The sequence below is a fragment of the Rosa chinensis genome, chromosome 5 (genome assembly GCF_002994745.2).
Source record: "Rosa chinensis cultivar Old Blush chromosome 5, RchiOBHm-V2, whole genome shotgun sequence".
Taxonomy (NCBI): domain Eukaryota; kingdom Viridiplantae; phylum Streptophyta; class Magnoliopsida; order Rosales; family Rosaceae; genus Rosa; species Rosa chinensis.
Window position 1 is genome coordinate 56356300 of NC_037092.1, and position 72089 is coordinate 56428388.

Consider the following 72089-nt stretch of genomic DNA (forward strand, 5'->3'; position numbering starts at 1 on the left):
TTTCAGAAATAAGCTCCAATGGCGCCTCAAATGGAGGACCAGCACAGCCCGATCTCTGGTGTTCTAGAAGCCCTCAAACACGACAAAAACCAAAAAATTTTCATACCTAAAATGAAGCACAGCAGACACGCTTGGAGAGAATTCGAATTCAAAATTTCAAATAGAGGAAAAGCTTGCTTAATTGGCGTGGTGATATTGTGACAGATCTGGACATGAACCCTAACACCATGTTTGATCCCCACCTCGTCCAGTTGCAACACAAAACCCAACATAGATCCAACCATCAAGGAAACCTCTTTAGTAACCAAAGCTAGTGGAAGTCCAAATACCTTAACCCACACTAGGATCATGGAGATCGGTGCAGCACCAACCTTAGAAAGACCATTGAAAGGAGCCATAGCCAACATTGATTTACTATAAAACCAGCGCCTTCTAAGCGTAATTTGGTCGCACTCATTCTGCACGAAAAACTTGAAAAGAAGACGTTCGCCTTGCTCTCTGATTGAAAATCCATTTTTTTAGATCCCAGATCGATGACAAGGTGCCCATCATAGCCCTAACATCAATCTTTTTCTTTTGAAAGCAAGCGGCCAACAGAGTAGCGGTGCTGCGAGAGCGTAGCGCTTCCACCGCCTCCAAAGGTAACCCTATCAGTGATGGCAAGAGATGCCGTGAGATGGGTTGAGTCTTCATCAACTATGACGGCCTTGAAGACGAGGTACTGAGAAAACGTGAAAAAACTCTACCTCGAAACTCTAGTAGAGTTCCCCATTTTTCTCTTTGTTTTGCATCCTTATTTTTCTCTTTCTTTGAGTGAAGAGATCGTAAACGAAGTAGATACTTTGTTGATCATATTTATTCTACTTTGGAGTACTAAACTTCTTTGGTTCTGTAAAATTGCGCAGAGTTTTAGAAAAAGTGGGTGTATTGGGGTATTGGGAACTTATTTGTTTGTATAGGTTTTCATACTCTAAGATATGACTCTTTCTGTCGACCCCTTAGCGGTGAGTCATTTTTGTACTGCTTGCTGAAATTTTAATACAGTTCTGACATTTTTCTCTCAAAAAAAATGGTTAGGTTTTGGTTTGGTCCCCCAATTGTTTTGTATTTGTTCACTTTTGTATTAATAAAATAAGGGTATGGGGAGTGTGGCAGAACCTTCTTTTTTGGAATTGAGGGTGAGACTTATTACTTACATTGTTTGCCTTTGACTCTTCGAGAAACTAATATCGTTTGATCCCTTATTAAAAAAAAACACATACTAAGAAGATGACTCTAAGAGATCTTTTAGTTTTTTAGTTTTAGAGTATATATATAGTTTTTAGGGCTAATTTATTTTCATTTCTTGATATATGCACCCTATGTTACTTGTACCGTGCACTTATATTTCATCACTTGAGACATGTTATTTACTAATTTTAATTAATTTTTTTCAACCCTTAACTGTTTCTTTGGTCAATTATTGTGTATTATAGCTTTCTGGAAAGAAGTTGGGCCCCATGTGTGTATTATATCTTTTTCAATTATAACTTTTTTCCTAGAAGTTGTAATCTTGCAGCTCACTTTGTTGCTCGAGAGGCTCTGAAGTTTTCAAGTATAACTTTCTAGAAAGAACACTAGTTGCATCTGCAATTCAATTATACCCTTTCTCACCAGTTAATGCTAGGATCATATACCTGAGATTAGAAAAAAGAGAACAACAGACTTATTCATATATGTGGTCAATGAAATACTGAATTTATACATGTTCTCATCATTTAGGAAAGGAAATACTTGAGCAAATCTTGAATTAATTGACAATACTATAATTTTGGAACACAAAGGATCTGAAACATAACAGAGCACAAATAAGTCCACAGATGCGAGCCAAGTCACAAAGCCAAAGCAGTAACCAAACTCGTTTTGGAAGCAGGAAAAATACATGAAGTCCTTCAAATTACTGAATTCTCTCACATAAATACATAATCGAATAAAAGCATCAATCACAGAAAATCTGAATCCAATATGAACTAGGATAAAACACTAGCAAAACACAAAACTCAAGTAGGGAGAAATACAAACTCAACTAGCAAGACTTAACAAACAATAACCATGTTCAAACATAAACAGAATGTCACTAGATAATGAATTAGATCACAAAGCAAAGAAAACCAGTTTTCAGAATTAAACCTCAGGACCAAAATATACTCAACACTAAACTAATTGCATGATAACAATCAGACATCTAAAACTGCATATCACATAAACAAACACATCACAATTTCAAAATTTAATCACTTGCCCAATGAAAAGTACAATCAAATCAACAGACAAGCAATCAGAATCTCTCATTCCTTGATAATAGTAAAAGTAACTAACTATATCATCTGTAGTAAAGCCAATAGGATTGGTTAAGAAACTCAATAACTCTCTAGACAGTTCTAACAAAGTTGAATCATTCAAAGTTATTAGTAGAACAAGTAACTTTGAATAACATCTCAAATTATCAAACTTGTCAACTAAAAAGAGTGAAGGAAGTAAAATCATGATCTAACCAATCTGGAAAGGAGTACATACATCAGCTACTTATCTTTCATGTAGTCCAAGTATTTATCCGGTTTAATTAATTAAAGAAACTGAGTATTAAAAAGAGAGAAGACTATGAAACAATAAAATTCAATTCTGTAAAATAAAATTGAATATAGCAATATTACTATGTAGCCTCAACATAATGTAATATTATGAAGAATATGAGGGAGACTTACCAGAAATAGACCCTGACCAATCTGTTCCAAATCCAAGTTATGAAAGAGCAGTGCAATAAAACTTGGTCAGAAGATTCAGCTGTTGTTTTAGATTTGGCGAGTGTACACCAATGAACAAATAATGAAGAGTGGGGCACTCCTTTTTAAAGTATCAAAAAAGTATTGATCTTTCCATAAGGTAACAGCCAAGGAAAAAATTGAATTCTTGCACATAAACTTAAGAGGGACCAAAGAATTCAAGTTATTAAGCAAAGAAAGGGCTTGCAAGAAAAAAACCCATTTTCATATACAGAGTCTCCTAGTTAGTCCAAGTGAGATGCATGGCAACATCTCCCCCAAGTGGTGGCTTTGGCGGTGGACTACTCCCGCTCCTTGAGTTGCCCCACTGAGACACATAAGCGAGAGAGATTACTCGTTGTCGCTGTAGTAGAGGTTGCCGGGCATACCCTTAGATCAATAGAGAGGATGATGACCGCTTGGATTATGGTCGGTTGGTGATGGCCTTAAGGGGCTGGTACCGAAGATGGTGAGGGAGAACATCCTCTTCCATGATCCCTTCCGCTTCAATTCCTCTTGAGATTGAAAACTGAAACCCTAGAAAATTGGGGATTTCAAATTCAGCAGACAGTAATGGGCGAGTGAGGCGCAAGCGAAGAGCGAGGGTTTGGGAGAGTGAGGTTTTAGCTTTATGTTTTGACGAGAGAGTGAGGAGCTGTTGAGAGTGAGGGTTCCGGTTTTGGGTCTGTGTCAAGAGAAAGTGAAGCGATGTTGGTTTTGGTTTTGGGTCTGTCTTGTTATTTTTGTTATTTTTTTCGTTCAAGTGTTGGAATTTGAAGTCTCGCCCTATCAATTTGGACAGGGACTCACACAACGGAAGTTTATAAAATTGTAGTATGAATGCAACTATTTAAATTTGGGGTTTGTCTCTTATTAATTTGACTATCCTCTTTGGAGAGTTGGAGAGAAATTGTGGTGGGAAATCTCTCTTCTCTCTGTCAAACATATTAATCAGACCACAGTTTTATTATTCCTCGTCGTATGATCAATACATGTTGGGGAAAAATTTGGGGTTGGAGATGGAGTCTAGCACTACAGACATGGTGGGAAACTTGCCGCTCAATTTTTTTAGGGTCATACAACGGTTTTGTCTTTAAACGTCCTCTGAACTAGTTCATAATTCCATATCAGACACAGATTTTATAAAAATGGCGACCAAAAGAATATAAATCAATAAGATGACGGAAAACTATGATGCGTCGTCTGATTCAATTTTTGTAGTAGTGTTTCAATATAAAAAAATTATCTTAGTATTTAAAAAAATATTTGACCAAAAAGTTTACAACTGAACAAGATTAATTAAAAATTGTGAGTACATAAGCACATATAATGAAATTAGAAATACATTTTTTTTTTTTGAGTTGAAGGAGGTTAGGCTTTTATTGGGAGTTAAAGGAAATTAGAAATACATAGACACAAATGATTTCAGTTAATTTTTTTTCCGATTACATCTAGTACTCTTGAGTTGTGTATGCGTGTATGTTTCATTTTTGTATGACTTGGAGTCTTGGATATCTTTATGTTCAAAAAAAAAAAAAAAAGGCAAAGAGGTAACTGAAAATTAGCCAAAGTTCTTAATAACTCTATACTCGCTAAAAAATGTTGCGGACTGTAGGTAATAGTGAGAGAAGGAGAGAGACGGATCGAAAGTCGAGACAATCAATAAACATATATGCAAGAGAATACAGCAGAAGACACATCTCTTCTTTGGTCAACCCAAAACCAGATTTTACACTTGGCGCAAACATTAGTACATTACATTGTATATACCAATTTATCATTTGTTTTTGGTTATGGAAATACAAGCGGCAGTCTTTACAAATGCCCTAATACCAACGAGGGTTAAGAATAAAAGAATAGAACTTTAATCCAATCTATTCAACTCGAAAAGTGATGTGTCTTTGGCCGTGGAAACTAAAGAAAGCCTTTGGGCAAACAGTTAATAGACAGACCTAAGAGCAAGTTCACCCGTGGGGTCACCGGGTCACATACTATTCACTATTTTTAATGTATATTTTCATTCTCTGAGTCACAAAATACACTGTGCCCGTGACCCAAGGCATGAAATACACTGTACAGGTCATCATGGTGACCCAGAACACTGTATAGGGTGACCCAGGGCACGAAATACACTGTGCTCGTGATTTAGAGGGTGAAATTAACACTAAAAAGCAATGAATAGTGGGTGATCTGGTGATCCAACGGGTGAACTTGCTCTAAGTGACTGAGATATGACAATAAGTCCATCTCAGCCAAACAACAGCAATTTCAGTGTTTAACATGAATTGGTAGATGAAATTCATGGATTTTGTGAAGAATTAATTTAACCACCCAATTATTGTAGTGATGATTTACATGAAACAAAATAATTACTATATAACCTAGAAACCCTTCATCCTCTTCAACCTTGGCAAATTTTTCAAAACCCATCTCAATAACCAAAAAGATAAAGAAAGACGCTTTAAGGGCAACTCCAACAAGGAGGCCCTATACCAGAACTTGGACAATTATAGGACTTTTGTTCTCCAACGGGGCTTTTTAGGGGGTGCTAAAACTGGTTTTATAGGACTTGGGACGAAAATTCTTCCATGCTCCGAGCTTGCCATGCTTGGGCACGTCAGCTTATTATAGACCGTTGGATATCAAGTCTGAAATCTAACGGTTGAAAATGTTGACCGGGTGACCTGTTATTCCATTCTCTTTCTTTCAACACCGTGCCATCATCAGCATCAACACCAACACACCCAGTGTAGCTTTGCGTGATTATCATCCACAGATTCCCAAATTCTGAAATTCATAACTAACAAAAACCCAGGGTCCCCAATTCCATTAGATCAAGATCGAGAGCAAGAACTTTCATTCAGGTTCATGGCCCAAATCTACCAAATATCAGAATTCCAAATCAAAAGATCAATCAAACCCATGCGATGCAGCTGGGACCTTAGAGTCCTCGACCTCGATCGACCTCATTGTTTAATATACCGCAAACCCAGGGCCAAACCCGACCCAATCCCCGACCACCCTCCTCCACCTCACTTTCAGCTATGACCACACGCAATCTCCACCGCTTCGAAGAGGGTCGTCGCAACCACAGGCAAACGTAGCGGCAACTCTTCTATCATCCATCACCGGCAATCGTGCATCAAAACTCACCTAAACCCGTCAAATCTCACCAGCACCTGTCTCTGGCAAGTGCCAAAGTTGGACACGAACCAACAAAACTTTGAATAGCTATTTTGAGCAGTAAAATTAAAAACCCAACTCGGCGAAGGCCGACTCCCCCCACACACCAACTCGTCCAAAGCTACAATAAAATTGAAAACCAAATTCACCAAGACGTAGAGTTCGATGAGAAAGCTAAATTTCATACCCCATGCACTGCGAAAAGTGACCCTACTCGCCGGAAACTTGGTGAAACCGTCGGAGGCTGGGTGCCACCGAAACTTTAGGATTTTGATTGTCCTCCCTCACTCAAAGATTGGACAAATCGAGACTAGAGGCATAACGCGGCGAAGAGACAAATCTAACGGCACCGGGGCGCCCGCCGCTGTGAAGTGGCCTGAAGGCGGAGCTCCAAATCAGATCGTCCAATCATGGCTAGATGAGGCCAGCCGCATCTACAAGTTACAGAGATTTGAAGATGTGAACTTGCGATTTGCGAAGAACCCAGAAAAGGAAGGTGGAAGAAGAATCTGATATTAGTTATATTTCAATTGAACAGAAAGGTAGAAATAAGATTGGTTGGCATGGTGGTGCAGCTACGTAGCTGTTGAGCTGGCTGCGAAGGTTCGAGTCACGTGGGCTACACTTATTTGGTATTTTTTTTATTTACAAATTTATTGGTGTTTTTTGACAAAGAGCAGTTTAATTTGTTTAACTTTTTAAGTTTTTATTTAGTTTGTTATAACAGTGTAAAAAATTATAATAAACAGATTTATTAAATTATACTAAAAGTTTTACTTTTTATAATAAGAAAAAATAAATACTCATTTTAATTTTAATGGTGGAGATAGACTTTTTGGATAAAAGAATCTTATTTTGATTAAAATAAATAAGCATTTTAATTTTATTAAGTAATCGATAGATTTGACACTGTCCATGTATTTACTAATGTCAAATCTATCAATTTTCAATAATTTTTTTATCACACAAAATTTTTATATGAACATATTAGTTTTATGTGGCTTTTAGGATTTAGAGTTAACCTATTAGATCGAGACCCAAACGACAATGAAAATAGCTGAAATTTTGACCACAACCATTTATTATTATCATGATAATATCCAACGGCCAATTTTGATAAAGTCTATTTCATTCACATTGTTGCTTATTGAAGGTATACTTTTCGAAACAGCTAATAAACTAGTTAGACTACATTAGTAGACATCTAAGGATTTTGTGCAGTTCAAATAATCAAAATTAGAAATAGATAAATTTGATATTACCCATCTATTTATATCGTATTAGTAGGTATTTTGTAAAAAAATTAACCCGATCTGCCATCATTTCGATATTAAATAAAGCGGTCAACCTTATATGCACATATACTTCCCTAAGGGGAGCTCAACCACTAGGAGATAAACTTTTCAAAATTTTTACATTATTTGATATACCTCATACCCATGAGAGTATGAGAGCTGACAAATCAAAAAAATAAGTTGTGAATAAGCGGTTATGAGCATCTTAGTTTTATGTGGTATTTAAGGTTTAGGGTTGATCTAGTAAATCGAGACCTAAACGACGACGAAAATAGCTGAAATTTTGACCTTAACTATTTATTCTAATCATGACAATATCCAACGGTCAATTTTGATAAATTTTATTTCCTCCACGTTGTTACTCATAGAAGGTATATTTTTCAATACAACTAATAAACAAGTTAAACCGCATTAGAGGGCATATAAGGATTTCGTGCGATCTAAACAATCGAAACTGAAAATCGATAAATTTGACATTATCCATATATTTATAACGTATTAATAGGTATTGTGTAAAAAAATTAATCCGATCCGCCATCATTTAGATTTCAAATAAAGCGGTCAACCACTTATACATTTCTAACTTCCTAAGGGGAGCTTAACCAAGAGTAGATAAACTTTCTGAAATTTTTACATTAATTGATATAGGTCATAGCCACGAGAGTGTAAGAGCTGACATATCGAAAAAAGAAGTTGCGAGTGATCGGTTATGAGCATATTAGTTTTTTATGGTATTTAGGGTTTGTGGTTGACGTAATAGATCAAGAACCAAACAACTTCGAAAATAGCTGAAATTTTGACCATAATTATATCTTCCTATCATAATGACATCCAACGGTCGATTTTGATAAAGTCTATTTTCTTCATATTGTTCCTCATGGAAGGTATGTTTTTTAATACAACTAATAAACAAGTTAAACCGCATTAGTAGGCATATAAGGATTTTGTGCAATCTAAACGGCGGAAACTAGAAATCAATAAATTTGACATTACCCATCTATTTATAACGTATTAATAGGTATTGTGTAAAAAAATTAACCCGATCCGCCATCATTTCGACATTAAATAAATCGGTCAACCCTTTAAACTCTTCTACTTCCCTAAGGGGAGCTGAACCATGAGGAGATAAACTTTCTGAAATTTTTATATTAGTTGATATAACACATACCCACGAGAGTGTGAGAGTTGACAGCTCGAAAATAGAAGTTATGAATGAGGAGTTATGTGCATATTAGTTTTATGGTTTAGGGTTGACCACGTAGATCGAGACTCAAATGACGACGAAAATAGTTGAAATTTTGACCATAACCATTTCTTGTTGTCATGATGACATCCAACGGTCGAATTTGATAAATTTTATTTCCTCTACCTTGTTAGTTATGGAAGGTATATTTTTTCTCGTAACTAATAAACAAGTTATACCGCATCAGTAGGCATGTAAGGATTTTGTGCAATCCCTATAATCAAAATTGAAAATTGATAAATTTGAGACTACCCATGTGTTTATATCATAATAATAGGTATTGTGTAAAAAAACAACCCGATTAGCCATCATTTCGACGTAAAATAAAGTGGTCAACCCTTTATACGCTTGTACTTCCCTAAGGAGAGCCGAACCACGAGAAAATAAAATTCCCGAAATTTTTATATTAGTTGATATAACACATATCCACGAGAGTGTGAGATTTGACAGCTCGAAAATAGAAGTTGCAAATGACTGGTTATGTGCATATTAGTTTTAGGGTTTAAGGTTGACCACGTAGATTGAGACTCAAATGATGACAAAAATAGTTGAAATTTTGACCTTAACCATTGCTTGTTGTCATGATGACATCCAACGGTTGAATTTGATAAATTCTATTTCCTCTACCTTATGGGTGATGGAAAGTGTATTTTTTCTCATAACTAATAAACAAGTTAGACCACATTAGTAGGCATACAAGGATTTTGTGCGATCTATATAATTAAAATTAAAAATTGATAAATTTGAGACCACCCATGTGTTTATAGCATATTAATACGTATTGTGTAAAAAAATCAACCCGATTTGCATCATTTTGACATCGAATAAAGAGGTCAACCCTTTATATACTTGTACTTCCCTTTATAACTTGACCACAACCATTTCTTCTTGTTATGATAACATCTTAAGGTCGATTTTGATAAAGTCTATTTCCTACACATTGTTGCTCATGGAAGGTATACTTTTCATTACAACTAATAAGCTAGTTATACCACATTAGTAGACATATAAGAATTTTGTGCAATCCAAAAAATTGACATTGAAAATCTATAAATTTGATATTACCCATATATTTATAGCGTATTAGTAGGCATTGTGTAAAAAAATTAACTCAATCCGCCGTCATTTTAACATGAAATAAACCGGTCAACCCTTTAAAAACTTATACTTCCCTAAGAGGAGCTGACCCTTGATGAGATAAAATTCCCTAAATTTTTATATTATTTGATATTGCTCCTACCCACGAGAGTGTAAGAGCTGACAGATCAAAAAAATAAGTCACGAGTGAGCGGTTATGAGCATATTAGATTTATGTTGTATTTAAGAATTAGGGTTGACCTACTAGATCGAGACCCAAACGACGACGAAAATAGCTGAAATTTTGACCATAACCATTTCTTCTTGTTATGATAATATCTTACGGTCGATTTTGATAAAGTCTATTTCCTACACATTATTGCTCATGGAATGTATAATTTTCATTATAACTAATAAGCTAGTCATGCCACATTAGTAGACATAAGAATTTTGTGCAATCTAAAAAATCGAAATTGAAAATTGATAAATTTGATATTACCCATCTATTTATAGTGTATTAGTAGGCAGTGTGTAAAAAAATTAACCCAATCCGCCGTCATTTTGACATGAAATAAACCGGTCAACCCTTTAAAAGCTTCTACTTCCCTAAGGGGAGCAGACCATTGAGGAGATAAAATTCCTGAAATTTTTACATTATTTGATACAACTCCTACCCATGAGAGTGTGATAGCTGACAGATCAAAAAAATAAATTATGAGTGAGTGGTTATGAGCATATTAGCTATATGTGGTATTTAATGTTTAGGGTTGACCTACTAGATCGAGACCCAAACGACGACGAAAATAGCTGAAATTTTGACCATAGCCATTTCTTCTTATCGTGATAACATCCTACGGTCGATTTTGATAAAATCTATTTCCTACACATAGTTGCTAATGGAATGTATACTTTTTATTACAACTAATAAACCTGTTATACCACATTAGTAGACATATAAGAATATTGTGTGATTCAAAAAATCGAAATTGAAATTCGATAAATTTGACATTACCTGTGAGCCCTGGAAAAGTTTATCATGCCTAATTGAGATAGTTTGATAATTTACTTATAGATCTCGGGTTTTAGAAAATGTGTTCGAGAATATTTTCTGAAATTTTTCATGAGTAAAATCCTCGATTTAAGGATTGGATAATAAAGTACGCGACACAACGAGTTCGTTGGAATTTTCCGGACTTGCAATCTATTTTTGGTGATTTTTGGAAGTTTCAGATTAAAGGAAAATATTTTGGAAAAGCAGAGATCAACCTGGCGCGATCCTAGCGATCCATAAATCCACCGACTGATCACAGCCATCGAATATTAATTGAAAAAGCCTATAAGTAGGCATGTAATCAGGCGATCCATCCAGAAGGATCGAGAGACTCTGACCTGACGCGACCCGGAGACCCGCAAAGAGGATCCGACTGGCGCTACTCCTTCCGGCCACAGCACAGTGGTGGACCACCGGCATTATCTCCGCCTCGCCATCGTCGTCACGCCCGTGGCCTCTGATTTTCCATGCATTGAACATCGAAGACCCGAAGCTCCGAGTCTCCTCCGGCGAGTTTCAACGAATTCCGGCTACTCCGGTCACCGATTAAGCTGCATGTGGTAGGAAAAATCATCCTCTCGTCAATATATATACGTTAGACCAATTATTTTTTCAATTCGAACGATTTTGACTGATTGGGTTTCTGGGTTACCTTCTGCTCCGCCGTGTTCTTCAACGCTGGCAACTTCTCCGGCCTTTCTGGGCTTCGTTTCTTGCTCGGCTGCACTCATAGGCTAACAATCGAAAAGCTTTCTGGTTGTTGGCATCACACTCACCAGTTCATCTTCGGCAGTGACACTGGGAAATTGGGTTTTCGTCATCAGGCTCGTCCTGGGAACTGAGTTGGGTTGATTAAAGTTGATCTCCGATTTCGAAGGTATAATCTCGAACTAGAATCACGTTTTGTCTTGTGTTAGTGATCGGAAGTTATGGAACTGAGTTTGGTTTGATATGGTGAAATTGAAGACTCTGTTATCAAATTGGTTATGTTGTCTTGTTTATGGTGTTTTAAGTTGTTGCAAGTAAATTTGGGAATTGATATTTGAATTGAGATTGTGGACTGAAATTGGCTGAATGTGTTGTTTGTGCTTACGGTGAATCTGCGTTTATGAGAATGGTGAATTGGATTGGAATGGGTTGCTCGTATGAAGTTGTTGATATGTAATCGGGTTCTGTAAACTTGAAGTTTTGTCATGATAATGGTTGTGAAGTTGTTGATATGCTCGTATGAAGTTGTTGATATGTAATCGGGTTCTGTAAACTCGAAATTGTGTTTTTGGGTGACGTCGGATTTCATTGTGATTCCGGTTTCCGGCAGCGGTTCCGGAGTTTTTGATTCGTCTCCGATAGCTATTGTTGGGTATTGTTGCTTGCGTTCCTTCGGAGTCTATCTGATCCTGCTGCACCAAACGAAGTCGATCACTTGACTGCGCCAGTAGCTAATCAATTGCCACAGGTCGGAGTGTCGGACCTCGAAACCAGAATTCCTAATCTTCCTCGGGCCATGTCCTTCCTCTTGTAGGGAAAAGGAGATGAACGCAAGTATGGGTCCTCAGACTTCAAAGGAAGTAAGGAACCCAGCAGTCTCGGATTAAGAGAATGGGGTTGTCCCTTCTTCGTAGAAATCGTTTCACCCATCGTCAACCGGGAACAGGCTAAGCCTTTCCCATTAACATTTCCTCTTTATATGTTTGACATGTGAGCTGCACGTGTCTGGGCCCAAAGCTCCGAGCATGCAAAGCTCCGAGCATGGAAGACGTTCTCGACTTGGGAGCCCAAGTCTCATATTTGTCATTTGAGACTTATTCAGTTCCAAGACCCGTGCACTGTTCATTGGGGCCACAACACTGGCTGTGCCAGCCTAAGTCAGGACGCAACGCGCCAGGAGGGGAGAAGGCAGCCAACGCGCTGGGCAGGAGGGAGAAGAAAGGAGACGCGCGCGTGGTGCGCTGGAGGAAGAAGAAAGCTGACTTTCAGCTGCTCTGCTGGGCCCTGCCTGATGACGCTGTCCCCTGCCCAACGTGGTGTACTGTGCCACGGTCACGAGAAGGACGGCTCAGATCTGTCCATTTTGAATATAAATTATTTTTAGGCTGTACGAGTCCATATTGTAATAATTATGAAGGTTCCGAGTTGGTCCTTCAGCTGCTTAATATTAATATTAATACAGAAAGACTTACAGGTAAACTAAGCGTGGACTTGACTAGTTTTATAGACTTGTAAACTTGGATCGATGAGAGTACCATCAGTACTATTCTGGGAAAATTGAAGATAAGTTTCTTCAATCCCACATTCAAATGGGGAAGGGAAACCTTATAATTGCAAGCAGATGGTTAATCTTGCAGAAGATAACCAGCAATTGCGGAAGGAGATTTCAAGAAAGTTGGGCTTGTACTACTTTTCCTACACTTGATGCAAGAGGTTTCCATCAAGTTCGTGGTGGCAGCTCATCATTGACAGAAGAGCTGGAGGGTATTCTTAATCCTGAAGATCAAGGGAGGGAGAGTAGTACTAGCTCTATGACCTGCATTTACAAGGTTCCTAGCACCATGCGTCAGGTGAACAGGAAGGCTTACGAGCCCAACATTGTGTCCATCGGTCCTTACCATCACGGAGTTGAAAGCCTACAAGAAATGGAGAAGCTTAAGCACACATACTTTCGGCGCCTCTTTCAACCAAACTACCATGATCGGTTGGATGATGAAGTAGTGTCGCTGAAGAAGAAGGCGGTAGATGATGCGAAGAAGGCAATGGAGGAATTGGAGGTGGCGGCTAGGAGCTGCTACTCGGAACAATCCAAGCTTAGCAGCAAGGCGTTTGTAAAGATGATGCTGATTGATGGTTGCTTCATTATAGGGTTGCTCAGGGACTCATTGCAGTCCGATTTTGAGCACACACCCTCCATCATTCAAAGGTGGATGCTTCCAACTCTGCGCCGGGATTTGATCAAGCTCGAAAATCAGCTTCCCCTCTTTGTCCTGCGCAAATTATTTCAGCTGACCAAAGCAAGCACTACTTGTCATGAGAAACCAATTGCAAGTTGGGAATTGGAAGCACTAGCCCTTCGCTTCTTTGAGCCGCTACTGCGAGGACATGATGTTCTGACTGAAGCAAGCGCTACTTGTCATGAGAAACCAATTGCAATTTGGGTATTGGAAGCACTAGCCCTTCGCTTCTTTAAGCCGCTACTGCGAGGACATGATGTTCTGAACAAAACACCGCAGCATTATGCACCAAAACAATGTCAAAGCAGCAGCAGCAAGCACTTTCTTGATCTTTTCCACAGTAAAATCAGTCCGGACTGCTCCACCTGTACAGCACTTCAAGCGCCGCGGCGAGGGAAGCAAACCAAGCAGATTCTATCAATACAAGAGCTCAAGGAGGCCGGAGTCAAGTTCAGAACAGACCCCACTCGAGGGCCACTAGACATCACTTTCGGCCGCGTCGCTTGGAGTTGGGGGAAGGTACTCACAATCCCTCGAATACACATTGATGATCACAGAGGCACATTGTTTCGAAACATGGTTGCATTCGAAAAATGTGACCGCAACTGCCACCAAGATGTTACAACCTATTTGTTTTTCCTCGACAGCCTCATCAACTCGGCCAAGGATGTAGGGCTCCTGCACTACCACGGAGTCCTGCACCACTCTCTAGGCAGCAACAGGAGGGTGGCAAAACTCGTCAACAACCTTTGCAAGGAGGTTGGTCCGGATGTTTCCAAGTCCTACTTGTACAAGGTGGTTAGAGATGTCAATGAGTACTATAGTTCCAAGTATGGAAAAATAAGAGGCTTCTTGGTACACCACCATTTTAGTAGCTGGTTGGTGGGCATCTCTACTCTTGCAGCATGCTTAGCTCTTTACCTAGCACTCATTCAGACCGGCTGCACAGTCGCCACTGCCAGAGAAGACTTGCATAAACACACCACATTTGGAGACTTTCTGAAAGAGTCTTTGCTTTGGCATCATTTATCTAGGTGGGTCATTTGGAAATGCCCTGTCAGTGGCAGTACTGAGAATAACGCCCTTGATCCTAATGATGAAGTACTGTGTATACTACTTGACATAGGAATCGAATTTTATTAACTTAGCTTCATCACATCATCACTATGAGGAATGTAGCTAGCTACTAGCTCTAATGAATCCAAACTCGATTTTGTTTCGTGTGTGTTCAATCCCAAATTTCTTTCTTTCTCATCCAATTTTATGTTGTTATTAATTCTATTATTATGGGATCTTTATTTGCGAAATGCATATTGAATTTACCTTTGTAAAAAATTTATTCTTGATCTTCAATATTCTCATTCAATTCGCGGATGGAAATGCTCTAATATAAGGAATCAAATTTGCAAGATGTAATAGAAACGTTTTCAAAAATCCTAGTATACCGCAAGAATAAATGATGTGGGGCTCTACCCAATTTATTTGTTCTTCCATTTGATTAAAGTTCCATGGCATGACTCACGCGCGAGTAACCTCAAAGTTAGGTGTGGAAGTAATATGTTAAGTCCTAACTCCTAAGTCCCAAGTTCTGAGTATGTATATCATACTCTTGTGGTGATTATGCTGGTTGTGTCCAGAACTAGTGCTGGTTTTGTCCAGATCATATACTCTCTTGTGGTGTTTATGCTGGCTGTGTCCAGCTCTAGAGGGCCTTGCTCCTCCTATTACTATGTTATTACAATTTCTTGTCAATTAGATCGGAAACTTTTCAAATCTGTTATCAGCCCCCACAATTCCTCTCACCCAATATCCCACATCAACTCTCCTCCCTCTACCACTGATTTTCATGGAGATTCTCATGGCTACCTATATAAAGTGAAAATCACTTACCAAGAGGAGTATGGGTGCTCACGCGTGGGTGTTTCACCCCCCATTATCCATTGTATTTTTTCTCTGTTGCTGACTTTTGTCCCCCTTTGGTGGCAGTGGTTCTCTCCCGGATCGTTGGGTTCTGGTGGAGAGGTGAACGTCAGTCTGCGGTATTGGCTCCTCCCCCGTATCATCATGTATTTTGGGTATGTTTGGATTTGCTTTCTGAGCTTATATTGGCATCGGTTTCTCAAATTATATCCCTTGATTTAGGCTCTTCTAGCGACATCTTGGTCGATGATTGTGAGGCAGTTCGTCTGCGTGCAATTTGGCTGGGTTGGCGGCTGCAGTGATATCATTTTAGGATATTTTCTTTTTAATTTTCTAGGGTTACTTTCTTATGACCAGATTCATATGGAATTAGGTTTGATGTGTAATTTTCCTACTCTTGTTTACTTTGTAATTCAGAGCTTTGGACTCTCTCTTTGGGTTCTATCCCTTTGGGTTTATTAATGAATATTGTCACTTTAACCAAAAAAAAAATCATACTAATGCATAGGGTGGAAGATATTATATTACAATATTCTTGCAAATTCTTCCATATCCTAGAATTTTTTCACCATTGTATTTAGTGAAAAGACAGATCTCATAGTGGGAATTCCAGAATATTATAGGATACTCCAGAATATGGTAAATGTCCTACAATCAACTTAATTAATTGATCTAAGTGACATATTTTTAAATGTGTGAACTCTGATATTATCAAAATACGGTATAAATGTCCGACAACTTAATTAATTGATCTAAGTGACACACTTTCAAACATGTGAACTTTGATATTATTTTGACGCGGAGAGGATTCCATGCACCGTGGGTCACTCGCACCAGCAGTGTGCTAACAGTCGTTACTCGGTCGTCCGTTAGTGAACAATACTCAAACGAAGACCAAAAAATTGGAACAGTAGTAAAAACGAAATTTACCACGAGTAGTGTGGGAGGGACGTGGTTCTTGATCGACCTTAAACTTGATCTTTCAAATCTTCTGTTTTATCACTGGTTGAGGCGGAATTGCAGCCAGAACAAAGTTGGGAGGAAAGAACAGAGTTGGCGAAGACCAATTCTTGATAGTTCGTGTGGCGAAGACCATTGAGCGAGATTCTTCTTGGTCTCCGAAGGGTCCCTTTGAACAAGAAGAATTAGAAGAACAGGAGAAGACCAATTCTTGATAGTTCATGAAGCCAAGTCCAGTTTTCTTTCCGGTTGAGGTGGGTGTCCCTCCGTTTCAGGTTATTCTTGACTCTGCGAAACCCTAGTTCCCAATTCAATACCGAATCCGGACAACATCTTAGCATTCAGCCCACAGAGCTCAAATTCCCCTGTAAGTCGTTTGCTTTTGGATTTAAAGTTTATTCAATTTGAATTTATCTAGCTGAATTCTTGATCGGTGAAAAAAATTTGACATAGAAGAATCATTTTGTGGTTGCAATCGAATTGGGTGTGCATTTTGAGGCTGGGTTGAGCTCAATTAGTGAACTACAATTGTGAAAACTGGAAACTGACTTCAGTTTAGGTGGTGATGGTGATGGGTTTTACATGTTGATTGTGTTTTCCACAGAGATTAAAGGACCAAACTCTGTCTCTGCCAAAAGTTAGCGCTGGGCACAAAACCGAAAATGGGAGAGAAACCGCTCGACCTGATTAAAAACAACGAAAAAATTCAAAGGACCGAGCCTATCCGAATTGATGCGGTGCGGGTTCGGTGTCGGGTCTGAGACTGACCGAACAAAAACCGACCCGACCGAATTTAATTAATATATATATATATATATTTATTTATTTTTATTAGTTGTTTATTTCCTATTCGTCCATATATCGTTATGATATACCTTACCTCAGAGAATCCCTATGGCCATATAAAACTGAAAAGAGGGAGCCCTAGCTCTCATTTGCATCTGGATCTCTCCACACAGCTGCTCGGGCTCTCAGCCTCTCTCTATTCTCCAGACCAGACGAGAACTCAGAGTCCCAGACGAAAACTCTCTACATTAGCTCGCTCTCTCGCAGTCTCGTTCTCTCACATTTGATTGATTTCTTCATTTCTTTGGTGAGTTTTCAGAAAATAAATCTCTTCGATCTTGGGTTCACAGTTTATACTTTATACTGGGTTTTGGCTTTATACTTTGTTTTGACTATGTTGCTATGGCTTTATACTATGTTTATGTGTTTTGACTATGTTGTTGTGTTTTGAGTGTTGAACTGTTGACTATGAGATTCGGCTTTATATTGTGTTATTGTGTGTTGCTGATGAGCTTATGTTTAGGGTTTTGATTTATAGCTTGTATTGTTGCTGATGAGCTTTGTTTCGATTCATTTCACAGTGCATATATATACATATACATATACATATATATATATATATATATCAAAATTGGTTGCTTGGGAGATTTGTTTCTATTCATTTCACAGTATTGATAAATTGTGTTATAGCTTGTGTCCGTTCTAAATTCAGTAAATTGTGTTGTTGTTCAGATGATGGAAGGGAATTCAAACACTGTGACGCCTACTCCCACAAGCGTAGAGGCTGCATCAAGCATAGGGACTTCAGTTCCCTCATTCCCTGCTTCTGAAATAAGCCCTACTGCTGCTGCTATGATTGTTTCAGTTCCACCACTGCCCTTGTCTCAGGTCAACCCACTAACTGTACTGCTGATACCGATGCTCCTGGACTGGAATGAACATCGAAGAGGAAGAACAAGTCCGTGGCTTGGGAGCACTTCACGAAGATGAAGAATTCAGATGGGACTCCGATGGCCAAACCCTGAGCGAAGTGCAACTATTGCCCACAGACTTATGCCTGCCACTCCAAGTCTAATGGGACGTCAAGCATGAAAACACATCTGCTTTATCAGTGCAAGAAGTGTCCGTTGTACAGACCTGCCAAGAAACAGAGGTACTTGACTTTTGATAGCATTGAAAATGGGGGTAATGTTGTGGCTGTTCAGTATGATCAGGATAGGTCTAGACTTTTGCTTGCTAAGATGATTATTAGAGATGAATTGCCGTTTAGTCATGTTGAGGGGGAGGGTTTTAAGGAATTCATGCGGGTAACAATACCTAAGTTTCATCTGCCTTCTCGTAGAACCATTGCTAGGGATATATGGGATTTGTATCAAAATGAAAAAACTGCTCTTAAAAATATCTTGGCCACTTATGGACAGCGAGTTTCCCTCACCACCGACACATGGACTTCGATCCAAAATGTTAATTACATGGTCTTAACTGCTCATTTCATTGATGACCAATGGACTCTCCATAAGAGAATCCTAAGCTTTGTTGTAATTCCTAATCACAAGGGTAAAACTATTGGGAAACTTGTTGAGTCATGTCTTATAGGTTGGGGAATAGAGAAAGTGTTTACAATTGTTGTTGACAATGCTTCTCCAAATCAAGTGGCACTTGATTACATGAGGGAGAAAATAGGGAATTGGAGGGAGTTGGTGTTAGATGGTGCATTTTTGCACATGAGATGTTGCTGCTACATCCTCAATTTAATTGTTAAGGATGGCATGGAGGAGTTGGATTCAAGTATTGATGGGATTAGGAACTGTGTTAAGTATATAAGGTCTTCACCTGCTAGGTTAGAAAGGTTTCAGAAGTGTGCTGCTCAAGAAAAGATCGAGAGCAAGGGTGGGATTGTGCCATTGGATGTCTGCACTAGGTAGAATTCTACCTATTTCATGCTAGACATTGCTGTGAAGTTTAAGAAAGCGTTTATGAGAATGGAAGATGAAGATTCTCAGTTTGAGAGTTACTTCCAAGAAAGGATTGGTGGGAAAAAAAGGGAGGGGCCTCTGAATAGTGCAGATTGGGAGAAAGCAGCTTGATTAGTGAAGTTTCTGAAAATATTCTATGATGCTACTCTTCAATTCAGTGGTACCAAGTGTGTGACTGCAAATCAGCCTCTGTTATGGATGTGTACAATTGTTGCTGAGTTAGACAAGTGTGTGAAAAGTGACGATCCTCTAATGGTGAGCATAGGAGCATCAATGAAGCGAAAATTCGACAAATACTAGAAAAAGTTAGAAGACATGAACAAGATCTTATTGATTGCGGTTGTGTTGGATCATAGATATAAGATGTTGTATCTGGAGTACTTTTTTCCAAAGCTGCTGCAAGACAAAACTTTGGTGGCTGAGATGGTTGATGAAGTGAAATCCATGTTTCTGCAACTCTTTAATGAGTATACAAATTCTGATCCCGAGGCTGCACAAGCAAGTATGGATATCACACTACCTAAAGTTGATTCCAGCAGTGCTGCTCAAGGTGAGGATGATAGCCATGCAGCCAATATCCATGAATTTATGATGTTGAGACAAGAGAAAGATGTGGTGGAGATTAAAAATGAGGTTGATAAGTATCTTTTGGAGGCTGCTGAAGACCCTTCTAATCCTAAGTTCCAGATCTTAGAGTGGTGGAAAGAAAATGCTCCTCGAAATCCAATCTTGTCTCAAATTGCACGAGATGTGTTTGCTGTCCCTGCATCCACAGTGGCTTCAGAGAGTGCTTTTAGCCTTGGTAGCCGAGTGGTGGATCCTTTTAGGGCCAGCTTGACTCCTCGAATGGTTGAATGCCTCGTGTGTTGCTCGGATTGGTTGAAGGCTGCCGGAAAGTCTCTATTCAAAGAGCCAACCAAAACTGAACTTGAGGTCTACGGTGAATTGGAGAAACTTGAGCAAGGTAAACTTTTGTTCTAAGTTTTCAATGAAAAGAAATTTCCTTCTTTTAAGTGTTAACTTTTGTTCAAATCTTTAAACTTTTTACTTTTGCTCAAATCTGTTAGTTTTTTATGTAACATTGTTTTCATGATTGTTCTGCTAGATGTTGGAATTACCAATCTTTCGGATATTGACGAGTGATTCTGCAGATGTGGTTGAGTGCTTGGTACAAAATACAAAGTTAATTAGATTAGTTTATTGTTAGATTATTACTGCAGCTCTTCCTATCTCTTACAGTTGATAATATACTTCATTTACAGATTATGGTTGATGGAAGGGAACTGGGGAAGAAGGCAAGAAGCCAAGCTGAAGAATGAACAGGACAAATCCACTTGTTGCTTATGTTCTTGACATTTTTTATTTCTTGTCAACTCTAGAACTTTCTTCTTCTTGTTTGAATGTTTGGAACTCTTGAATTTTAATTGGTCTGTAAACTTAAGTGGTTCAGAACTGTTTTGGATTTGTATTGTTTGGTTGATTTAGTTGCTTGCTTCTGGTTCTAGATTAGTATTATGCTTGCTTTTTGGTTTTTGTGAGTCGGTAAACTATTAGGTTGATAGATCATATATTGATCATTTGATGATTTTGATCAGTGACATGTTTGTGTTAGAAACTTAGAAGTTTGATGCTCATTTTTCTTCTCCAGAAAATGGGCCATTGAAAGTTGTAGTCACTGAAACATGTTGAAAAATATGGAAAACTTCAATATTGGGCCTTAGAAAATTTGTAAACTCTGAAAATTGGGCTAGTATTTAAAAAGTCCATAACCGAACCGACCCGACCCCAAAATCAGGGTCAACCAAAAAACCGGTCCACAAAAAAAAAGTCGGTGGCGGTTTGAGTTTTGGCCCAACCGAAAGATCCGGGTCGGAAACGGTTTGGGCCCTAACCCGACCCAACCCGACACGACATGTGCCCACCCCTACCGAAAGTGATAAATGCAAAGTACTCTCTCTTAAAAGGAAGACATTGTTAAGTAAAGAAGGAACTGGTGTACGTTATCCCAAATATCAAACAGGAAAGCAGACTATCAAGTCCAAGGGAATTAAAGTTTGACAAGAGGTTTATGAAGGAGCCACCAACAGATTTATTCAGCAAGCTCTCACTTGCACCTGAAGCCCATCATAATGCAAGACCTGAGCTTAAAACTGCCTATGCCTGCTAAGGTTAGAACATGTTCTATGGAGCTCAGAAGCTTTTATGTTTTACATATTTGTTAGATTATACATGGTTTGTTTTGTTATGTGAATTAAGGTCCTAAATTTGTTCAAAAATATCGGACTGGTTCGGTGAAAAGTGACGGGAGGATCCTTTAAAAATAAGTAAATAACTAACTACATCAGCGAGTTAGTTAGTCTTCTAGAAAGTCAAATAATAGAGTTCATTATCTGTTTGTAATTTTTCTTCCTCTTATTGCCGCCAGACATCATTTGTCGCATGAACAGGTGGATGCTTTAATTTCTTGACCTTCTGATCTTGTGAGCTTATTGCCAGGAGTCATTTGTCTTGTGAGCAGTTTGGCACCTTTTTGGCAAAGGTTAAGGAATTAAACGCCCACGAGCAAAGAAAATTGAGCTCAGGTCTTGCATTATGATTAATTTTGGTGCTATTTTACAGTTAATTGAGTGAGTGTTACTTGTCTATAAATAACTGGAACATTTCAGGACTCTGTAGAATACTGATGAGATATTTGGGACAGAGAATAAGGACGTATACACTATATTGGAGGATTGATCAGTCAAACGTCTATAGAACCCTATACACCATACTGGAAAGGTTGCTAACAGTCCATTGAACTTGTGGCAATTGAATTCTGTAAATTTAATCCATTTTTCATGTAATTAAATATGAATCTGCAATAAGTCAATTCTTTGAATTCGCGTATCTGTACAAGTAGCAACTCTGAGAATGTTAGCAAATGAATTGTTCCGACTTATTCACTAGCCTTGAGAAGTTGGAATAAGTCATTTAAAGGTGGGAAATTTCTTCTTGTATGGCTAAGAGCTTCTTTTCAGCTCCAAAATTAGATATATGATACATGTTGCTTGCTTCATAATGCTTCATAGTCTATGTCTAAAATAGGCATTTTACATCATCAAGGACGCTTTTAGCAATTCCCTGGTGGGAAATTGAATATAACATCATTTTCAACTTAAATTGATAATTTGTTTTATACATAATTTTTTTTTGAGGGAAACGGAATCAGGTTCCGAATATATTAATCAAACGACGACTCTCCGTCAAGCTAGAGGGATTCAAAAAAAACCCCTCCTAATACAATCAAAGCACAAAGCATTCTGCGAAAACGTAGATAGACCTAGAGAAAGCAGAAAAAAAACCAAACTAGCTAAAAAACACGAAACAAAATAAAGCGTCTACACCTGTCCAACCCTGAGATAGGAGAGCGGAACAAGATGAGAAAATTATTCAAAGCCAAAAAAACAAAAGAAAAACGCAGACCGACATAATCCCAAGCAAGCAGCTAGAATGGAGCATTGATGCCTAAGACCTCAATTGGTGTACATCTCCACAACCTTCCCAGCAACAGCTTCACCAAGGACAATGTTGGACAACAACCCTAACCCTCTTGGGGTAGGGTGGTCTTCTCCATTACCTCCTCAACCGAGCCCACTATAGCCGAAGCAGGATCAGGCTTAGGTTTATTCCGATGACCACGGGGCCTACCCTTTTTCTTCGGAAACTTCCCATCAGTAACAGGAACCTCAACTAAGCCATCAGCAAGCTTCATGCGTTTTCCGTCTTCGACCCAATCCTCCTCACGAAGTCGTCGCACACCCAACACTTTAGATGGGTGTCCAAATGAAAACATACCACAACCCTCAGACCCAAAAAGCCCAATAGACGGCCCACTGGCCCTTTCCTTGGTCAACCCCGGCTCAACAGTCAACCCTAATTCATAATCAGGATTTCCCGCCGAAGACCTCGGAGGCGCCAAGGGAAGCACCGAACCCAGTTCCGCCTCCACCTGCACAGCCAAGCCTGCATCCAGTCCACCTCCAACTTCCGGCACCACAGACCCAGAAACCACGACCTCCTTCAAAGCAGGTGCTGGCAATGGTGTAGTAGCTATATCCGGCGACAACTCTGCATCGAACTCGGCCTCCCCCAGCAGCAAACCTTTGTCGCAGTCTTTTCCGGCATGAGTAAAGAAACCACATCCTTTACAGATGCCATGGCACTTTTCATACTGGAACTCAAGCACCACCGTCAAATCCAGGGAGAAGCAAAACTCACGCTTAGCCCAGACCCACCGGCGAACGTCATGGATCAGCCGGATTCGTTGGACAGCCTCCTTCCTCCGCAATGCAATTTGGTCAGCCCTAACAAAAGTTCCCAGAACGTTGCCAATCCGAGTTAAAGCCCGGTCATTGCGCATGGCAACCCTCAGACCCTTAACTGCCACCCAAACCTCCAAACAGTGCAGAGGAATCTCCGGTAGAGCGCTAGCCCCGTCGTAGTCCGCCAACAACAGCATCGAGTTACTGTAGTACCAAGGGCTTCCGTGTAGAACCCGATTTTTCACCTCCTGTTCCTTGAATTGGAACACGAAAATCCCCCCTCCTCCTCACGGATCAGTACCTTCTCCCTCAAATTGATAGTAGTTACATGGTAAAAAAGATTCAAGTTAGAAGCTATTCCGTTGTTACGTTATTGACAGGTAAATGTATCTGGTCATCCACAAAGCGTATGTCATCCAAAGTTTCCCCAATTTACATACTCCAGGTTTTCTCGTTCTGGAGCATCCAATGCTCCAGCCATTATATAAAACTATAAAAGCAGAGCAGAACCTATATGCCCAAACTTCAAATCTGTAACTGGACGTAAAAGCCAATTAAGGTCCCGTTTGGAATTGCTTCGCTTTTAAAAAAATCAGCTTTTGTTCAAAATTTTAGGTTTTTTTTGTGTTTGGTAAATAAATAAAAAGCAGCTTTAATTGAAAGTTATAAGTCACTGGCAGCAGATTTTAGAAGCAGCCCAGAGGTTGCTTTTATAAGCTGCTGTGAATCAAAACATGCTCTGCAGTTGTTTTATGTACTGACATAACTTTTAAAAATATTATTTACCAAACACGAAACTATTTTAATTCAGAGCTGATTATTCGCACAACACAGCAGCATCAGTTTTTTTTAAAAGTCACAGCAATCCCAAACTAGCCCTAAGTCTCTTCCTTTTGAAATATCATTTAATCATTGAGTTATTAGTTGACGAAAAATCATTACATGAACATTCAAAATTCAAGGTCAAGAAAACAGAACAAAACAAAAAACAGGTAAATAGTATGGAAAAAGTTTCACCTTCAAGACTCGGGTCAGAATTGGGTTTTATATCTTTAGACCCATTCTAGTTTCATTTGATAAGAGAACCACGCTTCAATTGCCTGTCCGTTGAATACTTGTTGTAAACTTGGACTGTGACCTAGAAGGTGTAAAGTGAAAAGTGGAAATCAAAAGATGAAATTGGAGCAAGAAGGAGCTACTTCAAAAGTAAAAACTGATTCAATTCCATAAACTCATAGAGTCTTGAGACTGTACATACTAGAGAAATCTTCACTAGGTTTGGCACTATCAGCTGGGGCCCGTAGGGATACCTAGGTACCATGCCATGGGCCGGGTTCAAACCCACCATGACGGGGCCCATAGGGGATGTTACCCCGGACACCCGAGACTCGGGGCCTGGCCAGCACAGTCCATCTAATTACACTACAGAAGGCTGATATAACTACAGAGGGACAACCTGCGTCCCACATTGAGAGGATGGGGAACTCCTTCCCCAGGCTTGAGTATAAAAGGATCAGCACAACAACCTTTTGAGGGTAATAACTCCTTTATCCACTATTTACATAATTCATTTATATATTAGTATCTTACTCAGGCATCAGAGGGGCATAAACCGTCCGGTACGGTTTATCCCTCTAACGCTGTGTTCTTGGTACAGGATTGAGGAGTTGGATCGGTACCCCAGGTGGTATAGCATTCTGAGTGAGGTACCCGAAGAAAGCCACCAGAAACATTAGTGCGCCAGATAGGGGACTCGAATCATGACTGAGCTGGAAGAAACGACATGTGAGGGCAGAAGTGTTGCTCTGGCATTAGTATTCTCTCCGGGCACATCATCGACAGGGACGCCCAGTGTTAAAAGAGAAACATATGGTCTTGGATTATTGGACCTACAGAACGCAATCAACCCACCAGTCATCCCGGATCAATTGGCCTCGGTCTCAGAGTTGGAGTCCTTGCGAGCAGAGATCGCAGCCTTCAGGGAACAAGCCAGGATCGATCAGGAACAACAAAGAATCGATAGAGAGACCAATGTCCTTTCACAACAGAGACTGCATGAGCTGGAGGATGAAACACTGCGCTAGGCCGAAGGCACCAGCATAATGAGGCACTCACCCAGGCCCTCACTAGCGCATCTCAGGTAACGGCAGAGTTAAATACTGCCCCAATTACGGGAGTAACCGGCACCGCGGCAACTCCGTCCAAGGTAAGCGGTCACCGGGTCATCTAAATACCGATAGATATGTATCTGGAGAGCCTGAGGCATATGCCACCGTCGCCTTTGCCCCAGCCAACTCAAAATGAGCCACCAGTAACTGATCCAAATACGGTGTTGCTCTTACAAGTGGGCAACTCCTTGCATGCCCTTCAGGCAAGGGTAGAGGCAGCAGAGAATAGGGACACCTGGTGACCCTTGACCACTTACGAAGACCGTCCGGGTCCTTTCACCCCGCAGGTTAGAGGTGCAATTCGGTCGAATATATCAAAGCCGCTGAAGATTGACTACAAGGGAATTGGAGACCCGTACCAACACCTACAGGCTTTTCGGTCACAGACGAGCGCCAAGGGATACACAGATGAGGTGTGTTGTAACATGTTCCAGAAGACATTATCCGGGGAAGCATTGAGTTGGTTCTACGAATTGCCGGCTGGTTCTGTAGGGAATTTCAAGGAGCTCGCAGACAAATTCATAGCTCGATTCATCCTACATACCGATGGGGTTCACACCCCAAAAGGACTGCTAAAGGTTCAGCAGGGGGAGAATGAAACATTGAAATCCTTCACCAACCGGTGGCAGGCGGCTACCACTAAATGTCGGGACCTTAACAAGGAACTGGCCGAACTGGATTTCAGGAGGGGCTTAAGGCCCGGGGAGTTCCTGTACAGGATTAATCATCATAACCCAGCTAGCTACGACGAGCTGATGGCCACAGCCATCAGACACACTTAGGCCTAATTCAAAAAATACGGGGATAACGTCAGAACAGAACGAAGGATCTCCAACCCGGCCCTGGTGGCCAGGGATGAGCCACGAAAACGGGAGTGGGTGCATGATCAGGGACAATCACCCCACAACTCAAGCAAGAGGAGAAAAGAGTCCTCGTCCAGGTCTAGTGGTTACGCGACCACTCGGTCCCACGGCGAGGAAAGGGCACAACAAGGCCCACGAGCACCACCCCTACCCCAGTACGAGGTATTTACTATCCTAAACGCTTCGTACTAAACTATTTGGAATGAGAACAAAGAAGAGATACCTGGACCACCACCTCAGAAGTTCCCAAAAAGCAAACTTACATAACAGGATACCGAAGGATTCTGTACATATCATGAGGATGTTGGGCACAACACTAACCTTTGCATGGCTCTAAAGAATACGATCGAATTGCTTATTCAGAAAGGCAAGCTTCAACGGTACCTACCCGCTAAAGAGATAGGAGCTATTGACATATATGGCCGGATCCTCACGATCCACGGTGGAGGCCTGAAGGATTTACCTCTCCGGAAAAAGAAGTGAAACTCTAGTTTCGGCCACCCAAAAGTGTTCAATTTCCACAAAACCCCGCAGCAAGGAGGCAACGTTGAGTGGCAGTCCGTCACTTTCTTGCAGGAAGAGGAAGCTGACCTCAAGATGCAGCATGATGACCCCTTCCTGATCAGGCTCCAAATGGACCACTACATAATTTCTCGGGTGCTCGTGGATACCGGGGCCTCTGTTAGTGTGTTATTTCATGACGCGTACAAAGCCTTGAACAGAGGACTGGCCAAGCTATCACAGGACAATGAACCCCTTATCAGCTTTCCAGGAGATATCGTCCAACCACTCAGATCAGATTACTTATCGATCACGGTAGGAGAACGTCCAAACTATTCAACCATCAAAACAGAGTTCATTGTGGTCGACTGTGCTTCGTCTTATAATGCTATCTTGGGTCGACCGGCACTCTGGCATTTAAAGACATTCATTGCAGGCCACATGCTCATGACCATACGGGGTGATCAAGCTGCGGCGAGGCAATGCTATTCTTTAACGATATCTCGGGGTAGGGGAAAGTCGGAAATGTTGCCCGTAGTCACTGACCCTCTCACGGACAGGTATGAGGACCCCAGAGATGATACTGACTCTAATGAAGAATGGCCCGGTGTCGTGGAGGACATTAAGGAAGTCGTGTTATCCAAAGAATTCCCTGACAGAATTGTCAAGATGGGTACCAAGTTGACCCCGGCTATCAGAGAAAACCTAATCTAGTTCCTCCGCTCTAACGCATCAGCTTTCGCTTGGTCATACGAGGACATGCCCGGTATTCTAACTAACATAGCCATGCACAACCTCAGCATTGTCTCTTTCTCGGCACCGGTAAGACAAAAGCGCAGAGCCTTCACGCATGATAAGTACCGGGCTATCCAGGTTGAGGTGAAGAAGTTAATAGCAATAAATTTTGTCAGGGAAGTGACGTATCCCCGGTGGTTAGCCAACGTGGTCATGGTACCAAAGAAAGCGCCGGGATCATGGTGTATGTGTGTAGACTATACCAACCTCAACCGGGCATGCCCTAAGGACAGCTTCCCTCTCTTGCGAATTGACCAATTAATTGACTCAACCGCTGGGTACCGGTTACTCAGCTTTATGGATGCATTCAGCGGGTACAACCAGATTCAGATGAACCCCGTCGACGAGGAACACACTGCTTTCACCACAGACAAAGGTCTTTATTGTTACCATGTCATGCCTTTTAGACTAAAAAATGCAGGTGCTACTTATCAGCGACTTGTCAACTCCATGTTTGCAAATGTCATCAGTACCATCATGGAGGTATACGTGGACGATATGTTGGTCAAAAGTCTAACCGCTAAGGACCACGTAACCAACTTATCAATTGTCTTCGCCATCATATTACGCAACAGTATGCAGCTAAATCCACAGAAGTGCATTTTCAGGGTCGAAGTTGGGAAGTTCCTCTGGTACATCATTAGCCACACGGGAATAGAGGCGAACCCAGAGAAGGTGCAGGCTATATTAGACATGATATCCCCCACCTACCGGAACGATGTCCAATCCCTTACAGGTAAGGTGACCGCCCTGTTAAGGTTCATTTCAAGACTCACGGACAAGTGCACTCCTTTCTTCAAGTTACTAAAAACCCAACATGTCGAGGTTATAGCCTGGTCCGCAGAGCACGAAGCTGCTTTTCTCAGCCTCAAGGCATACTTGGCACAAAGAGGCTTTACAAACCTGTTCCCGGAGAAATGCTTTACATATATCTTGCGGCATCTTCAACCGCTATAAGCTCCGTTCTGATCAGGCGGGATTCTGATTGCGAGTACTCGGTGTACTACACTGGAAAAGGTTACACTAGTGCAGAATCCAGGTACCCGGACATTGAAAAGGTAGCATTGGCCCTCCTGGTGTCGGCCCGGAAGCTCAAACATTACTTCCAGGCACACTCGATCACTGTTAATGTCCAAAGTTCAGCGGTAGCTAAACCTTGGTTAACGCTGATCCGATGGGCGGATCGCTACTTATGATATTCTCAGAGCTTCTGCTACCTGTCAAGTAAAATACAAATGGCGTCAGAGGGAGACCGCGTTTGGCGGTCTTCTCTTCTCCAATGCCTGAGTTAGTCAATGTACTTATATTCACAAAGTAATAGTAGGTAAGTAGTAAATGCGTGATTAATGAGGAGAGAACCTTTTATAGGTTGGGAAGAGGCTGACCTCTTGTTTGTTTTCGATGTGGGACTGACATGCTTCAGTTCCTAGCTTTTGGAGCTTATGATGCTATCTTGGCGCAGCGCATGGCGGCGCGTCAGCGGTGATCTGGGGGTGAGCCGAAGCTCAGGCGGTAGCCTGCTTGGCTGTGTTTCCATAGGTCACACCGTTGGTGGTAGTTGGTACCACTGAAGGTAGCATGAGCGTGGCTCATTCTAGACAATTATGCTTGGAAAATGCTCATGTAAGTACAAGTCCCCAGTCAAGGAGGGCAATCCTGGTTGGGGAGTTGCCTAGCGGTTTGAAGCGTTACTTCTGCTAGACTTGCGAGAGCATAATTAGCGTTAGTGTGTTGTCAACCATGGACTTACTGAGCAAAAGCTTTATACCCTTCCGGGTGGGCCCCTGCTAGGCCCTCCAGGGAGTCCCCCACTCCCCGGCTAAGATAGACCTCCGTTTGGTCGTCATATTGTTTGTTGAGGGGAGCTGCGCAGAACAGAGGGTGTTGGGTAGCGAGCCCAATCTTTGATACCCAAATGGTGGGGGTCAACATACCTGATCAGGGCTGTCGTAGACTGTTGACAAGTCCCCCTGTCCTGTAGGGATGTAGCTTATGTGACGCCTCATGGCGGTCGTCATAGGTTTGACTGTAATGCCGCATGGCGGTCGCTGTCAGAGTAAGGCGTCACCTCGGGAATCTCTGTTGGCGGAAGTCCCTCCGCTGATGGTAAGGGGCAAGAATTGTTGTGGGGACCTGGCTAGTTGCCGTTCAGCGGACTGTCTTGCTTGCGGTACGGAGAAGTTCCAATAGCGTAGTTGTGCTTAGCGGAGATTCTCGTGTGCAAGAAGATAGGGGGACGTTCTGCTAGGCGGAACGCGGAGACTCTCTCTTGCAAGAAGAAAAGGGAGAAGTTCCGCTAGGCGCGTTGCGCTTAGCGGAGACTCTCGCTTGAAAGAAGAAAAGGGAGAAGTTCCGCTAGGCGCGTTGCGCTTAGCGGAGACTCTCTCTTACAAGAAGAAAAGGGAGAAGTTCCGCTAGGCGCGTTGCCCTTAGTGGAGACTCTCGCTTGCAAGAAGAAAAGGGAGAAGTTTTGCTAGGCGTGTTGCGCTTAGTAGAGACTCTTGCTTGCAAGAAGAAAAGGGAGAAGTTCCGCTAGCGGTGTTGCGCTTAGCTGAGACTCTCGCTTGCAAGAAGAAAAAGGAGAAGTTCCGTTGGAGGTGTTTCGCTTAGAGGAGACTCTAGCTTGCAAGAAGAAAAGGGAGAAGTTCCTCTAGCAGTGTTGAACTTAGCGGAGACTCTCGCTTGCAAGAAGGAAATGGAGAAGTTCCGCTAGCGGTGTTTCGCTTAGAGGAGACTCTAGCTTGCAAGAAGAAAAGGGAGAAGTTCCTCTAGCAGTGTTGAACTTAGTGGAGACTCTCACTTGCAAGAGGAAAAGGGAGAAGTTCTGCTAGCGGTGTTTGCGCTTAGAGGAGACTCTCGTTTGAAGGTTGGTATACCTTCTTTGTGGACAGTTACTTCGGATAGACTCTTCGTTTGACGGCGCTCAACAAGTGGCCATCATTCACTAGGTTCGTATGTGGGATAACGTCTCCTCAGCACGCTCGCATCCTCGCCATTAATGGGAGTAATTATGGCTTTTGTAACCGAGGCCACTCCTCAGTTAATCCGGAGAGTAAGTGTGATCGTGGGGCATGTGTACGGCTGGTGTGCAATGTCGTTTTGTAGTGGACGGTCTAGCTTTGTTTGATGTTGACATAAAAGAGAGGGAGATTGAGTGGTTCAACACTTTGCATCTCGAACCAGTATCGTCGTCTTCAAGTCTGAGATCTGAGGAGAAGATTTTACGATTCCGTGAAGTTATATATCCATGGAGGACAAAAAACCTCTTAAAGCGAAGAAGAGCACCCTCGAGCACATCAGAGTTCCCATCTGAGGTTGGTAGTCTGACTCTCGTCCCTGTTTCATTGGGTTTTTTGTTGTTTCTGTTAGTATCTGGTTTTGTGGTTTCGAAGTGGTTTCTGCCATATCCTGGTGTATATGAGGGTCTAGACTTGTGTTTGGGGGTGGGTTTTAGGTGTTTGACAGAGGGTTGGGGTTTATTATCCTGCTAGATAAGGAGGTGTTATAGGCTATTAGAACCATGGCGACAAAGGCTACCGGAGAGACCCCTTTCTGCATGGCTTTTGGGTCTGAGGCGGTCCTCCCCATTGAAACGCAAATCCATAGTCCCAGGATCGAATACTTTGATGCGGGTACCAACGTGGAGGGCCTACAGCTTGATGCTGATTTGCTCGAGGAGTGAAGGGATGTGGCACACATGCATAATCTCACAAACAAGAGGAGAATAGCTCGTTATTACGATGCCAAGGTACAGTCCCGGACACTAAAGTTGGGGGATTGGGTCATGAAGCAGGTTTACCCTGAGCCCCGAGGACTGGATCCCTCCTGGACAGGCCCTTACGAAATCGTCGAGGAAGTAGGTCTCGCGACCCTTCACATCCGGACATGGACGGAGTCGTTTCCCGACATCCATGGAATACGCAGCACCTCCGGTACTATTACAAATAGCTCCCAGAGCATCTTACCCTACCTTTTGATCATCCAGCTATGGCAAGCTACCCATCGGGTACTCATTTTGTGTAAGCCACTAGTGTTTCTTTGAATGGAAAAATGGATTATTCAGACAATTACTTGCATTTTTACCTTAGTAACAGGACCTACCGGACAACCAAGCTACATTGTTAGTTACTTTATTCCGATAATGCGTAATTTAAACATACACGCTTTAGTAAGGCATAAAATACAAGCAATTTTAATCCTTTAAACATTTCCATTTAACAAAATATATATATATATATATATATAAATAAAAAGGAAGCAACCCCGTACTTCGAGGCAAAGGAATTTAATTAATGATTAACCCCAATACTAGCTCGAGGCCATTGTTCAAAAAATGGGTGCAACAAAATAAGGCCCCGGAAGGCAAACTTCCTAACTATGAACATCAGGATGACCACCAGTTGCCCCTCCTTCGGGTCTTGCACTCTGGCTTCCCTGTTCCTTCTCCTTGGCCTCTTGCTCCTTGTTCTTCTTCTCCAGCAGTCCCCGCCTGAATTTGGCTTTGTCCAGGTACCCGACTGCCACCCACTCTTTGTACTTGGTAATCACGGCTTTGTCTTGAGCAACGAGAAGCATATCGACAAGCTCTTGGGAGCCCTTGAACCCGGCAACGGCCTCTTGCTTCTTGATAGGAAGGCGCTCCTCCAGATACTTTGCTTTGACCTTCTAGGACTGGGCAGATTTTTCAGCTTCTTTCATAGAGTCCCGGGCACTTTCTATCTTAGCCTTTACCCCAGCAAGTTCGCCTTCAAGCTCCGAGATCCTTTTCTCCGCTACCTCCAGTTTGGTTACCTTAGGAGTTAAGGACTCTACATTCTTCCTCGAGGAGTCCCGCTCCTTCTCCAGCTTCGCCTTCTCCCCATGCAGATACTTCACTTGCCCGGAGAGGTTACTAACCTCTTCCTTCAACTGAGTATCTTCCTCATTAGCGTCGATTGCGTACACATTGAATAATACCTGTAACACCCTGTAAGTACACACAAATAGTGCAGACAGTAGGCAAATAATTTAAAATATAGGACCAGTATCCGCATCATTGATTCTCGGGCTATGCGCCGATTCTCTTAGGGAGTGTTGTCCTTCGCCCATACCCGGTCTAGGTTTATGTCCTTCAGCGGCAAGCATAGACCACACGAACTTCTCATCAGCAACCCCGTACTCGCTCAGCAGTTGCTTTATGGGCTTCTTGGGGACTAATGGTATGGCCAGAGACAGCATCCCAAGTGAAGGCGACAGCTCTGGTCCCGGATGACTTTTCTTCTGCCTCTTGGGTCCCATCCCTATAACATCTCAACCGGTATAAGTGAACTCCTGTTTATCCCCACTCCGATGGTGATGCCTATGGAACCTCCTCTTCTCACCTGGAAGCAGGACCTCCTCGCTTCCAGCTAACCCAACAGAGCGGGAAGAAACAGAGCCAGATACCGGCGCCTTTTTCTCCCGAGGTCAGCAATAGTAACCACGTCCCTGGCAGTAGGCTGCTCGCTCTGGGTGACGGGGTGTCAGGATCAGGGTTACCGTACCCTTCATCAGGAATCTTGAGAAGAAATTCTTCAATCGAGCTATCCATAACCTTCGACCCCAGGTCAACGTCAATATGAAACGCATCCTCTCCTTGGCTCATCAGCATGTCTATTAACTTGTTGTCGTTCATCTTGTCGTCCTCCTTACCTTTACGGGGTTTCCTCTTCGGCACTTTCACTATAAACAATTTCAAAGGTCGGTCAAACACAGGAGTACCAAAAAAAAAAAAAAAAAAGAAAGATACGCTAGCCTCACCAGGTAGTCTTCCTATGCCTAGTTTATCTAGTATGGAGTACCGAATGAACCTATACGAGCTTCTCTCTTCTTCACTCCATACGGCGTATACACGAGCTATCCTTTTTCTTTCGACCTCCAACAATGAGTACGATTGATCCCCGATGGCCTGAAACGTACCCGTTAAGTGCCATTTCTTATTCTTAATTTGCTAGTGCCCTCTAGTGAGAAAAACTTTGTTCCTCCACTTCTTGCTTTCTGAGGTGGGCATGTCAGTAACTAGAGGCTCATAGTCCTGAGCGGAAAATGTCACCGTACCTTGCCAAAACTGTTTCCTCAAGTATAAAACCCGATACATGGCTCGGGATTCGTTTATGGTGGCCACCCTTGCTGGCACAAGTCCTACATTGCCATCATACTCAAAATTTGTCGCCAGGCATTTGGAGTCAACTGCCCCGGTGACAGATTTAGCATCCTCAAGAGATACTGTAGACACCGGGGCAGCGGTAATGATAGCCCTTGGTGGAATTGGTTCTTGTGTAGCGCCGCCCATCCCGGAGTCGGATTCGCTGCCATCTCCCCAGCCATTAAAGGCCTAAGTTCCACCACGTCTGGTATTCCCCATTTTAACCTCATCATAATTTTCTCCTTCATTGTCATTGTTAATGTCTAAAAGTCTAGCGGTAGCTGGACCTTAGTTAACGCTGATCCGGCAGGCGGATCGCTATCTTTGTTGTGAAGGGTTCCCGTTACCTGTCAAATAAAATACAACGGGCGTCAGAGGGAGACCGCGCCGGGCGGTCTTCAACTCTCCGATGCCTAAGTTAGTCAATGTATTTATGTTGACAAAGTAACAGTAGGTAAGTATTGAATGCGTAATAAATGAGGAGAGAGGAGAGGACCTTTTATAGGTGAGGAAGAGGATGATCTTCTCCTTGTTTTCGATGTGGGACTGATGGTGCTTCAGTTCCCAGTTTCAGTAGCTTCTGATGCCATCTTGACACGGCGCGTGGCGGCGCGTCGGCGGTGCTTTGGGGTTGATCCGGGGCTCAGGCGGTAGCCCGGCTAACTGTCTCTACGTCAGTCACTCATATGGTGGGCGTTGGTACCCCCGGTGGTACCATGAGCGTGGCTCATTATAGCTAATTATGCTTGCAAATGGACATGCATGTACAAGTCCCCCAAATCCCCAGTCAAGGAGGGCAATCTTGGTTGGGGAGTTGATCGGCGGTTTGAAGCGTTTCTCCCGCTAGACTTTGCAGAAGCATAATTAGCGTCAGTGCGTTGTCAACCATGGATTTATTGAGCAAACGCTTTGTGCCCTTTCGGGTGGGCCCCTGCTAGGCCCCCAGGGAGTCCCCCACTCCCCGGCTAAGATGGACCTCCGGATGGTCGTTGTTATTGTTTGTTGAGGGGGAGCTGCACGGAGCAGCGCTGCACGGAGCAGAGGGTGTTGGGTTGCGAGCCCAATCTTAGCACCCAGGTGACGGGGGTCAACGTACCTGATCAGGGCTGTCGTAGACTGTTGACTAGTCCCCGTGTCCCGTAGGGACATTCTGACCGTAACTCCGCGTGGCGGAGTTGTCAGAGAGGCGTGGCCTCGGGATCCGCCGCTGGCGGAAGTCCCCCCGCTAGATGTAGCAGGAAGCAGCGTCAAGTAGACGTGCTTGGTATTTTATTGAGCGGTGTTGCGCTGAATAAAGTACGCAGCTTGTCAGATGAGAAATGGGGTCAGCCAGCGGTGCGCTGTGTTGCGGAGGACGCCCCGTTTACCAAATGAGGAGAGAAGCTCCGCCGGCGGGGTTTCGCTCAGCGGAGACTCCGTCACTTGGGAGATGACAAGTGAGGATCCGCTGGCGGGGTTTCACTCAGCGGAGACTCCGTCACTTGGGAGATGACAAGTGAGGATCCGCTGGCGGGGTTTCGCTCAGCGGAGACTCCGTCACTTGGGAGATGACAAGTGAGGATCTGCTGGCGGGGTTTCGCTCAGCGGAGACTCCGTCACTTGGGAGATGACAAGTGAGGATCTGCTGGCGGGGTTTCGCTCAGCGGAGACTCCGTCACTTGGGAGATGACAAGTGAGGATCCGCCGGCGGGGTTTCGCTCAGCGGAGACTCCGTCACTTGGGAGGTGACAAGTGAGGATCTGCTGGCGGGGTTTCGCTCAGCGGAGACTCCGTCACTTGGGAGATGACAAGTGAGGATCTGCTGGCGGGGTTTCGCTCAGCGGAGACTCCGTCACTTGGGAGATGACAAGTGAGGATCTGCTGGCGGGGTTTCGCTCAGCGGAGACTCCGTCACTTGGGAGATGACAAGTGAGGATCCGCCGGCGGGGTTTCGCTCAGCGGAGACTCCGTCACTTGGGAGATGACAAGTGAGGATCTGCTGGCGGGGTTTCGCTCAGCGGAGACTTGCCATGGTTGGGGGGTTTACTTGTCAGGTGGCGACTTCCCTTGGAAGCCAAAGAATGATGACGGTGGACACGTGGCTAACTCTGAGAGGGTTAGCGTCTGGAGGCTTGCCTCCTAAGCCTAGCCGTCTTCTCGTCATTAATGCGAGTAATGATGGATCTCGTAACCGAGGCGACGCCTCGGTTAATCCAGGGAGTTAATGAAGACGTGGGACACGTGTACGGTTGGTACGTGATGTAGTTTTGTAGCGGACGGCTCAGGATTATTTGATGTTGACATAAAAAGGGGGGAACTGAGCGAGTTTCGACATTTCTGGAAAATCTTCAAATCTGAGTTGCCTGCTTCGAACCTTGTTCGCCTGCGAATTGCGAAGGAGATCTCCGGGCCTGCGTGGAGTAGTCGGACTGGAGAGGACGAACACTGTTAGTGAAGACGAACTGCACTCCAAAGTCTTCGACGTGAGGTTGGTATTTCGGATCCTCTTCCTGTTTCATTGAATCTGCAATGGTGGTTTCTGGGTTTTGGTATTTCTGTTAATGGTATGATACTGCCTCTGTGCTGTTTTCGGAGGGTGTAGGGAGAGATTTGAGGGAGGTTACGGTGTTTGACAGAAAGTTGGGGTTTTGGGTTTTGCTAGACGGTCTAATCTGGGTTGAGCGTGCGGTTGTTTTTGTTTTGGTATTTTTGTGGGTAGTTGTTCTTGGCATCTTTGGCTGTATCTGATGTGAGAGTAGGTTAGATCTGTATTTGTGCTAACTGATGTGGGTTTTAGGGTTTGGGATGGCCAACGTCATAGATATTTCGAGCAGTGAGGATTCCGGGTCTGACGTGTCGTTCAGCGTGGCGGATATGACCTTTATTGACTCGTTGCGTCCGTCTGCCCATGCAGGAACCTCACTGCCAGAACCGCTTGAAGTTGAGCCACTTCGGACCATCCCCTGGGAAATAGCTATGGATCGTGGCTCGCGACCAGAGAGCTCTAGGGCAGGTGAGTTGGCTAGGCGTGACGAGCGCTTGGCGAGCAATAGCGCTGCTAGCGGCTCCGCTGGCGAAGGGGAAGCGCCGGGCCAAAATGTCGAGTCGGCGTGGTACCTCTCAGATGGCACCGCCGTCGACGAGGCAGGTGGGCGGATGGATGCCGCCGCTGTTAACCGGATGAAGCGGACGTTCCGGTTGCCGGGCTCGGTGAAGCTGCGCCCCCCGACAGCGGATGAGAAGGCCTCGATGCTCCCAGCGGGATGTGCTGCCGTGCACGAGGCCATATTCCGCCAAGGAGTGACATTCCCGCTAGTGCCCAATCTCCAAATTCTTGTGTGCGAGTTTGGGCTTGCCTTTGGGCAGATCTGTCCCAACATGTGGCGGTTGCTGTTGGCGATGAACTCCCTGTGGCGCTTGTCGGGGTGCGAGGGGCCTACCGTGGCGGAAGTGCTTCACTTCTACGAACTAGAGTATGTGAAGCGCCGAGGTTGCAGAGGGTGCGTGAACCTAAGCCGCCGCCAGGGAGCGCCCAAGTTGATTGAGAATTTAAGGGACTCAATGTCCTACTGGCGGGGGACTTTCTGCGTCGCCACAGACGGCTGGGAGTACCATACTAGGTCGAATGTGGAGGGGCCGACGTTTAAGACTAAGTCGGAATTCCAGCCCATCCGAGGTTGGCAACTGGTTTCCGCTAAAACTAACTGGCGGTTTCAAACTTTTGCAAACCTGCGGTTTTTGCTAATGATTATTGTGTTTGTGCAGCGGGACTAAGGTATATTCTGACGCGCGAAGAGGAGTGTCGCGTGGCGAGGATCCGCGGCTGCTGGCGGAACCGCAATTTGCTTGACTTCCGTCTTCTGACCGGTTGGGAATTGCTGGTCGACCTGGGGCTAACTCGCTCTATTGGTGAGAGCCACTCCGCCACACCTCACCACCTTTTTTTTTTTTTAAATCCGGACTGACGGGTGTTTGTGTTTTTCTTTTCAGAAACCCCGCCCGGTAACAAATCCAGTCGCGACGCTTTCGAAAAAGCAATGGATCGCGCCGAGATAGAAAATTTTCTGGAGGCTATGTATGCCGAGGGGTTGGCGGCCCAGCAGACGGTGGTGAACCCGGAGACGCTGGTGCTGAGCCAGTCTGAGGTTGCGGTGGAGCTGCCGATGCCGCACCACTCCCACCTGGGTGAGGATGGCCTGCCGGTAGTGCAGGCGGACACTCAAGTGGGTGGCGGGGAGAGGGGGAATGTTGGTACAAGGCCGCGGGAGCGGATGCCTACCACCCGGCGCGGTCCTCAAAAGAAGACGGTGCAGCCGACGGTGACTGCCACCGAGTCCCGGGGTGAGCCGCCGGTGCGGGTGACGAGGACCGCTGCTGGGACACAACGGGCGTTGGAGAGAAAACGCCGGCAGCCTGACTCCCCCGTCGAGGAAGAGGAAGAAGAGGTGGTGATCGGAGTCCGCCAACAAAAGAAGGCTCGAGAAGCTGCGTCGAAGGGTGCAGTGGCGGAGGGGGAGGCAGCAGCCGTCAGTGATCTGGACTCCTTTGCCGAGTATGCGCCATTCATGACAGAAGGGGAGCGGGCGTTCCTTTTCCATTTGTGCGAGCGGCTGGGGTTCGGGGGTCTGGCGGGCATATCGCGCCCGACGGCAATTGACCAATCGCCCTTCAGCTCGGCGTTTGGTCAAATATCTGCGGGGTTACATGATATGTTCGAGGCGGCGTCTAAGCAGCCCCGGATTGAGGAAGAGCTCAGGGGGAGATCGGAGGTCTCCAGAGGGAGCTGGCGGAGGCCAAGGAGAGATTGGTGGAGGCCGAGCAGGGGCTGGCCAAGGCGGAGTGTGACTATGCGGACGCCCGCGGCAAGCTTAACGCGGCCATAAGGCGGGACGTGGAGAGGAATGAACGCGTCTCCCAGTTGGAGCAGGAGATCGCATTGCTGCAGGAGCGGATAGCCGCTAAAGATAAGAAGCTCATCATTGTGCAGCGGGAGTCTGCCGCCAGACTGGGTGAGATGCAGCGGCTGGACGGGGAGGTCAACCGCCTGAAAAATGAACAGAGTTCTTCTGCAGCCGCCGCCGTTGAAGCGTTCAAGATGTCGGCGGAGTATAAAAAGACATTGACCGAAGCGGCGAAGTCTGGGGCCCGGGCAAATATAGACATGTTGACGCGGAAGGGCGCCATTGACTTTGTAAAGGCGTCACAGCCCGACGCGCCGGTGGTCGAGGGTGTCCCGCCGGAGACAGAAGTCGTGCCTCCCACTGCGGCAGGTACTCATTCGGGCAGCGGGGAAAGTGGCTCCCATCCGCCGGAAAGGTCCCAGCAGACTCCCCAGCAGACCCCGTCGGAGGTGTCACGTGCCGGATTTCTGGAGGCACACACCCGGGCGGATGGTACAATGGAGACTCCCAGTCCGACAGCTCGAGGGTCCGATCAGGCGAGCCGATCGGTCGTGCCGCCGCCAGTTGAAGCCGGAGAAGCCGAAGACAACCGCTGAAGCCAGCTGAGACTTCCATAGGGTTTTTTTTTTTTACTGTAATAATGAACTATTTTGGGTGGGGAGTCCCAGCCCTGAAATGAAATTTCAGAGTTTGACGTTTGTCATGATGTGTTTGTACCGCTAGAGTTTTGACGTAGAGATTTTTCTTTTGCCAAGCAATGAAACATTAAAGGAATTAAAATTGGTCCAAGTGCACCACGTAGCGGACGTGGTCCGCTGACGATTCCTGGCGTTGCCAGTTGCCCTCAGTGCTAGACTTGGTAACAATGGTTTGAATAATTCCTCGTTTCATTGATAGCTGACTGATCAGCGTTTACAAAAGAGGGGTAGTACCCGTTGGGTAGCTTCCCTTAGCTAAATATTGAACAAAAATTTAGCTAAGTCAAGATGCTCTTGGGTAGCGGCATGACTATTTGTAATAATACCGAAGGTGTTCGGTATTCCAAGGGTGGGTCGTTGTGACGCCATCCTTGTCCATTAAGTAGAAGGTGCCTGGGCTAACGACTTCCACAATTTTGTACGGACCTTCCCAAGTTGGGCGAAGCTTTGTTGGCGGTGGAATGACTTCCTTCATTACCCAGTCCCCCAGTTGGAGGTTCCGGGCCTTGACTCTGGCGTTGTAGAAACGCGATACCCGCTGCTTGTTTTGCAGGTTGCATAGGTGGGCCCTGTGTCGCCTTTCCTCCAGGAGGTCCTTGTCCAGGTTGATGCCGTCAGTGTTGGTCTCTGGGCGGTAGCCCTCGACTCTGGCGGTAGGTTGAGAGACCTCAATGGGCAGGACAGCCTCCGTTCCGAACATCATGCAGAAGGGAGTTTCACCTGTTGCGGAAGTTGGGGTTGTTCTGATGGCCCATAGAACTTCCGGGAGTTTCTCCGCCCATAGACCCTTTGCTTTGTCGAGTTTTTTCTTCAGCAGCCTTTTGATTATCTTGTTTGCTGCTTCGACCTGACCGTTGGTCTGGGGGTGGGCGACAGACGCAAAACTCATCTTAGTACCCAAGTTGGCGGTGAAAGAGATGAGCTCCTTGTTGTTGAATTGTGTGCCATTGTCGGTGATTATCGTGTGTGGGACACCGTAACGGCAGTAGATGTTCTTCCAGAGGAAGTGAATTACCTTGGCGGTAGTTATTGCTGTTAGTGGTTCCGCCTCTATCCACTTGCTGTCGTAGTCGATAGCCACTATAATGTACTTGAACTGGCCCTTGGCGGTTTGAAATTTTCCCATCAGATCCAGGCCCCAAGTTGAGTGGATCCATGGGGCGACGATGACCGATAGTGGTTCCGCCGGTGCATGCGGGATGTCAGCAAATTGTTGGCACTTGTGGCATGATCTTGCTACCTGGCGGGCATCGTCGCCGAGAGTAGGCCAAAAATAGCCTTGTCGCATTGTGCGATTGGCTAAGGATCTGGCGCCTGAATGGTTTCCGCATTCTCCGCCATGAATTGCTGCCAGAACGACCTTTCCCTCCTCTGGGGTTAGGCAGCGGAGGTTGGGATGGGTGAATCCCTGGCGGTACAGCTTGCCGTTCTGGATGTTGTAGCGGGTTGCCCTCCGCTGGAGTTGTTGCGCCTTAACCTTGTCGTCCGGCAATGTGCCGTTGCGCTTGTACTCGATGACTTCGTCCATCCAGCTGGTATTGACCTCAATGTTGAAGATCTCCGCCAGGGTTTTTGTGATACTTGGCTTGTCAAGACATTCCACTCTTGTGTCCGCTGGACTCTGATGTGGCTGGGCGGTTGCTAGCCTTGCCAGTGAATCAGCCTTGGCGTTCTTTTCCCTGGGGATTTGTGTGATGTTATGAAATTTGAATTTCTTGAGGAGTGTCTTAACGTACCCCAAGTATGCCGCTAACTGTTGGTCCTTGGCCTGGAAGCTGTCATTGACCTGATTAACGACCAACTGGGAATCACTAAAGATGTTGACGCTGTCAGCCCCTGAATCGATGGCGAGGAGTAGGCCGGCAATGAGTGCTTCGTATTCCGCCATGTTGTTGGAGGCTTTGAAGTTGAATTTTAGTGCGTATTCCACATTCAGCCCCCCAGGGCCCGTGAGGATGACTCCTGCGCCGCTGGCCTTGGCGCTGGCGGAGCCGTCCACATGCAGATTCCAATCTGATTGTAGGGGAGCTGGCTCCTTAGCGGTGACCATTTCCGTCCCGGGCTCATTCTCCGTGCTGGGACTGGGCTGGCGCTCAGTGAGCTCGGCGATGAAGTCCGCTACTGCCTTCATGGCGGTTCTTGGCTTGTAGTCTATGTCAAATTCACTGAGCTCGATGGCCCACTTGCTGAGGCGCCCTGAATGTTCAGGGTTCTGCATTACCTTGTTTCTGCCCCGTTCATGCCCCTGCCGGCGTAGAAAACTGGGAGCTCGTCCTGTCCCTCCCGCCGGACAATGGCGCAACTCACCGCTGATACCGATACCGCTAGGTATATGAACAGTGTCTCTCCTTGCACAGGGATAGAGAGTAGTGGGACTGCCGCCAGGTAATCCTTCAAGCCCTGAAACGCCGCCTGACATTCTGGGTTCCAGTTGATGACCTTCTTGTGAGTTGTTTTGAGTAGTTTGAAAAATGGGGCACACCTGTCAGTGAGCCTGGAGATGAATCGAGAGAGGGCGGTTAACTTGCCTTGGAGGCATTGGACGTGTACCTTATACTCAGGGTCTGCCAGGTCGAGTATGGCCTGCACCTTGTCCGGGTTAGCCTCGATGCCTCGTTCACTGACGATATAACCCAGAAATTTGCTGGCGGTGACGCCAAAGAAGCATTTTTCTGGGTTGAGGCGCATGCCATAGGCCAGGAGGATGGTAACTATGATCTTGAGGTTTGCCACGTGTCCGCTGGCTTTTATACTCTTGACCAACATGTCGTCCACGTAGACCTCGATTATCTTGCCCAAATGCTCAGCGAACATAGCATTCATCAGCCGTTGATAAGTTGCTCCGGCGTTCTTCAGACCGAAAGGCATAACATTGTAGCAATAGAGGCCCTTGTCGGTGGTGAAGGTGGTACACTCCTGATCGCTGGGATGCATCTTGATCTGATTGTAACCGGAGAAAGCGTCCATCATGCTGAGGAGTTCATGCCCGGCGGTTGCGTCAACCAGCTGATCAATGCGTGGGAGAGGGAAACTGTCCTTTGGGCACGCCTTGTTGAGATTTTTGAAGTCGACACACATCCGCCACTTGCCGCTAGGCTTCTTGACCATGACCAGGTTGGAGATCCATTGGGGATAGATTACCTGGCGGATGAATCCAATGCCCTGGAGTTTGGCGACCTCTTCTCCTATGGCGCGGTATTTTTCCTCGTCGAAGGCCCTTCGCCTCTGCTTGATGGGATGGAAGGATGGCTTAATGGTTAGTTTGTGTGTGATGATTTCGGGAGAGATACCTGGCATGTCCGCATATGACCATGCGAAAACGGCGGCGTTGTCCCGCAGGAATTGAGTAAGTTCTGCGGCTACCTCTGGGTCTAGCTGAGCTCCTATGCGGACTGTCCGCTCTGGGTGCTCGTCAGAGATGCTGATGACCTTCAACGATGTTTCAGGATTGACCGGTTCCTTCCTTACGTATTTCTCCTCCTCATCCCTAGGATCCTCGAAGATATCCGGTGGCGGTGCCTGATTTCCTACCGTTAGGATTTCGTGGCGGCGGGTTGACCGCGCAATGGTGGTAGAGTAGCATTCTCGTGCCAGTTGCTGACTTCCCCTGACACAGCCTGTGCCGTTGGGTGTGGGGAACTTCATGAGAAGCATGTATCCGGCGATGATGCATTTGAGCTTGTTGAGTGCCGGCCGTCCTATGATGGCGTTATACGAACTGAAACAGTCCACAATTATAAATTCGGTATGTGCCTCCGCCATACATGGACTGGAGCCGATGGTTAACCGCATGTAGTCAGAGCCCAGCGGTTGAGTGATATCGCCGGAGAAGCTAAGCAACGGCTCATGGTCTTGTAGTAGTTTCTTGTTCCGCTTAAGGTTGTTGTAACAACCGCTGAATATGACATTGACAGCAGATCCGCTATCCACCAAGATTCTTCCTACTGACCATCTGTCGAGAATGGCATCGATCAGGAATGGGTCGTCATGGGGTAGATGCACTCCTCGCTCCTCCTCCTCTGAGAAGGTGATGGGCTCCCAACCAGACTTTGGGAGTTTGGTGGATCGCTCGTAGCGGATGTTACAGACTTCCTTTGGGTGATTGGCGCGTGCGTAACGCTTTCTTGCCCTGTGAGACATGTTGGTGATTGGAGCCCCGCCGTCGATGGTGTTGATGCGGCCCAGTGGCTCAATGTTGGCAATCACAGGTGGCGGTTGGCGCACCTTGAATTGATCCATCTTGCCGTCCCGGTATAGGGTCTCAATGGTTGTTTTGAGAGCGTTGCAACTGTTGGTATTGTGACCGCTGTCCTCGTGGTACTTGCACCACATGCCGGTGTTTCTTGGCTTACCCTTTTTGGGGAATCTCGGCGAGGGTGGCGGTGGTATCTGATCCTTGCACTGATTGTAAATCTCCTCGTACGAGGCTGTGAGGACGGTGAACACTGCATACCGCTGAGAGGATTCCGTCTGCTTGTTGCGATTGTCCCCCTGGGATTGGCGGTTGCCCTTGTAGTGGTTGTCTTTCTGCCTCTTGCTTTGGTAACCGCCCTGCTGCCACTCCCTCTTCTTGTCAGCTGGCGGTGCAGTGGGGGCTTTGCTGGCGGTCTCTTGATGGCTGGAGGAGGGTTGAGATGACTTTGTTGGTGTTGCTGGTGGCGGTGGGGTTTCTCCATATGTGATAAACTCTGCCTGGGCATGAATGACCGCCTCACTCATAAGGTGATCATACGCCGCATTTGGATGATTGTAGTTGAGGTGATATAGGAATGGTCCCTTGAGGAGTCCCTGCTTGAAAGCCGCCGAAGCCATTGTTTTATCGAGATCGCGGCACTGAGATGCTGCCGCTCGCCATCTTGTGACGAATGCCTTCAATGATTCGTCCCCTCCCTGTCTGACGCCAAACAACTGGCTCGTGTTGTGATGACCGGCGGACAACAAGATGAATCGAGAGAGGAAAGCATGAGATAATGCGTGGAATGAGTCGATGGACCCCGGCGGACACTCGAAAAACCAACTCATTGCCTCACTATCCAGCGTTTCGCTGAACAAGTGGCACAGGGTGGCGTCATCAAATCCCTTGTTGTTGGTGACCTTCTTGAACGTGTCCATGTGGACGAAGGGATCGGTCTTACCGCTATAATGTGACATTTTTGGGGTCTTTGCAAATGCTGGTCTGACGGCTTGCAAAATTGTGGCGGTGAATGGGCCTGGCCTGGACGCGAAGAGTGGGTTTGGGGCTGGCGCCGGGGTGCCTGCCTCCGCCAGGATTAATCTCCGTTCTAACTGCTGCATCCTCTCCAAAATTTGGGTGGTTGCGTCGCCCGCGGGGCCCGCTCGGGCGTTCCGCGGATCGAACCCCCGACCGGGAATGGGTAGATTACCCTCAGTCCTTGTTCTAGTCCTCGAGTGGTGGGTGCGCAGCGATGACTCCGCCTCCTGCTCCGGCAGGTGTGGGATAGGGGGTGGTCCCATTCCTGCCAGCTCAGGTGGGCTTAGCGGTACCTGCATTTGCACGATGGGTCCTATACCAGCGGTAGGCCGGCTGTGTCTGGTGCTGTGTGACTGCTCACTTCGTGCAGGGTTGGCGTTTGCGTCCAGCGTTCGCCTTAGCTCGTCGAAGCGTGTCATCAGCGTGGCCACTTGGTTTTGGGCCTCCGCCTTCTCCTTGCGTTCCTGCTCGCGCTCTCTGTTTGCTTTGTGGAGGTCTGCCAGCGCCAATTCATACAAGGCGGTGAGGTCCTGACCTGGGGGACGGCTGCTGCTTGGATTTGTTTCACCGCCTGGGTTGACCGGGGTGTTGAATAGTGCACGGTTGATGCTTACCGCTGGGCGGGCGGGTTGGGGAACGGCGGACTGGTCTGCCTGCTCCCCGATATTTCCCCCGCTACCGTTAGTCATGGTAACTGTGATGGGATGACCTTCTGTTCAAGGATTCCCACAGACGGCGCCAATGTTAATGTCTAAAAGTCTAGCGGTAGCTGGACCTTAGTTAACGCTGATCCGGCAGGCGGATCGCTATCTTTGTTGTGAAGGGTTCCCGTTACCTGTCAAATAAAATACAACGGGCGTCAGAGGGAGACCGCGCCGGGCGGTCTTCAACTCTCCGATGCCTAAGTTAGTCAATGTATTTATGTTGACAAAGTAACAGTAGGTAAGTATTGAATGCGTAATAAATGAGGAGAGAGGAGAGGACCTTTTATAGGTGAGGAAGAGGATGATCTTCTCCTTGTTTTCGATGTGGGACTGATGGTGCTTCAGTTCCCAGTTTCAGTAGCTTCTGATGCCATCTTGACACGGCGCGTGGCGGCGCGTCGGCGGTGCTTTGGGGTTGATCCGGGGCTCAGGCGGTAGCCCGGCTAACTGTCTCTACGTCAGTCACTCATATGGTGGGCGTTGGTACCCCCGGTGGTACCATGAGCGTGGCTCATTATAGCTAATTATGCTTGCAAATGGACATGCATGTACAGTCATACTTCTCTTGGGCTCGTCGCACACAGTCTCATCTACTAGCGTATATCTAGGTATAGGTATGCCCTCGGGAATCATCCTTGCTGTCATCTCCATCGGTACCTTCGCTACTTTATGAGAATACCCCAGTCGAGGATTCGGTATTCTTCGCTAACTCCATACGTGTACTACTGCCGGCCAGGTACTGGTCAATATCTGCTTCCGCTTGTCTCCGGAAGATTGATAGGACGATCTCGCATCCCCAGTCTTGGTTTCTGATTCCATCCTAGGACTATGTCAACCTGAGCCTCAAATTCGCTATCTGGAATCAGAAACACAAGGGTCAGCTTGAGAGTGTAGATCTACGACTTAGTTGAAGCGTGGATCGTTCCCTACTTCAAAACCCAGAAAACTAAACAAAACCCAGAAAACCAAACAAACCCAGAAAACAAAAAAAAAAAGACAGGAAAAGCAAAACCCTAGAAGAACTCGGTTTTTCCCCCAGACACTACCTACAAGCAACCCACACTAGCATTATTCCTATTCCTTTTCATTACGCAAACGCAAAAACACAGGAAAAGTAAACTTTCACAGAAAAACATTCATGGCAGAAGCAAAAACGAGAGGACACAAACAAAAATCGCACAAACAAGGCAAAAGAGAGGTCTGACCTTTCCTTCAGCAGGTGATCGATTGCTTACTCCACAAGTATGCACACTACTTCTCTCCTAGCTCTTCCTCTTCCTCGCTACAAATCCACAGCGTTTTCTGAGAGAGTTTTCGTGAAAGTGAAGGGAAACAGTCGATTTCCCTCTTAAATTCAATCTCCAAGAAATCACACCCGTTGAAGACGAAAGGCATTCAACAGTAGGATCACTACACGTGTCCCACGCATCTCTCCACGCCTCGAAACTGTCAGTCGATGGGACGGGCATTTATTGCACAACTCACTCTGCCCCACGTGGCTGACATGCACCACCAACCCCATCGGGTACCAGGGGCCTAAGGACATGAATACCATATCAGGTACCAGGGGCCCAAGGTCATGAATACCTTATCGTGTACCAAAGGCCCAAGGCCATGAATACCTCATCGGGCCCAAGGCCATGAATACCTCATCGAGTACCAGGGGCCCAAGGCCATGAATACCTCATCGGGTACCAGAGGCCTAAGGCCATGAATACCCTACCGGGTACCAGGGGCCCAAGGCCATGAATACCCTATCGGGTACCAGGGGCCCAAGGCCAGGAATACCCAATCGGGTACGGTCCACCAAGCTCTCAATCCCACAGGGATTAAAGGCTCACTCACCTCATCTGGTACATGAGGCCTCGAGCCTATCTACTCCACTAGGTATATGAGATTCAGCCCAACCCTACCGGGTACTAGAGGCCTAATTAAGGCCACAAGAAGCCCTATCGGGCACGAGATTCAAGCTCTCTTCCCACTTGCTGAACAACCTGCTCAAGACATCTCTTGCACGCGCACTTGGGGGACTCCCTACAGGCACACTAGTGACAAACCTTGTGCCAAAAACTATCAAGTCCCCACCCAAGAAATATCTTGAACGGGAACTTGGGGGACTTGTACATACTAGAGAAATCTTCACTAGCTTTGGCACTATCAGCTGGGGCTCGTAGGGATACCCAGGTACCATGCCATGGGCCGGGTTCACAACCCACCATGACTGGGCCCATGGGGGATGTCACCCCTGACACCAGAGGCCCGGGGCCTGGCCAGCACAGTCCATCTAATTACACGACAGAAGGCTTATATAACTACAAAGGGACAACCTGCGTCCCACATCAAGAGGATGAGGAACTCCTTCCCCAGGCTTGAGTATAAAAGGATCAGCACAACAACCTTTTTAGGGTAAAAACTCCTTTATCCACTATTTACATAAGTCATTTATATATTAGTATCTTACTCAGGCATCGGAGGGGCATAAACCGTCTGGTACTGACAGGACCCGCCCCGGATTTCACCCAGAAATCTGAAGTGGCCCTACGGGGCCCACCTTAGAAGAAATTCTACCAAAAGTTTGGCGAAACTTCCCCTAAAAGTAGGCTACACAAAACCTGTAGGAAAATATTTACACTTCTAAATCATTCATCCTTATTCTCCTGAAGCCACCCTGCTCCCCAAATCACAACATTCTCCAATTCACAATACACAAATCTCAACTTAATAACATTAATTCCACGGTTATTAGAGCAATTCTAAAACAGAAGGTGTAATAGAATAAAAAGTAAAGAGGATAAAGGATCGATAAATCCTACAATGCAGAAGCAATGACAACTATGCCTCAACTCCATGTACGCCCGACCTTAACTAATCTAGCCTGAAAACTGGGCATTTGAAACCGAAGGGCCCAGGGGAAAGTATTGAAAAACACGTTAGTGTGAGTGGACAAAAATAAATAATTAAGATAATTTAAATGAAGCAAACTTGAATACTTTCCCACGTATTTAAACTTGTAAAACTTCGATGCATGTAACGTTTATAAAACATATTTCTTTAAAACTCAAAATCTTGTGAAAACATACCAGCCCCGCTGGTTAAGAGAAATCAAACTAGGCCCCTCTAGTCAAGTAATAATAAGATATGGGGAAGAGATATCACCATACGGGTAAAGGATCCCCTTAGGCTCTACCTACCCTCGACTGCCACCCACACATAGATTGTGTGAGGAGGAGAACTAATAACCTTGACTACCACTCACGTGAGGAGGAGAATCCTCGACTGCCACTCACAAACACAAAGTAAGCGAGGAGGAGATACTAACCGAACGACCCGAGTATGTCGAGGAAAACAATCGAAAACCAGTAAATCCATAAAGCTTCCCCAATATCTCACAAGAAAAAGATATCTTCCAATGATATGGCCCCGCACGCCAAAATAGTCTCGAAGTCATAAACAAATGGGCAAGAAATAATAAATAATTATAATTTCCTTAGGAAATCCCATTTCCGATAATATTCCAGAAAATCTCAAAATCATCATTAAGGCATTCCCAATGCCAAAACTGAAGTCGATAAATAAATAAGAAATATAACTCCAACGAAATTCCATTTTGAAAATCTTTCAGAAATCTCAAATCGACGAATAGAAATATATTTAATTCCGAAAACCAACTCAGAAATAATTCGTCAAATAATATTATAAATCATAACCAACTTCGGAAACAAATCATTATCGAAAGCAATTATATGAGATAAAGCGAAATCAATCTCCAAAATTAAATCATATGCTTGAAATGTAATATGATGAATAACTAGAGCATTACTTTAAGAAATAAATGCATGCATCATTATTTAAAAACAAAAGTCCACTCACAGTATACGGCTAACGTGGTACCCAAGCGCAAGGATCCTCGTCAAGCGATGGGTCGGTACCTCGTCCTGTACACAATTATTCGTACATAAATAATTACCGGACGGAAGTAATTTTACGAATCACTGCAAAATACTTGGGGAGCATCATCTACGTCTCAAGGCGCTTCCAAAGGACTAAGGTTTGTCATCTGTGGTGGCCGGAATCGGGAGAAACCGGCGTTGACCTCAATCTGCTACAATGACCGTCTTCTTCTTCTCGTTGCTGCACCTTCCACAGTTCAAATTAAGCTACTAAACGAACCAGAAATGAAGAGAAGGAAGAGAGCTTTCCAACGACACCTTATGCGTCAAAATCCGTCGCCGGATGGAGAAGTTATGACCGGAAGAAGGTGAAGAGGTTGGAGAGGGAGAGAGAAAGAGGCTGGGTAGAATCTGACCTACCCACAGTAAATTTCAATATATATACTAATTATCATGAACATTAATTTTTATATTTTAGCCATAACTTTCTCATACGAACTCCGATTTTTACGAACCACATATACACGCGCTCGGTTTAATGTCCTCTACAACTTTCATGAAGAACATTTTCTCAAATTTTGACCCAAACAAAAAGTCAACTTTTAGGGCCACTAAAAGTATCGAAACAAAGTAAAAAGTGAAAGTAGTTGTTGTTTATCGTCCAAATGACTAGTAAACCGGTAAATTGAGATATGGGACGTAATAGGTACGGTTTATGCCTCTAATGCTGTGTTCCAGGTACAAGATTGAGGAGTTGGATCAGTACCCCAGGTGGGATAGCATTCCGAGTGAAGTACACGGAGAAAGCCACCAAAAACAGAAACAAACATGAAAATATGAATCAAACTCCAAACCAAAAAAAAATAAATAATAATAATAATAATAAGAAAAAGATAAATCTCAGCCCTAAACATTTGAGAAGTCAAGATTTTAGTCTTACAGTTAAAAATTAGAGGTGAAAATTAGAAAATATTACCTGGAGAGTTATGCTCGTGTCCTGGGCTTTGCTTTGTGTTGCTGCGAGATGTGGAAATTGAATCCTCTAGTAATCTATTTGAGGCTGTTGGTTGTGGCTCTGTTGCGTTGCTACAATGCGGAGCGATGTCTCTGGGTTGATGAGCTCCTTTTTGTTATATTTTTCCTCGTCATCCCTGGGGTCATCAATTTTGTCCGTCAACTGTGGTGTGCTGGCTACAGTTAAAATTTTATGGCAGCCTCTTGACCACGACACCGTTGTTCAGTAACAGTCTCGTGCAATTGATTGGCTTCCCTTGACGGAACCATTGCCGTTAGGTGTTGGGAACTTCATGAGTAGCATGTACCCGACGATGATACATTTGAGTTTGTTGAGAGCTGGGCGACCGAAAATGGCATTTTATGAGCTGAACCAATCTACCACAATGAACTCAGTATGTATTTCCGCCGTACATGGGACTGTCCCAATGGATAGGGGCATATAATCTGACCCCAGAGGTTGGGTTACATCTCCGGAAAAGCTGAGTAGTAGCTCGTGGTCTTGCAGCAGTTGCATGTAATAGTCGTTGAATATGACGTTGACAGCGGACCCGCTATCTACTAGTACCCTTCCGTCGGACCACTTGTCGTGGAATGCATCTATCAGAAATGGGTCGTCATGGGGTGAGTGAATACCACGCTCTTCCTCCTCGGAGAAAGTGATCGGTGCCCAACCAGTTTTAGTCATTTTGGCGGATCGGTCATAGCCTATGTTGAATACTTCTTTTGGGTGGTTAGCGCGCTCATAATGCTTTCTTGCTCTGTGTGATAAGCTGCCTATGAAAGCACCGCCATCAATGGTGTTAATCCACCGCATTGGTTCGATGTAAAGCACCATTGATACCTGTCCGTCATGAGGATCAATCTTGATAGAAATGCATTTGATAGAGCTGAGAATGAATCCATGGAACCTGGTGGGCATTCAAAAAACCAACTCATTGCCTCGCCATCCAGCGTTTCGCTGAATAGGTGACAAAGGGTTGCGTCGTCAAATCCCTTGTTATTGGTTACCTTTTTGAACGTATCCATGTGCACAAATGGATATGTTGAGCCGCCAAATTGGGCTATCTTGGGTGTCTTTGCATATGTGGGTCTGACAATTTGCAAAATTCTAGTGGTAAATGGACCTGGTTGTGCCACAAAGAGTGGATTTTATGTTAGCGGTAGGGTGCCAGCCTTAGCTCTGAGCAACCTTTCCTCTAGTTCCCGCATCTTTTCCAGTATCAAGGTGGAAGCGTCAACAGTCGGGCTAGGCATGTGTTGGGTTGGCACCACGATCTGCTGCCGGGGTGCCAGCATGTTTTTGGTTCCCCTTTACTAACCGGCGCTGAATGAGTTATCGTATTGCGGCTGTGAGTCCGCTACCTGTTCTTGTGCCAATTGAGGCGGTGGTATCGACCCTAATCCCGCTAGTTCAGCTGGGTTTAGAGCGACACCCCACTATGCCAAAAATGTCATCATACGACAGACATCAGACAACAGAAAGCTGATTTTCTGTTGTCTGATTTTTTCAGACCACAGATAAATTAAATCTGTTGTCTGAATACACTAAAAAACAATACTTGTTTCATTTTCAATATATGATCATATTTAGACAACATATATATGTTGTTGTAAAAGATTGAAATTTTTCATATCTAACCGAAATTAATTCCCTCAAAGAAGTTGAAGTACTTTTCCTCACAAAGTTTCAAACCCAGGCTGACTAGTCACTAGGGGTGATATTCAGACAACAAAATTTCTTAATTGTGTTGTCTGAGTAAGCTGTGTTTGACTTTTTTATGTCCCTTTCTCTTTCTCTCCCAATGATTGTAGTCTCATTCTCTCTCTCTCTGTCTCCATCTCTTTCTTTTGCTTTCCCAAACCTTCAAAAACCAACCACTTCCCCAACAGACCACTGCAATCAGCCTTATCTCTACGGTGCCTCCACCTTTTCCTCTTCTAGCTCAACCCTCCATTCAGATCCAGTCCTCGGAAGGAGACGGTGGTTTTTCAATTTGGGCGTTTAGGGTTCTTCTAGTTTTGGGGTTCTTTTGGTTTCGGAGGGGAGAGAGTCCACCTGATCCACTTTCTCTCTCCCTATCATCCACTCATTCTCTCACGCCTTCTCTGCTCAAAAACCCAGATCTGTCTTCAAACCAAACCCTTGTCGGACCGCTTCCCATACTAGTCGAACTCTTCTTACTCCGATTCCTGCCAAAGAGAGGTCGTCGAAGCCGCTCGCTTTTGGTCGCATGCTGCACTTCGTCGTCGCCGCTATGGTAAGCTTCTCTCTCTTCTCTCAGTTCATCTGCTTAATTCATATCTAGATGTGATTTATTATTTTTTCCATCTGAATACCATCTGTGATTATTGGCAAGAAGTTGATTACAAAATATGCCAATCGAAAAATTCCCACTAGTTTCTCGCCAACCAAATAACAGTTCAATCAACTCTCGCGTTATACATAGTTTTCATCTTTAGTAGTCAGATTGGAATGGAATTGAACTATACTGTTAACTGTTAAGATTTTTAGATTTTGTTTACCATGTGGTAATTGGATTTATACACTCTTAGTTTCTCTGCGAACTGGTAGTGCAATAAGCTTTGGTAGTTTGTATGTTCTGTTACCGAGTTTAAAAGGAATCTACTGCTCATATATGTAGTATTTTAATTGTGGGTTCTTCATGATTGTTGATTATTTCAATTTGTCTATTGGATTGTGTTTATAGTTCAAGAGGAAGCTTAGAGAGTCCAAGTGGGAGAATGTCACTCTTGGACCTGCTGTCCGTGATGGAGAGTATGTACGTTTTTGGTGTTGCTCACATCTTTGCCTTGTTCAATGATACCTTCATTGTAAGTTGTGCATCTTCTTGAATCTAACTGTCATCGACTTGCAGAGTTCGGAGTTGTAAATGAGTTTTGCGTATTTTAATTGCAGCATGGGGATGTCCTCTTCATAATGTTTGGATGGCTGGTACAGCTTTATTTGCAGGTATTATTTTTTACTTTGACAATAGAATCTTATTTGGGTTTTGATTGTTGTCATGATATATTGGTTTAATGCATGTGAGAAGCTTCCTCCTTGTTGGAAAGAGAAGGCAGTAGAGATTTAATTCATGAACATAGGTTTTGTTGGTAATGAATTGCTTGATTCATGTCTTTGAGTTTCTGTGTATAGCATTTGGAATTTGGACTTGATTTAGTATTGTTTTTTTAACAGAAAGTTTCTGGAAACTTTCATATATGTAGTATGGTTTTGAATTAAGTTTTTCTTTAGAGACCATGTGTTTACTTTGGTACATATTTTTAAACCTTGTTTCAGGTTTAGTAGGCATGGATCTGTATGGTCCTTCTTTACTCATCAAGTGGGTATATATTAGGTGAACTTTCTTATCTCTATATTATAAATCATCTTCTCATTTGGTCAGATCAACAATACTCATGCTCTTTTTCACACATTATTTTGGGGTTAAACAATTTCTAGGGCTTATGAAAAAGAAAAAGAAAAAAGTACTTTTTCCAAAAAAATTGGGTTATGTATATGAATTTAAGGGTTCCTTTTTTAATAAAAAGTTCTTTCTAATTCTAGGTGAGTTTTTAAAAGTTATAATGAAATTGACTGAAGTAAGGGAAGAAGGCGGTAAAGTGCAACCAGTTATTTTATCAAGTGATTCAAGACATGAGGAGCCAATAAATGAATAAAAAAAAGAAGGAAACTGATATACAAGAAACAATGCAATATTAGCTTGATAAGCATCAGGACACGAGGAGCCATTAGAGCAAAAAAAGAAGGAAATTGATATATAGGGAACAATGCAGTACCAGCTTGATATGTTGGACTGTTTGAAGAAAGGTATGTTATATATGTTAACCTTATTCCATATTCCCATTGTAGTTGTCAAAATATTTTCTTGATTATTGTGTCTTACTACAAGTAATATAGTTTGGTTTTTTATTACGTCCTTCAATTTTATTCTTCTTTAGTATGAGTCATGTGATTACAGATAAAGAAAATCACCATAATACATTTATATGCTATTTACTTCTGAACAGATGATGAGGAAGATGGTACAATATCTGCGTTACATGATATAGAAGCTAAAGAGTCTAACTGAGTACATACATATTAATTCCTGAGTTTCAATATGTTATATTGGGCCACACTTTAACACCTGAGTTTCAATACGTTCTCTAAGCTTCTTTCCAAAGCTGTTTTCTTCCATAGGAACTACTTGGATACTTACAATTTCTCTACCTTCATGTGGAAGAATTTATCATCTCTGATTTATATTGAGTTTGGGGGGTTATGTGCTGGCTTTTATACTTTAGTTTTTTATGCTTTTGCAGATGATATGAAGACATTGGTGTGATGCCAGTGGTGTCCTCCAATTTGGCTGAAAGAAGGTAAGCTTTATTTCATTTTCTTAATATCTTTGTCAATCTGCATATTAAGCTAGATGAGGGTCAGGAATTGTGTGAATGTCACTCTCCTTCAACTTATTGAGGTCTATGACTTTGTTTATAGGCTAAAATATTTTTTATACGACTCTTTGTTTATAACCTGTGAAACTCTCGGTACAACTGATCTCTGCATTCATCAATAGGGGTGGCAGTTATTGAGTTATGTCTCTTTTGTTTCAAAACTTCTTCATTCACTAATGATATCAAGCCCCTTTAAAGTTTTAGACAAAAAATAGATTTTTTTAAAAGTGAAAACAATTTCAAACGGGACCAAAGTCTATCTTAACTAATGAAAAATGTTGTTTTCCAGTACAAATGAACAAGAGCTGAGCTCTGTGGCTTTAAGCATTTCTCAGAGTTAAATAAGTTGATAGTTGCTCGGCCCTATATGGCTCTAGGCCGGTCAGGCACCATTCAATGAAGAATTAAGAATATGTGGACACATTAAGAACTTTAATTCAAAAGGGCATATATTCACCCTTGGTAAAATATGAAACGAAAAACGCATTATCTGTGGTAAGTGGACTTATGGGGTCCATATAGCTCCTACTTAACAAGAATACTAGATGGTCTCTTTCGACGGGTTATTTGATGAACAAACAGAACATCCAGTCGATCATTTCTCATCAGCATTCTTCGATATTCTGTAAATGGCTGCTTCTTCGTCTCCCTCATCTGGTGGTCGTTGGAACTATGATGTGTTCCTCAATTTTAGAGGCGACGATACTCGCAAGATCTTTGTAGGTCATCTCCACAAAGCTCTTAATCTGGAAGCAATCAACGCATTCATAGACTCTGAAGATCTCTGCAAAGGCAACGACCTTTCAGAGTTGCTCCTGGCGATTGAAGTCTCTAGGCTTTCGATAGCAGTTTTCTCCTAAAACTATGCTTCCTCAACATGATGCTTAAAAGAACTGGTCAAGATACTGGAATGCATGTCCACAAACAAGCAGCTGGTGGTGCCCATTTTTTATAAAGTAGATCTCTCTGATATCCGCAAAGTAAAAGGAATGTTTGTGGAGTCTTTTGTAATACATGAACATGCAACTGAGTACATACATATGCTGAATTTACTTAAAACTCATTTGTCTTTTGCTTTTTGGATTTTTAACACCTGCATTTCAATATGTTCTCTGACAGAATTTCTTCTCACTTTGATTTGGCAGAGTCGGTTCCTCCTTCCTTCACTGAATTTGTGATTTGTCTTTTCTTCTATTGCCTTTCCAGAACAAGTTCAAGGACCTTAGAGCCAAGAGTTGTCGGCTTTTAGGTATGATTTTGTCCAATTTCGCTGCTTTATATCAGTTTGTTGTGTGAAATTAAAAATAACTTTTCAAATTAGGAACTAGAAATCCACTTTTAGGTATTTGCTTTAATCACACTTAAGATACATATAGATGGTTCAACTTAAACTGAACAATTAAATGAAAGCTGGGTTGGGTAGTAATTAAAGCATGAAGCTTAGGGACTTTGTTCATGAGTTCTGGTATTAGTGGTATGGTTGTGATTTCTGAGTATTTGAATCTATGATGTGATTCTAGATTGACACTTGATTCTTGGTTTGTTGTGAAATAGTTTTAAATTTTTGTTCGGGTTAAATAAAATTAGAATTTCATATTCGTCTGCTTCAAAATTAAGGGCCTGTTTCTTTTTCTGCCTTCGATTTGTGTAAGCAATGATGGTTGTTTCCCTTCTCATCTCAACTACTTGATATTATTATCTATCCGATCCTCTGTATCCTAATCAGATAGATGGAAAAGTATAGTTCTGATATATTTCCTTGTGATCATGTGCATTAGTACTTGCAAAAGCATGGTTTAAATATTTTAATTTGGGCTTGATACAGAAATGTGTTCTCTTGCTCTGTGGTTTTACATGCTTCTGATGTGAAGTATTACTATGTAACGTCCCGAACCTAAATTCACATGTTTACTAGTCATTTGGACGGTAAACGACAATTACTTTCACTTTTTATTCTGTTTCGATACTTTTAGTGGCCCTAAAAGTTGACTTTTTGTTCGGGTCAAAATTTGAGAAAATGTTCTTCATGGAAGTTGTAGAGGACGTTAAACCAAGCGCGTGCATATGTGGTACGTAAAAATCGGAGCTCGTATGCAAAAGTTATAAGCGAAAATGTGAAAATTACTGTTCATGGTAAGTTGTATATATATATGGAAATTTACTGTTGGTAGATTTCTATATTTGGAAACCTACCCAACCGGGTAAGTTCCCTCTTTCTCTCTCCCCGACTCTTTCTCCCCTCTCGGCCGGTTTCTTTCCCCCTCCCGTTTCTTCCTCCTCCGGCCGACCCAGGACACAATCCGGCCACCCCCAAGCTCGGTTTCTTCCCCTTGTCACGTCTGTGGAGGTATTTCACGACGATTTGCCTGGAAAACCTCGATTTGGAGCAGAGGAAGCTACGGTGGCAGTTGGGTGCTTTTGCCGATTTCCGGCGATTCCGGCCACCTCCGGTCCTCATTCCGGCGTCGAAGGTTCGGTTTTCATCACTGATCATTTCCCCTATGGCCTTATATCACGATTTGTTGTGTAGATGCCGAATCGACGAATTGAAATTCTAGGGTTCTTGAGGATTTCTGGGTTTTTGTTCATTGATCGATTTCGGCCGTTTTTAATTGTTATTTGGGAATGTTGTAGTTGAGAAGTTGAATCAGTGTGTTGAGAAGGTGCTACTGTCAAATTTTGGTGGCCATCGGAGATGGTGGCGGCGGCGGCGCCGCCACTGTGGGCGGCGGTAGTGGCGGCTAGGGTAGTTTATAAATTTTAATTTTTAGCTAGTTAAATTCTATAATTATCATAGAGCTTATATATGAAGTTTGGTGAATTTTGGAGGAGTTTGGAATTGTTTGTGAATTTTCGAAGTTTGGAGTTTTGTGGTGGAATTATGGGAAATCCGGCCGTCGGATTTCCCTCGTTTTCATTATGGAATATGTAAATTGAGGAATTAGAATTGTGGAAGAGATTTGGGTTGAATTTGAGAAGTATTGGAGATAGGGATTTTCGGATTTCGTTTAAGTTCGTAATTATTTTATCGGATTGCCGTTTATGGAAATATAATTGTGTACAGGGCAATGTCGCGAGCTACGGTTAGATGAAGGAACTCGTCTGCGTGGTTGCCCAATAGTACTGTGAGTGGACGTTTGTTTTTAAATAAGTGATGCATGCATTTATTTATTAAAGCATGTTCTATTTTATCAACATATTATTTTTCCGAGCATATAAAGTTGATTGCGAATTATCTCATGGATTTGCTTTTAAGTAATGATTCTCACGAGTAATTATGATTTATACCGGTTGTGAGTTTCGGTTATTAAGTTGTTATGCTCGGATTCGAAATTATAAATAATGTTGATTTTCGACGAATTGATTTTCGATGTGATTTTCGAGATTTATACTGTTTATATTATCTTTATAATCGTCGATTTGAGATTTCTGAAAGATTTTCGAAATGGGATTTCGATGGAATAAATTCTTGTTTATTTATTCGATTTTTGGCATTGGGAATGCCTCATTGACAATCTACTTATTTCTTTAGCGTGTGGGACACGCTGTTAATTTATACGACTCTTTGAGTATTTCCGAGTACGGTTGGGAATCGTACCCGTGTTTTCTTTATACGTGGGACATGGGGAAGCTTTATTGATTTATCGGTTTTTAACCACCATACCCAGGGTCGTTATATATATATATTATATTACTGGCTAGCCTATTAGTACTCCTCCCTACTTACTATGTGTTCGTAGGCGAGTAGAGGAGAGCATGGGATGCTCTAGAGTGTGGGACACTCCGACCCGAGCCAATAAGGCTCCCTTCTTTTGTATGGTGAAACTTCTTCCCCATATATATTATCGTTGCTTGACTAGCGGGGCTAGTCCGATTTTCACTGTAGCCAGCGGGGCTGGTCGTATTTTCTTGAGAAATGAGATTTCGGTTTTACGATATAGTTTTCGAATGTGGTGACTAGCGAGGCTGGTCGATTTATCGTTTTGGAATTCTTGGATTTAAAGCTAAATGTATTTTTTTCTAATTGTTGCGTGCATCGGTTGTTAAAGAGAATAAATGTGGGAAAGTATGAAATCCTTTTTCCTTTAAATTGTTTATTTTTGTCCACTCACGCTAACGTTTTTTTGTCTACTTTCCCCTGGGCCTTTCGGTTTCTAATGCCCAGTTTGCAGGCAAATTAGTGGAGGTCGGGCGTACATGACATTTGAGGCATAGTTGTCACTACTTCCGCAGTGTAGGATCGCTTGATCCTTTACTCTTCTTTTATATCCCTGTGTATAGTAGTATTGCTCTGCATAACCTTGGGATTAGTATTTTTGAGTTTGTGTTTTGTGAAAGTGGAGTTGTTGGTAATTGGGAGCAGGGTGGCTCCAGGAGTATAAGGTTGATTTGCTTGAAGTGTTTAGTGTGTTTTACAGGTTTTTGGGTAGTCCATTTTAGAGGTGACTCTGCCAAATTTTTGGTAGAGTTATCCCTAACGTGGGCCCCACAGGGCCACCTCGGATTTCAGGGTGAAAGTCGGGGCGGGTCCTGTCAATTTGGTATCAGAGCATTAGGTTGTTAGGTTCTGTAGACTCGTTTCTATTCTGTTACCTTATATACTTGGTGTTGCCCAGTACCTCTCGAGTGATGGCCCGACTGCAGCGGTTCCCCATCGTGTGCTCTTCGGTGCTGTGGTATTCATCAAGTGTGTAAGGTACAAAGTCAGTTGGTTTTCTTCTGGTGCTATGCCTCTTGTACGCCGACCTCCTAGGGTTTTCTTTGCGTATTCCATTGGTTAACTGTCTTGCGCCTATCCCTGGTGATGGTAGAGTAAAACTACTCTACAGTTTCGAGTTGTGCTACGAAATGTGATTCGAGGAAAATGTTGTGGTTGTCTTTTCTTTGATGCCAACAAGTTTGTTGGGGTAGGGATTAAGGTGCGGAAACCAGAGTTCGAGTTGTGTTTGAGTGTCTGAGACGAGCGACAATAGCTTTAGGCTGTCTCTAGATGATATGATTGCTTCGGAAATCAGGATTGTGGGTGGAAATGGACTTGGTAATAATGGTGGTTTTGACTTTGAACCAAGTTTCGGGAAAGATATTTTGTGATGTGATTGGTTGTTAAGTAACATTTGAAATATTATAGGAAATTTTTGGTGGTTCTTTGGGAACCTCAGTGTTGGAAACCATTTACAGAGAAAATTGAATAATTATTCTGGGTTGTTATGGCTAGAGTCTTTGTTTTCAAGTGACTTTGGTCACTGATGATGGCAAGTGAGAGGTGATGACAGTAATTGAGAGATATAAGTAGGATGAGATTTTTAGAAATTGTCATTTTGGGTCGTTGACCTAATCAAGGTGTATGAGCATAGTTTTGCTCGAAATAAAAGAGATTGATTTTTGATACCACAACTTATAGTTTTGTCTTCCCGAGTATTGGATGATAACGAACAGGGAGATTAACAAGAATGGGCTTTTGCAGTTATGTGCTTGAAGTTCGAGAATCGGAAGAATGTTTAAGGTTTTATAATAGAGTTACGACTTTGGTCGGTAAATAATTGGGAGAGTTGGAATCAACTCTTCGTATGTGGTATTATGCAAATGGATTCTTTTGTTTATCCATTTATGAGTGAAACGGTTGTACGTAAATTTGGGGAATAGTGATAGTGATATAGTTGGGTGTTCTTAGAAGTTCAAACGAAATTACTTTGTGATACGGAATCTGATTTGAGTTTTAAATCGCGGAGCCTTGAAGGTTGAATTGTGATAGACTCTTAGTGGAAGTTTGCCGGACGAATGGGTTGTGATATTATATTAGTGGATGGTGGAAGGAATAACTTTAAGGAAATAAGTTTTCTGTTGGCTCTGGAAATGTTTTAAGTTAAGGCTTGACCAAGACTCTTGTTATCTTGGGTGGAAGGTATTGTAGTCTGTTTTAAGTGATGTACTTCAGTGATGATTATTTGAGCAAATTGGATCATTATTGTGGTGGGACCACGTTCGGATCCGGATATCGATTGGTGTGGCCCAAGCTGTTGGACGGGTGTCCTTTGTCTTATATTAAGGATTGTTCGGGAAAGAGCTTGTGAATTGTGTTAGCTACCATGAGGAATTAGTTATTGCTTGAATTAAATATATTTAATGGATTCCTTTGGAGGGATTAAGCGAGTTTTGCCATCTTGGTGACCCTTAATTGAAAATGTATAGGAAGTTGGTACGAGTGAAATCCGGTCACCACTTGTCTAAAGGTAAGATGACTTGAAGAGGAAGTAGGAGTTGAGTTGGAATGAATTGATTGGGCTTATGCTCTATCATGGGTTCAATATATATTTAAGTACTACTTGTTGAGCTACTATGATTGAGTTATGTTATTGGAATAATTCTTAGTGAGAAGATTTGGAAAGTTTTTGGTGCAATTTTGGTTAGCACAGGAAAGTCATTGAGATCCTTGTTGTAACTAAAATTTTAGAAGTCAAGTGTCGATTGAGGAGTGGATTTGTGGTTATCTTATCCTCTTTTTGGTAAAGGCAATTGTTGTTTATCAGTTTTGGCCTTAAGTTAAATAAAAGGAGTTGGCTATATTCTAGTACTTGCAAGTTCAACGTGGTTTGACATAACTGATTTCCATTGATTCTTGTAACATCAGACAATGAACCTCTTCGATATCATATTTTCCTATCTTGGGAAGTGGACTCCGTTTCTGTGGTACACACGTGTTATTTGTTTAATTAAGTGACTTTAAGTTTTTCTATTTGGGCTCTTATTCGACTTTCTCTCCAGGTTATTTTGAGCAAAAGAGTTTTTACGAATTTTTGCTTAGCAGTGGCTAAGAGTTATTGGTAATGCTTGAGGGCATATCTATACTTTAAAACTGTTGAGTCAGCAAGGGATGCTATTTTATTTGAATTTGATCGGAATTCCAATCAAGTATTGTTTTCGGTGGTGAGAATTATATTGGCATACGAAGTAGAATTATCATTTGTGGCGTAGAGGCCAGCGAAATTGACATGGATTCAACTAAATTTTGACCTATGACTAAGAAGTGTAGCCTCAGCTAAGAACAACTTTGGTGTGATGTATCTCCTCTTAGATTTGAATATTTGGGCTGGAATTGAGTGAATATTTATGGATTTTGCTTTGCATCAGGTTTCGGAAGATGTAGTACATAATGTGAGCAGTTTCGATTTTAGACATTGGTAATTGGTAGACTTCTTGGAATGCATGTGATTTAGAAGAATTTTATCCCCACATTATAGTTATAAGCAGCTTTCGAGGGACAATGCTAATTTGCCCGTTTGAGAACTATAAGTGTGGCCAGCGGGATAACTATTAAATGAGTTTTCTTGTGACTGGGAATGTCATTTCAAGGCGTGATCAATGTTCCAATCAGTTGTCTGGGTAACAAAGAGGAAGTGTAGTGGTTCCATAACCTACCTGCTTAAGAACTTATGGGTTTGTCCGAGGCTACCCTTTGTTATGCTTGACAATTGTGGGACCTTTACGTGAACGACATTCGATCATAAATTTTATATAAATAAATGGAAGGAAGTGTTGTTGTGTGTGGTAGTTACGAAGATTACTTGTTTTAGACTTTTGGGTTTCTGTAACCATGTTGTGATGTCTTAATCGTGTTGGCTTCCCATTAACACCTGTGTAATTTGAAAAAGGTATTGTGTGTGGGGTCAATGACTTATAACAATGTTGTTGGTGAACGGTTTGGTTCTTTACCGTATGAGTTATATGCAAGATTATGAATACGTCTATTCCAGTCAAGTGGCTTGTGACGTCAATACCTCGTGCTATCTGAATTATAATCATGTTTTGATTTGCTTGTGTAGTTGGGATTATAGGAAAAATCTTTGGGGTTGTCAAAGTAGTTGACTTGTGATTGTAAGAGAAAAATTTGACCAAGGATAAGTCGACAAGCTTCAAGGTTTTGGAAACATTGGATGAGATATTGTTTTGGTTAGTCTTTTGGGGACTATGAAAAGAAGTTCATTCTGGTTGTGGGTTATATCGTTATTTCCATATCTTGGTTTTCTTGACGGGCGAGACGATTATTCCTTATGCAGTATTCAAGATTACAGTGACTGGTCATATTTCTGCTTGAGGACTGTTCCTTTTTATATGTCGATTCCCTTATTTTATTTGGCCACCTCTTGGACTAGATCTAAAGTTAGTTTCTGCATGAGTTGAGCAGACTTGCATATCGATCGTGCGATATCATCCCCACTTTGTTATGATCTGAGTACTACCTTCGTTGAGGATGTTGCATTGCAGATTAGTACATGTGTGCTACCTCTACTTTAACAGTATGAATTTCGAGGACGAAATTGTTATAAGGAGGGGAGATTGTAACGTCCCGAACCTAAATTCACATGTTTACTAGTCATTTGGACGGTAAACGACAATTACTTTCACTTTTTATTCTGTTTCGATACTTTTAGTGGCCCTAAAAGTTGACTTTTTGTTCGGGTCAAAATTTGAGAAAATGTTCTTCATGGAAGTTGTAGAGGACGTTAAACCAAGCGCGTGCATATGTGGTACGTAAAAATCGGAGCTCGTATGCAAAAGTTATAAGCGAAAATGTGAAAATTACTGTTCATGGTAAGTTGTATATATATATGGAAATTTACTGTTGGTAGATTTCTATATTTGGAAACCTACCCAACCGGGTAAGTTCCCTCTTTCTCTCTCCCCGACTCTTTCTCCCCTCTCGGCCGGTTTCTTTCCCCCTCCCGTTTCTTCCTCCTCCGGCCGACCCAGGACACAATCCGGCCACCCCCAAGCTCGGTTTCTTCCCCTTGTCACGTCTGTGGAGGTATTTCACGACGATTTGCCTGGAAAACCTCGATTTGGAGCAGAGGAAGCTACGGTGGCAGTTGGGTGCTTTTGCCGATTTCCGGCGATTCCGGCCACCTCCGGTCCTCATTCCGGCGTCGAAGGTTCGGTTTTCATCACTGATCATTTCCCCTATGGCCTTATATCACGATTTGTTGTGTAGATGCCGAATCGACGAATTGAAATTCTAGGGTTCTTGAGGATTTCTGGGTTTTTGTTCATTGATCGATTTCGGCCGTTTTTAATTGTTATTTGGGAATGTTGTAGTTGAGAAGTTGAATCAGTGTGTTGAGAAGGTGCTACTGTCAAATTTTGGTGGCCATCGGAGATGGTGGCGGCGGCGGCGCCGCCACTGTGGGCGGCGGTAGTGGCGGCTAGGGTAGTTTATAAATTTTAATTTTTAGCTAGTTAAATTCTATAATTATCATAGAGCTTATATATGAAGTTTGGTGAATTTTGGAGGAGTTTGGAATTGTTTGTGAATTTTCGAAGTTTGGAGTTTTGTGGTGGAATTATGGGAAATCCGGCCGTCGGATTTCCCTCGTTTTCATTATGGAATATGTAAATTGAGGAATTAGAATTGTGGAAGAGATTTGGGTTGAATTTGAGAAGTATTGGAGATAGGGATTTTCGGATTTCGTTTAAGTTCGTAATTATTTTATCGGATTGCCGTTTATGGAAATATAATTGTGTACAGGGCAATGTCGCGAGCTACGGTTAGATGAAGGAACTCGTCTGCGTGGTTGCCCAATAGTACTGTGAGTGGACGTTTGTTTTTAAATAAGTGATGCATGCATTTATTTATTAAAGCATGTTCTATTTTATCAACATATTATTTTTCCGAGCATATAAAGTTGATTGCGAATTATCTCATGGATTTGCTTTTAAGTAATGATTCTCACGAGTAATTATGATTTATACCGGTTGTGAGTTTCGGTTATTAAGTTGTTATGCTCGGATTCGAAATTATAAATAATGTTGATTTTCGACGAATTGATTTTCGATGTGATTTTCGAGATTTATACTGTTTATATTATCTTTATAATCGTCGATTTGAGATTTCTGAAAGATTTTCGAAATGGGATTTCGATGGAATAAATTCTTGTTTATTTATTCGATTTTTGGCATTGGGAATGCCTCATTGACAATCTACTTATTTCTTTAGCGTGTGGGACACGCTGTTAATTTATACGACTCTTTGAGTATTTCCGAGTACGGTTGGGAATCGTACCCGTGTTTTCTTTATACGTGGGACATGGGGAAGCTTTATTGATTTATCGGTTTTTAACCACCATACCCAGGGTCGTTATATATATATATTATATTACTGGCTAGCCTATTAGTACTCCTCCCTACTTACTATGTGTTCGTAGGCGAGTAGAGGAGAGCATGGGATGCTCTAGAGTGTGGGACACTCCGACCCGAGCCAATAAGGCTCCCTTCTTTTGTATGGTGAAACTTCTTCCCCATATATATTATCGTTGCTTGACTAGCGGGGCTAGTCCGATTTTCACTGTAGCCAGCGGGGCTGGTCGTATTTTCTTGAGAAATGAGATTTCGGTTTTACGATATAGTTTTCGAATGTGGTGACTAGCGAGGCTGGTCGATTTATCGTTTTGGAATTCTTGGATTTAAAGCTAAATGTATTTTTTTCTAATTGTTGCGTGCATCGGTTGTTAAAGAGAATAAATGTGGGAAAGTATGAAATCCTTTTTCCTTTAAATTGTTTATTTTTGTCCACTCACGCTAACGTTTTTTTGTCTACTTTCCCCTGGGCCTTTCGGTTTCTAATGCCCAGTTTGCAGGCAAATTAGTGGAGGTCGGGCGTACATGACATTTGAGGCATAGTTGTCACTACTTCCGCAGTGTAGGATCGCTTGATCCTTTACTCTTCTTTTATATCCCTGTGTATAGTAGTATTGCTCTGCATAACCTTGGGATTAGTATTTTTGAGTTTGTGTTTTGTGAAAGTGGAGTTGTTGGTAATTGGGAGCAGGGTGGCTCCAGGAGTATAAGGTTGATTTGCTTGAAGTGTTTAGTGTGTTTTACAGGTTTTTGGGTAGTCCATTTTAGAGGTGACTCTGCCAAATTTTTGGTAGAGTTATCCCTAACGTGGGCCCCACAGGGCCACCTCGGATTTCAGGGTGAAAGTCGGGGCGGGTCCTGTCATACTAGGTGACGAACTCGACATACTTAATTTTCTCACCACTAGATGGAGTGCCTTTGTGAACAAGAAGCTTCGCTAAATTTCTGTGTTTGTGTGATCTGCAGATTGCAAGAATTATATGGAACAATGACTCTTCTCTTCAAAACTTTGATGCCTCAATTTGCTGATATCTTTGGAGGATTATCTTCTTGAAGAATGATAGCTGTTACATAATTGGCTAAATTAAAGCTTTTACTACTTAGTCGCTCTAAATTAGTATAGTTGCTCTAAATATTAGTTTTTTCAATTTTTTGCCTTATGAGTTTGTTGAGCTGATGCTCATTAGGTTTATGTATGAAACAATTATGGATGTATTTGCTGGCTATAATGATAGAATGAATAATATATGTCTTTTGTGTAGTTTCCAGATTACATCCTAATAGGAATATAAATGTGGCATTTGAAATACCATGCAACCACTAAATCAAAGTCAAAATATGTTGTTGGAGCTACTTAAGAACAACATAATTTAGGAAAAATCTATTGTTATATTCCCACTCAAACAACAGAAAATTGTGGTCTCACAATCAAAACAAAGACAAAAATATATAAACTTCTGTTGACTCAATATAAAAACAACGACATATAATTGTATTTTAAATGAATGTACAACATAAAATAATTGTTTTGTGTTAGTGGTTTAACTAACAGTTAACTGTTAGTTATTTTCCCACTCAAACAATAGAAAACTGTGGCCTTACAATAAAAACAACGACAAAAATATATAAATTTTCGTTGACTCAAGACAAAAACAACAACATATAATTGTATCTTAAATGAATGTACAACAACAAATAATTGTTTTGTGATGTTGGAAGTTTAAATAACAGTTAATTGTTATTAGAATACGAAACAAACAACAGAAAACTGTTATTGTAAGTCATTATAAATAACAGATAACTGTTGTCTGAATTCTCTAACAGACAACAGATGACTTGAAAACCTTCTGTCGTCTGAAAAATCAGACGACAGAGGAAATCTGTAGTCTGATACACCCAAGAGACAGAAGATGATCCACAAAATGATCCTTAAAATGATTAAATTGATCATTTTCAATGCCCCAATCCAATACTCAACCAAAAATATGTCATTGTTAACCAATTCATTAACCGGAATTGGCGGATCGGTGACATTTGAATCATCTCAGCGGTGCGAAGCGGGGCTATGTCCCCTTTGGTTCAAACCACGAGCTTTAACGGCAGGCTAAGGCTCGAAATTTTTGATTGTGCATAGCGGTTTCTAGTCGGATTTTTCGACTTCGACTGCTGGCGAGATTAGTAGCGAGGTAAGAAGGGGAAATATATAAAAAGGGACCAAACTTATGGGAAAGAAAAAGAATAGCTACTGGTGTAAATGACCAACTTGCAATGTGGAGTTGATGAAGGGTCTTTGCTTTCCAGATCGACTAGCCTCCTTACTCCGGTCGTCTCTCTGGCATCCTCTAGCGGCGATTCTCGACGGTGGGCTAAACAAGTTTGCCGAAGATAGTAATGATCAACTCAATATGAGCTGATACATGACTAACATGATCTATAGTTTGAAATCAGAGCAATAACATGATTTTAGTAACATTCGTAGTGGGTTTGTCACGCTGCATCATACTCATTCACTTTCTCCAGAGGATGAATAATTGATTATAATGCGTATAAATGATCTACACATGAATATCTAAACATCTCCATAAAAAAAAAATGAATATCTAAATTTCTAACAGTTAATTTGCGGAAATGTGATCGAAAAGTGGGTCTCACAAAGAAGTCCTCATGGAATCTTCATTTTAGTGGTCCTCATGAAAACACTTTAAACACTTATAAATATATCGTGATTAGATACACGTTTAACTGATTGCTAATATTAGAAACAACCAGTTTAAATCATGATCTCACAAAGCAAAGTAACCAACAATTGTAATTCTTAATCTATGAAAGGAACCCAAGTAAAAGTTTGATCATTACCAAAAGAGAGAGAGAATTGATCAGTTTAGTTGATCATTAAACTAAACTGAAAAATGGTCTCCAACAACGGAAACCCGTGTCTAAACCCCACGCCTACGGAAGTGCCTAGACTTCCTCCGACGCCGGCCTACTATATCATCATTAAGTTGAAGATTAGTGCATAACATACTTAATATACTTATTGTTTGGTTATAATTATAGAATCATATAAGGAAAATATGATTATTATTATTTTTCTTCTAAACATTTCAAATATATGCTCGAGCAGGAACAATGTTGAATGGCGCAGATTTCTCGAAATTAAAAACATGAAAAAAAAAAAACTAAGCAAACAAGTGAAAAATAAAAATCTTATAAGATTCATTAAACTTGCCGCAAAAGATTTACGCCTCTATTAGTTCCAGCAAACACATGAATCACCTTCATATACGTAAAAATCCTCTATTTCTACGTACCATTGTGCTCATCCTGTAAACAAGCATCTCTACGAGTTATACTCACAATGGAAATTCAAGGGAGAGATTCCTGGCATGTCGGCGTACGACCATGCAAAGACTGCGGCGTTCTCTTTAAGAAACTGGGTGAGCTCAGCCAATATCTTGGGGGAGAGTTGGGCTTTGATACGAACAGTTCTCTCTGGGTGATCGTTGAAGATGCTTACAATCCGGAGCGTTGTCTCTGGGTTGATGGGCTCCTTTTTGTAATATTTTTCCTCGCCATCCCTGGGGTCATCAATTTTGTCCGTCAATTTTGTCCAGCAGGCTACCGTTAAAATTTCATGGCGGCCTCTTGACCTCGACACCGTTGTTGAGTAACACTCTCGTGCAATTGATTGGCTTCCCCTGACGGAACCATTGCCATTAGGTGTTGGGAACTTCATGAGTAGCATGTACCCAGCGATGATACATTTGAGTTTGTTGAGAGCTGGGCGACCGATAATGGTGTTGTATGAGCTGAAGGAATCTACCACAATGAACTCAGTATGTATTTTCGCCGTACATGGGACTGTCCCAATGGATAGGAGCATATAATCTGACCCTAGAGGTTGGGTTACATCTCCGGAAAAGCTGAGTAGTGGCTCGTGGTCTTGCAACAGTTTATTGTTGCGCTGCAGTTGCATGTAATAGCCGTTGAACATGACGTTGACAGCGGACCCGCTATCTACTAGTACCCTTCCGACGGACCACTTGTTGAGGACTGTATCTATCAGAAATAGGTAGTCATGGGGTGAGTGAATACCATGCTCTTCCTCCTCGGAGAAAGTGATCGATGCCCAACTAGTTTTGGTCATTTTGGCGGATCGGTAATAGCGGATGTTGAATACTTCTTTTGGGTGGTTAGCGAACACTTTCTTGCTCTGTGTGATAAGCTGCCTATGAAAGCACCGCCATCAATGGTGTTAATCCGCCGCATTGGTTCGATGTTGGCGACAACCGGAGGCGGTTGTCAGAGCTTGTACTGTTCCAACTTTCAGTTGCGGTATAAGGACTCAATCGCAGTCTTGAGGGCATTGCATTTGTTGGTGTTGTGACCACTATCTTCATGGTGTTTGCACCATTTCCCAGTGTTTCTAGGTTTTCCTACCCTGGGGTATTTTCTTGGGGGTGGTGGTGGGATTTGATCCTTGCACTGATCATATATTTCTTCATATGACGCCGTCAAGACTGTGAAAACCTCAAACTTTTGAGCATTTATGGTAGACTTATTATGGCGGTTGTCGCGATTGTCGCGGCGATCATTGTGAAAAGATCTGTTGCCCTTGTTGTGATATTGCTAATCCTTTTGCCGCTTGTCTTGGTAATTACCCTGCTGCCACTCCATTTTTTTGTCATTGGGTGGTGTGGTTATATTTGGAGTGGTGGTGGTGCTTCCTTGTTAGAATGTGACAGGTTGGGGGGTTTTGAGTGGAGTTTGTGGTGGTGGTGGTGTGGCGCCATAAGTGCTATATTCAGCTTGGGCATGTAGGACTGCCTCATTCATGACATAGTCATATGTGGCGTTTGGAAAATTACAGTTGAGGTGGTATCGAAAATTTACCTTGAGGAGTCCCTGCTTGAAGGCTGCCAGCGCCATTGTTTTGTCAAGATCCCGACATCTAGATGTGACGGTACTCCATCTTGTGACGAATGATTTTAATGACTCATCAATACCTTGGTTGATACTGAATAGCTGGCTGGAGCTGTGATACTCTTCCGTCATGAGGATGAATTTTGACAGAAATGCATTTGATAGAGCTGAGAATGAATCCATGGAACCTGGTGGGCATTCAAAAAACTAACTCATTGCCTCACCATCCAATGTTTAGCTGAATAGGTGACAAAGGGTGCGTCGTCAAATCCCTTGTTATTGGTTACCTTTTTGAACGTATCCATGTGCACGAATGGATATGTTGAGCCGTCAAATTGGACTATGTTGGGTGTCTTTGCATATGTGGGTCTGACAGTTTGCAAAATTCTAGTGGTAAATGGACCCGGTCGTGCCACAAAGAGTGGATTTTGTGTTAGCGGTAGGGTGCCAGCCTCAGCTCTGACAACCTTTCCTCTAGTTCCCGCATCTTTTCCAGTATCAAGGTGGTAGCGTCAACAGTCAGTCTAGGCACGTGTTGGGTTGGCACCATTATCTGCTGCAGGGATGCCAGCATGTTTCTGGTTCCCCTTTGCTGACCGGCGCTGAATGAGTTATCGTATTGCAGCTGTGAGTCCGCTACCTGTTCTTGTGCCAATTGTGGCTGTGGTATCGCCCTAATCCCGCTAGTTCAGCCGGGTTTAGAGTGATACCCATTGGGATTATTGGTATCGGTGCTGCTCTTGTCCCTATACTCGGATTGAGCCTTGCGCTTTGGGAGTGTTCACTCTGGGCCGGTCGTGCATTTGTTCCTAGCGCTTTCTTCAACTAGTCAAATTTTGACAATAGTGTCTCCACTTGATTTTGAGCTTCCTCCTTTTGTTCCTTTTCTCCCTCTCTGTTTGCATTGTGCAAGTCTGCCAAGGCTAATTCCAACATAGCAGCAATATCCCGGCCTTGTGCTTGACGGCTAATGCTGGTCTGATTTTCCAAGATAGATTGTGTTGGGAGCACCTTGGGGGTGTTGAGGTTTTGACCGTCAATGTTGATTGGTGTGGTAAACAATTAACGATTGACGATGGCTGGATTGGTAGGGTTGGGCTAAGGGTTTTGACCTGCTTGATCTTCAACGCCATTGCCACTTCCGCTAGCCATGGTAGATTATGGGGAATGACTTTTAGTTCAAAAGATTCCCACAGATGGCGCCAATGTTAATGTCTAGCATACCGCCATATGATGTCAGCTTCCGATAACATGGACAAGGGTCCGATCTTCCGATATGTGTAGAGTTCACAAAATCCCGCTAATCTGTCAAGAGAAATACAATGGCGTCAAGAGGGGAGACCGCGGTTGGCGGTCTTCGCTCCTCCTATGTTAAAGTTAGACGATGTACTTGTATTGACAAATGTAGCGGTAGACATGAGCAATTGCAAGCATAATTAGCTATAATGAGCCACGCTCCTGCTATCGCCAGCAGTACCAAAATCCCACAAATGGATTGACCTACGGAAACACAGCCAAGCAGGCTACTGCCTGAGCCCACAGTGCCGCTGACGAGCCACCACGCGTCGGGCCAAGATAATACCAGAAGCTCCAGAAGTTGAGAACTGAAGCATATCAGTCCCACATCGAAAACATGGAAGAGGTCAGCCTCTTCCCCACCTACAAAATGTTCTCTCCTCTCTCCTTATTAATTACACATTTACTACTTACCTACTATTATTCTGTCAACATAAATACATTGACTAACTTAGGCATCGGAGAAGAGAAGACCGCCCATCGCGGTCTCCCTCTGACGCCGCTTTGTATTTTACTTGACAAGTAGCGGAAGCTCGGAGAACATTTCAAGTAGCGGTCCGCCCATCGACCTGTGTTAACCAAGATTAGGCTACCGCCCAAATCTTAGACATTAACATTGGCGCTGTCTGTGGGAAACCTTGAACAAAAGTCCACGCCACCACAACAATCACCATGACTAACAGTAGCAGGGGAAACGCTGAGGAGCAAGCGGATCAATTTGCCAACCCACATCCTGCCAACCCCATGGATAATATTAACCCAGCGGTTAATGTTAATCGCGCATTATTCAATACTCCTGTCAACCCTAGAGTGGAACCCCAAGGCTCATCCCAGGACCTGCTGACTCAAACT

General features: G+C 43.3%; 1 protein-coding gene and 2 long non-coding RNA genes across 5 annotated transcripts; 2 read left to right on the top strand and 1 right to left on the bottom strand.

The window, feature by feature from the left end:
• Positions 1 to 5180: 5180 nt before the first annotated feature.
• LOC112167342 lies at positions 5181 to 6629 on the bottom strand. The gene is made up of 2 exons (XR_002923722.2): positions 6172 to 6629; positions 5181 to 5986 (listed from the first exon to the last, which is right to left on the bottom strand). It is a non-coding gene; the product is annotated as an uncharacterized LOC112167342 (long non-coding RNA).
• A 4326-nt stretch (positions 6630 to 10955) lies between these two features.
• Positions 10956 to 16005, top strand: LOC112201966 (UPF0481 protein At3g47200). 3 transcript variants are annotated; one of them, XR_005800498.1, is made up of 2 exons: positions 10956 to 15670; positions 15738 to 16005. XR_005800498.1 is itself a non-coding variant. In XM_024342893.2 (2 exons), the coding sequence occupies exon 2, from the start codon at positions 12948 to 12950 to the stop codon at positions 14736 to 14738; it is 1791 nt and encodes a 596-aa protein (XP_024198661.1). In that variant the 5' UTR covers positions 10956 to 11210; positions 11384 to 12947; the 3' UTR covers positions 14739 to 16005. The 3 variants fall into 3 exon arrangements, 1 of the variants encoding a protein (XP_024198661.1); XR_005800499.1 differs by having other exon boundaries at positions 10956 to 15634; XM_024342893.2 differs by having other exon boundaries at positions 10956 to 11210; positions 11384 to 16005.
• Positions 16006 to 16580: 575 nt separating this feature from the next.
• On the top strand, positions 16581 to 22115 carry LOC121049536. Its single transcript, XR_005800665.1, has 2 exons — positions 16581 to 16842; positions 21685 to 22115. It is a non-coding gene; the product is annotated as an uncharacterized LOC121049536 (long non-coding RNA).
• The last annotated feature ends 49974 nt before the right edge of the window (positions 22116 to 72089 follow it).

Coding starts and splice junctions, on each gene's coding strand:
- LOC112201966 (XM_024342893.2), top strand. CDS start 12,948: ATGGGGAAGGGAAACCTTATAATTGCAAGCAGATGGTTAATCTTGCAG.